This window comes from Oncorhynchus clarkii, chromosome 28, assembly GCF_045791955.1.
Source record: "Oncorhynchus clarkii lewisi isolate Uvic-CL-2024 chromosome 28, UVic_Ocla_1.0, whole genome shotgun sequence".
In the NCBI taxonomy this organism is placed as follows: domain Eukaryota; kingdom Metazoa; phylum Chordata; class Actinopteri; order Salmoniformes; family Salmonidae; genus Oncorhynchus; species Oncorhynchus clarkii.
This window is the reverse complement of record NC_092174.1, coordinates 32,023,597-32,076,871: the sequence shown is the minus strand read 5'-3', so window position 1 is coordinate 32,076,871 and position 53,275 is coordinate 32,023,597. Positions and strand designations below refer to the sequence as shown.

Genomic DNA, 53,275 nt, shown 5'->3' with positions numbered 1-53,275 from the left:
AAAGGAGCAATTTGAGTTGACGTTTGCCTTTAACTTCTTCATATAGTGGTTGGCAGGTTAATATTCATGAATAATTTTAAAGGAAACTTCCTTAATTTTGTTAACAAGTAGGTATGTGTGTGGCAACATCCAAACTTTTTTCCAACAGATATTATCAATAAATCCATTCCAATAAGGCATGACATAAGGTATAGATAGATACAACATCCTGCTGAAACAAGGTTTGTATCGCTCTGTTGTTGAATGGACCAAAAGAGAAACAAATCTTTCCTACTGATGAGTCAACAGGTTCAACGGAAGGGAGGCACTGAGGGTCAGGTCTTGACACGTTCCTGAACAGTAGAGCAACACCGGAGGGAATGGCATCTAAAACAATTGCAAAATCTTTAGGTGTTACAGGGACCTTGTAAAGTGATAAGAATTCCTTATAACTGAGTAAAAGACCCTCTGCATTTACCAGTTGGCTCACCAATAGGATATTATTTCGGAACCAATATTCTAAAAACAGAGAGGTATTTTTATACCATATATCCCGATTATTCCATATATAATATCTGTGTGGAGAAAAATTGTGTTTATAAATTAAGGACCATGACAAGAAAACCTGCCGATGAAAAGCAGAAAGTTTCACTGGAACTTTGTCAATATTATAATTGCAAACCAACATGAAGTTAAGGCCACCAAAAGTAGAGAAGACATGATAAGGAATAAAATTCCACATAGAAGTGGCTCTTCTTAGGAATTGTTTAATCCAATTGATCTTAAAAGGTATTATTTAAGTTAGTAACTGTTCATTAGAACAGTTTTCCTAGTGTAATAGGTACGGTTTCTCCACAGAAAATTGAAAAGCATCTGGTCTATCCTTGCATATTTTACTGTCAAGATATAAAGATAGAGTGCCATATGTTAGTCTAGAAATACCTTCAGCCTTGGTTATTAAGACTCTTCCTTTTAAAGATAAGTCCCTCTGTAGCCATTGCTTTAGCTTCGTCTGGGTTTTTTTAATAAGAGGGCTAAAATTTAGTAAGCCTCTAGACTTCTGATCCTTTGTAATGGTTATGCCTAAATATGTAAGTTCTTCTTTTACTGGAATACCATAATATGAAGGTATCACACAAGTTTTGACAGCCATGAGTTCACATTTATTAATGTTAAGATATAGACCAGACGCTTTGGAAAATGTTTGTATTACATTGATCGATATGGGAATTTGATTAGCATCTTTCAGAAAAAGTGTAGTATTGTCAACCAGCTGGCTTATAATAATTTCTTTACCAGCTATGGAAATACCTTGTACAGGACTATTATTTAAAGAATTTAAAATAAGTTGGGTTATTAATAAAAACAGGCACGGAGAGATAGGACAACCTTGCCTAATTCCTCTCTTTTACTCAAATCTAGGTGAGGTGCCATATTTCAATTTGATAGAGCTGTTACCATTTGTATAGAGAGTCTTAATAGCCTTACAGAAGAACTCTCCAAAGCCAAGTCTCTCAAGTGAGTGGAAGAGGAACGGATGCTCTACTGTGTCAAATGCTTTATAAAAATCAAAAAATAATATTAAACTATCCTCGGTTATTAGGTCTGAGATGTCAAGCATGTCTAATACTAGTCTGACATTGTTAGAAATAAGTCTGTTCCTCATAAAGCCAGACTGTGTTTCATCAATGATTGCATCTAGGACTTCTTTAATTATTTTTGCAAGTAGTAAGGCTAATATCTTCTAGCCATTATTAAGAAGAAAAATTGGACGCCAGTTTTCGATGAGCAGCACTTCTTTTTTAAGCTTAGGTATCAGTGTTATTAACACCTGACGCATTGCAGAAGGGAGAACATTGTTTTTAATACTCTCTAAAAAGACTTCAAATAGGAAGGGAGCTACTTGTTCAGAAATTAATTTGTACAATTCTGATGTAATTCCAACAACACCAGGTGATTTTTTTCTCTTCAACTTTGATGGGTTCATCACACTGTTTAGATTTTATATCACTGATAGAGTGAACATTATTCAGTGAGTCAAAAAACACATGTGGATTCCTGACAGTACGTAGAGCTATACAATTATCTGTAAAAATTGCTACAGTATTTAGCGATTCATTTTGGTAATCTGTAATTACACCATCAATGTTTAACTTATGTATAGTGTTATTTTTAAGAGTGACATTTCTCAAGTCTAAAGAAATAGGATGATTTCTGTTCTCCCTCCTCAATCCATTTTTCCCCAGATCTAATAAAGGCTCCTTCTGCTTTTAATCTACATATATTATCCAGTTTATTTTGTAATTCAATTAGTTCCATCTTCTCCTCCCCGAGAGGCCGGCTGGGGACCTCTGAGAAAGGGAAGTTATCTTAATGATCACCTTTTCCTCCTCAGCTCTTCTGGTCTTAGCAAGATTACTTCCATATTTTCTAAGGTATTTGGACACCTCAAATTTAAAGAGCTCCCAGTTCTTGCAATAAGATTTTTCTTCACAAGCCCTTTCCCAAAGGTATGAAAGCAGATCTTTAACCTCAAACTTAACTATATCATTATTTAATAATGAGCTATTTAGCTTCCAGTAGGATGCTCTACCACGGTTAGTATCAGGGGTAAATATGTTGATATCAATGTAAATGGCCCTATGGTCTGTGAGGGGAGTAGTACAAATATTTGTAGTAGTAACACACTCACTATCAATACATTTGGATATAAGCCAAAAATCTATTCTGGATTGTCTGGAACCTGTTTTGTTACTCCAAGTGAATGATCTGTTGGCCGGAAACCTCTCTCTCCATATATCAGTAAGATCAAACTTTTTCATAAAAAGTATTAAACCCACATTCTGATTGGTTGGCCTACCTGGGGGCCATCTGTCAGTTGAATTATCTATAGTAATGTTAAAGTCCCCTCCTATCAAGAATAACAAAATCAAGCAACTCATCATTCTCATGTTTGGTGTTGTGCCCGTAGAAGTTTACAGTAATGAGCGTAATGTCATTGTAACTCATCATTCTCATGTTTGGTGTTGTACCCGTAGAAGTTTACAGTAATGAGCGTAATGTCATTGTAACTGATCACAAGACAAATAAAGTGACCAAAGGGGTCACATTCCAAGTGTAGAATATTACCACCAAAGGTATTTTTCATTGTAGTGACACCAGCGGAGTGTTCAGATACATGGGAAAGCCAAATATCGTTGCCCCACTGTGACCTCCAGGAGTTGGCATCAGCCGAAAATGAGCTAGACTCTTGAAAAAAGCAAAAATATGTTTGAAATTGTTTAGCAAATAAAAATAAGGCCTTGCGCTTCACATTGTTTCGTAACCTTCCCTATTTGCTTCACTCGGAGAGCTTTCTCCCTCTGCGTCATGTCCTTACTGAACACCAACAAACTCCCATCTCTTAACACTTTAGCATTGACAACTTCCCCAATCAACTCTTTTATCACAGCCGTCAACCTTATCGGACTCATCGCCCCTACTCCCCCTTCCTCCCTAAATGTCTGAATCACTTTATGCTCCTCCTCACCTCCATGCTCCCCTCGCATCTTATCTTGCCCTTCTTCGGCACATTCTACCTCTGAACTGCCGCTAGCGTTAGAAATTATGTTGCTCTCCTCAAACTTCCTTTTCTGCCTCTCTACCTCCATAGACCTCTCGATCCCCTTCAAACCCCCACTCCCTTTCTCTCCCGCTTTATTTCTGAAGGCACACCCATTTCCTGAAGAATTGCATTATGGGCCCCAGAGTACAGAAATAGTGTCCTCTGCGTGTATACTTCATATTTTGGCAAATTTAGTATGACATCCGGGAACTTTTGGCATACTAACTATATCATACTATGACAAATAAGCATACTACAGTATATACTCAATTCACGTTACAAATAGTGCTGTTCGTATAGGTATTTGAACACAACTTTGCTATACAGTCGTGGCCAAAAGTTTTGAGAATGACACAAATATTAATTTTCACAAAATTTGCTGCTTCATTGTCTAGATATTTTGTCAGATGTTACTATGGAATACTGAAGTATAATTACAAGCATTTCATAAGTGCCAAAGGCTTTTATTGACAATTACATGAAGTTGATGCAAAGAGTCAATATTTGTAGTGTTAACCCTTCTTTTTCAAGACCTCTGCAATCCGCCCTGGCATGCTGTCAATTAACTTCTGGGCCACATCCTGACTGATGGCAGCCCATTCTTGCATAATCAATGCTTGGAGTTTGTCAGAATTTGTGGGTTTTTGTTTGTCCACCCGCCTCTTGAGGATTGACCACAAGTTCTCAATGGGATTAAGGTCTGGGGAGTTTCCTGTCCATGGACCCAAAATATTGATGTTTTGTTCCCCGAGCCACTTAGTTATCTTATGGCAAGGTGCTCCATCATGCTGGAAAAGGCATTGTTCATCACCAAACTGTTACTGGATGGTGGGGAGAAGTTGCTCTCAGAGGATGTGTTGGTACCATTCTTTATTCATGGCTGTGTTCTTAGGCAAAATTGTGAGTGAGCCCACTCCCTTGGCTGAGAGGCAACCCAACACATGAATGGTCTCAGGATGCTTTACTGTTGGCATGACACTGGACTGATTGTAGTGCTCACCTTGTCTTCTCCGGACAAGCTTTTTTTCCGGATGCCCAAAACAATTCAGAAAGGGGATTCATAAGAGAAAATGACTTTACCCCAGTCCTCAGCAGTCCAATTCCTGTACCTTTTGCAGAATATCAGTCTGTCCCTGATGTTTTTCCTGAAGAGAAGTGGCTTCTTTGCTGCCCTTCTTGACACCAGGCCATCCTTCAAAAGTCTTCGCCTCACTGTGCGTGCAGATGCACTCACACCTGCCTGCTGCCATTCCTGAGCAAGCTCTGTACTGGTGGTGCCCCGATTCCGCAGCTGAATCAACTTTAGGAGACGGTCCTGGCTCTTGCTGGACTTTCTTGGGCACCCTGAAGCCTTCTTCACAACAATTGAACCGCTCTCCTTGAAGTTCTTGATGATCCGATAAATGGTTGATTTTGCTGCAATCTTACTGGCAGCAATATCCTTGCCCGTGAAGCCCTTTTTTGTGCAAAGCAATCATGACGGCATGTGTTTCCTTGCAGGTAACCATGATTGACAGAGGAAGAACAATGTGAACAATCCAGTCTGTTATTCGAACTCAATCAGCATGACAGAGTGATCTCCAGCCTTGTCCTCGTCAACACTCACACCTGTGTTAAAGAGAGAATCACTGACATGATGTCAGCTGGTCCTTTTGTGGCAGGGCTGAAATGCAGTGGACATTTTGTTTTGGGATTCAGTTAATTTGCATGGCGAAGAGGGACTTTGCAATTAATTGCATTTCATCTGATCACTCTTCATAACATTCTGGAGTATATGCAAATTGCCATCATACAAACTGAGGCAGTAGACTTTGTGAAAATTAATATTTGTGTCATTCTCAAAACTTTTGTCCACGACTGTAGTATTTCCCACCTCAGCCTCGTTTTCGTTTCAAAATGGCTCCTGTGTGACTAAAGCGTAAAAAAAGAAGAAATTGCCTTGCCAGCGCTAAACTCTACCAATTTTGAAGGGTTGTTGCAGTCTCATATTTACGGTAATGCATGTTTACGTCACGAGTTGAACGGAAGTGTGATTACGCACGCATCTCTTACTTGAAACATTGTTGGCCTTAATCGATCTTTTACATATGCCAAATTGGACCACTATCAACATTTGCCATAGTGTAATAATTTTTATTAATTGATTATTTATTGCATATTGGCTAGCTACAAAATTGTAACATATTTACTTAACAGAGAATACTGGGCTGGACAAGATGGCCAGCTGCAATTTTCAGGCACAGTTGGTATCCGTTATGGAGGTATTAGCTAAAGCAGCTGTAGCAGAAATAAACAAACGTGTAGCTGATAGCTGTGCTGTTATACGTTTGGAAATGACCCAAAGCCAGCGAGATATTGATGTACTGAAAAGGAAGTGGCAAATGATGGAGAGCGAGTTGAAGAAGACGCGAGGACGAGTCAGAAGAAAAGGTATATAGATGTGTTGTTATTCATGGTCATTTGATTGCATCATGGAGCAACTGAAGAAAAGCACGAGTGAATATTTGACTGAATACAATTGTTTTCCAGTTTTTTATCCCATGGCATCAGAGAGATCTTCATATCCAGTCAAGATTGTTTTGAACAAGCAGAGTAGCTCACAGTGGAGAGACGAAGATCTGTCTGTTGAAGAAGACTCTCAGCCACAGGTGTGATACAACACCTTTACAATTACAGAAATCCAGGGGCCTCGTAACTGTTGCATTCATTCACACTATCTGCGTGTGCCATTACTGACAAGACTGCGCATATACAAACATATATACATTTATGAACTTGGCGCACGCATATTTCCAGGTATACACCAGACCCGTCGTGAAACAGTGAGTACGTGATCGAGCATTATAAACTGGGTGGTTTGAGCCCTGAATGCTGATTGTTTGAAAGCCGTGGTATATTTAATAGGCCCAATTAAATGAGAGATGACATGGTCATTTGTTTTAGGATACTTAATGAATATGAACCCATGATGGGCAGAAAAGGTGAGGGATTTATTCTGGTAATGTTATGAAAATATATATTATGTTACAAATTAAATATTGTCTACTGGAGAAATGTTGAATTACAGTTTTTCAGACCCTACAGAAGTAGCCTACAATCGTTTGTTCTATTGTTAAACTGTGCTCTGGATCAGATGGCATGGAGCAAAATACTTGAAATAGCTTATCTAATTACTACTGTGAAGTGGGCCAATTAAATGAGAGACAGGGAGAATGGAATCTAACTTGTTGTAGGCCTGTAGGCTACCTGATGAGTATGAAACCATCACAGAAGAGGTGATTCATTTCATCTGCAATGATCATTGAAATTAAATACATAATAGCCTAGGCAATTGCCTATTTCTAATTATTTTAAAATACAAAGATAAACTAAATTGATCTCTTCTCACTAACGGCAAACAATTGTATCTTGTTATTAACCTGTTATTTGTTATGAAAAAACATGGCCATCTTAACCCCCATTTGCAAGAAAAACTAGGCTACTTGCGTGCTTGCAATGCAATGCTTCAACCACATAGAAACTGCATTGGCATGGTCTAAATTTTGCAGGAAAGTGAGCACATTCTCTGGCCAAGTTAAGTATTTATAAATGGCCACGCATGTTTTGGGGTATATTTTGTACATACGCATGGTTTTAAATGAGGCCCCTGACCTCTAGGATCAATTATGTTATTGGAATATCAGGAGAATTTATTGCTTTTGTGTGAATTATGAGTATGAAAAGTGTTCGAAATGGTGTGTCCAGAGTAATAACCTCAGTCCCCGTTACAGCCTACAGATGTGGAGCAGAGAGTGGAGACTGAACCCATACTGATCAAAGATGAGGAGACAGCAGAGGACGTGTGGAAGGCTAACGTTCAGGAAGAGATCAGGATCACTGGAGAGGGTGGGTGTGACCATAAGGGGCACTGCTCTGTCTATGGAAGACTGTGTTGATGTGGTATGCACGTTCCAAATTGCTACATTGGTGTTGGGTGTTTTATGTTCTGGTATACGTAGAGCACGGACACACAGTCAGGTCTAAAGCAGTCATGTTTTGCAACAGTTAAGGGTCTGTTGTAATGTTTATTGTTATCTTTATCCCTAAATCTTTAGAGTCTGGTTCCAAGCCTGGGAAACCACCATCCTTTGAACAACGGCACTGTGATGAGGACTTCATCACACAACCCAGCATGTCTCCCGAAGACTCAGTGGAACATTACCCCAATTCTGATCGTCCAGAGGAACCAGGCACACCCCGGCTCGCTTCTACAGAGGTATTCCGCACAGAACAGCACCGGCCAGCCAAGGACGAGGACTCACTAGAGCTAGTGATGGTGAAGAATGAGAAAGAGGAGGAGCTGGGTCAGACCACAGCCCTGGCAGGACCTGACCAGTTTGTCATGGATGAGTCTGATGGGCAGCTGTGGACCTCTGTGGATCCAGGCGGAGACACTGACCCTATCTGCCACCCAGATTTCTCCTTTCATTCCACAGAAGAGTACTCTCAGAATATCTCAATTTTCCCATCTCGTAGTGGGCTGCCATCTGTTCCTACTATGACAGATGATGTAGGGCCATCGCTTCACTCTTCTATAGGAAAACCACATGCTAGCATGTTCAGTGCAGCAGCACACAGGAAAAGACATGTCAGGACATTGGCTGATGAGACTAGACAACAGATGCCAGAGGGACAGAGTAGCGAGACGCTGAACTCAAATAATGATGGAAATAGTTTAGCTCTACAGCCAAGGCAGCATCAATACAGGGCTTCAGAAGCAACAGTGAGATTGAGTGAGTGCATGACAGGGTCAAACATGGCCACCACCTCCACCTTCTCTGGATACAGCCTGAGTCACAGTAGTTTTAACATGGTGAAGAGAATGAGGAGTCAGTGGAGGTCGGGCGGCACCACCGAGAGGCGTTTCAGCTGCACCTTTTGTGGGAAGAGCTTCCAGCGTTTCTGCCAGCTCAAAGTACACCTCCGGAGTCACACCGGAGAGAAACCGTACACCTGCGAACAGTGTGGCAGGAGTTTTACCCAGCAGTGCAACCTGATCAGACATGCTGTGGTCCATAGCGGGGAGAAGCCCTTCGAGTGCAAACAGTGTGGGAAATGCTTCACCCAGCGCTCTAGCATGAAGTCACATCAGAAAACTCACATAGGAGAGAGTCCAGTGTCTCAATACGTGGTACCCGCATACCCTGGGGATCCACACACAGGTTTAAAGCGCAACTGAAGGCAATAAACATCTTCTGATATAAAAAGGCTATGTATCACCGATGAGTCATAAACATTTATTCTATTGTCAAATTGTAAATAGGATAATTGTGTTCATAAATTCAGTCTCATCCAAAACTGAGTTTTGTAAGTAGGTTCAACAGAACTTACTTTTGGGTTGGGTTTTGATTTTACCAATGCCCACTAACACCAGATACACAGCTGTGGTGATTGCGGTCTATCCAATCCACCGTAGAACACACAGCTTTTCAGACACACCTGCCCATCTCACTTTGTTTAACTTGAGAAATACAGCACCAAACATCTTAACTATAAGTAAAATTACTCAACTAAAACCTCCTCGTCAAAAACGTCCAAGTTAACTCAAGAAGTCTATCTTAGATTCATAATACTGGCATCGTTCCTATGGTGTTTCATGGGGGACAAACATTATTAACTGCCACATCGAACCTCACCCCCAAGTCTGAAATCTGTTTTTTCTTAAAAGAGCAACAGAGAAATGTGGAATTAGTGCATTCAGTCACTCTTTAATGTTGTCTCAAACCAGATGAAACAAATAGATAATAATTGCATAGTTTTCCTGTAACACTTTCTATGTACAAATGTGTTACAGAAGGTAATTTGAGACAATTTGACAAGCTTTTCCTCCAAATTGATTTGTAAAATGGTTTTCATGTTTGACTGTTGACGGCTCTTCACTTTAATTTCAACAACCTATTTCCAACTGGTAATGTGTGTTTGTACCACAAAATCATAAAAACCATGCTATATTCAATAACATATATTTATTGAAAGAGTCAATTTGCCAAAATAAAAAGTTTTAGCTTCACTGTCCGAATAAATAGTAGGGGAGTGTTTATGTATGTGCCTTAAAAACCCTAAGTAAATAACCTCAATGTAAATCAGCTATAATGCATCAATAGTTACTTGAAATATATCATGAAATTAAGTTTACATGAAACTAGTTTATGGTCTTTGTTTGCCAGCTGTGTTTCAAACAAGTTATATACTTTTTTTCTATCCTTTAATAAATACCATACCACATTTTCAGAATGGTATCATTAGGTTGTGTCGATGAGAATGGAGATTACAATATCAAAGCTGCACACACGTACAGTTTTATCAATTGCGGCCACCTCCCTGTTTTCCATTTTGTCCCGCGGAGTCTTCACAAACTGAAGAGGAAGTGGCCCATTAAGAATATGGAACCTCCCCTTCAAGACGCCGATCACCCACTTTATAACAAAATGCACATTCATATTTTCATAATATTATTTTGGTTCATGAAATATGTCATAGCCTTTCAACATAGTTTTGTCTTTCGGAACCACGACAGCCAACGCTCTGTCCTTGTTCATCCTACAACATCCTGACTCTTCTCCACTCTGCTGTTCTCGGGTGCGTTCAGCAGGATGCAACGTTTTAAAACATTTGTACCTTTGGAACCAACCTGGTCTAAGAGCATTTCATATTATTCTGCAGGTAAATCTGAGACACTCCATTTGGTATGATATGTTACATTTTTGTATGGTATGTATTCATTTGTGGATGTCCATCACCCATTTCATATGATATGTTTCGAATTACAATTCAAATATCTTATGAATTTTCAAAATGTACAATATGTTACGCATTCTAGCTAGGTGGCTAACGTTAGCTAGCTGGCCAACATTAGCTGGGCTAGGGGTTAGGGATAAGTTAAAGGGTTAGCGGAAGGGTTAGCTAAAAGGGTTAGGGGAAGGGTTAACTAACATGCAAAGTAGCTAAAAAGTAGTTAAAACGTTGCTAAAATGCTAAACTTGTCCTTGATAAGATTCAAACGTGCAACCTTTAACGTTATGCATCCACCCCGACAAACCACCCTACTTTCATTTTTGCCCTAAGTAACCATCTGTCTTGTGTAACCAAATGTAACATATCATATCATACTAATTTGAGAGTCTCGGAGGTATATTTACTATGTTATGTCTAGTCTATGAGACCGGGCTGTTGGAACAGCCTGCTGGAGGATCTGACGGCCTCAGAGACAGTAGACATTTTTAAGAGAGAGCTCAAGACATACCTTTCTATCTGTGCTTTTATTTAGGGTAGTTTTATTGTGCTATTTTATCTACCTGATATAATTTTATTTGCTTTATTCAATTTTATTTATCTTATTTTCCTTCCAACAGTCTCTCTGGTTTCACTGTTGTTTTTTTCCTGTTATTATTTTAATATGATCTGTTTAATTTTAACATTTCCATTTGTCTAGATCATCTATTTTATCTTTGTAATTTTTATTTATTATTTTACTTTTTGTTTTAAAAACTTTGAAATGCATTCACTTGTAAATGTGCTCTATAAATAAAGTTTGATTTAACATAGAATTATGCCCTACCGTAGAACAAACATGTCTTTCTAACATGGAAATAAGGAATCCTTAGGAGTCCTTCCTCTTCCTAAAACACCAAATATTTTAGAAGAAATAGGAAACTGTTTCAAAAAAGTGCAAGGGTGTCAATACATTTGTCTGGCACTGTATGTTCAGGATATCAGGATGGTCGGACTTGGCTAGTTTGTTGCAACATCAGGCAGACTCTAATCGTCACTTGGGCATGCGAGTCTGCATCAATTCCTTCCTTGTATTAATTATTATCACTTGTTTTCACTTTTAATTGGAAAATAAATAAACCTATGTAAATATACACTGTTTTATTTTCTCCACAGAGAAGAAATCTTTCCATATTCCCTATCAGAAGCATCAGAAATATATTGCTCAAAAAAATAAAGGGAACACTTAAACAACACAATGTAACTCCAAGTCAATTACACTTCTGTGAAATCAAACTGTCCACTTAGGAAGCAACACTGATTGACAATACATTTCACATGCTGTTGTGCAAATGGAATAGACAACAGGTGGAAATTATAGGCAATTAGCAAGACACCCTCAATAAAGGAGTGGTTCTGCAGGTGGTGACCACAGACCACTTCTCAGTTCCTATGCTTCCTCACTTTTGAATGCTGGCGGTGCTTTCACTCAAGTGGTAGCATGAGACGGAGTCTACAACCCACACAAGTGGCTCAGGTAGTGCAGCTCATCCAGGATGGCACATCAATGCGCGCTGTGGCAAGAAGGTTTGCTGTGTCTGTCAGCGTAGTGTCCAGAGCATGGAGGCGCTACCAGGAGACAGGCCAGTACATCAGGAGACGTGGAGGAGGCCGTAGGAGGGCAACAACCCAGCAGCAGGACCGCTACCTCCACCTTTGTGCAAGGAGGAGCAGGAGGAGCACTGCCAGAGCCCTGCAAAATGACCTCCAGCAGGCCACAAATGTGCATGTGTCTGCTCAAATGGTCAGAAACAGACTCCATGAGGGTGGTATGAGGGCCCGACGTCCACAGGTGGGGGTTGTGCTTACAGCCCAACACCGTGCAGGACGTTTGGCATTTGCCAGAGAACACCAAGATTGGAAAATTCGCCACTGGCGCCCTGTGCCCTTCACAAATGAAAGCACGGTCACACTGAGCACATGTGACAGACGTGACAGAGTCTGGAGACGCTGTGGAGAATGTTCTGCTGCCTGCAACATCCTCCAGCATGACCGGTTTGGCGGTGGGTCAGTCATGGTGTGGGGTGGCATTTCTTTGGGGGGCCGCACAGCCCTCCATGTGCTCGCCAGAGGTAGCCTGACTGCCATTAGGTACCGAGATGAGATCCTCAGACCCCTTGTGAGACCAGATGCTGGTGCGGTTGGCCCTGGGTTCCTCCTAATGCAAGACAATGCTAGACCTCATGTGGCTGGAGTGTGTCAGCAGTTCCTGCAAGAGGAAGGCATTGATGCTATGGACTGGCCTGCCCGTTCCCCAGACCTGAATCCAATTGAGCACATCTGGGACATCATGTCTCGCTCCATCCACCAACGCCACGTTGCACCACAGACTGTCCAGGAGTTGGCGGATGCTTTAGTCCAGGTCTGGGAGTAGATCCCTCAGGAGACCATCACCCACCTCACCAGGAGCATGCCCAGGTGTTGTAGGGAGGTCATACAGGCACGTGGAGGCCACACACACTACTGAGCCTAATTTTGACTTGTTTTAAGGACATTACATCAAAGTTGGATCAGCCTGTAGTGTGGTTTTCCACTTTAATTTTGAGTGTGACTCCAAATTCAGACCTCCATGGGTTGATAAATTTGATTTCCATTGATAATTTTTGTGTGATTTTGTTGTCAGCACATTCAACTATGTAAAGAAACAAGTATTTAATAAGAATATTTCATTAATTCAGATCTAGGATGTGTTATTTTAGTGTTCCCTTTATTTTTTTGAGCAGTGTATATTTAAGCAAGGTAAATTATGACATATTGACTTTATTTTATCAAAGATCAAGAGTTGCTGTTTTGAATGACGGATATGAATTACAATTATGTCAGAGTGCATCCTTATGTATCCAAATGATAAAATCATGTTCTCAACATCCTGTCATTTTTCAGTTCTAGAGTCAGTGATGCTTTTTCAGATCAAATTGCTTAGAAGAAAAAGGCTGTCTTGTGATACCATGGTCAGCATAATGTTTATAACACATTTCTAATGTACACTATTTAGCCAAAAACCTGGTTACCTCTGCCAGTGTAGCGGACATAAGCTGAAGAATGGTTGCTCATGGTCACGTGAAGGTGAAGCCCCACCTGCGTCTCCAAAATCAATGTCTGCCCTCGGCCCAAGAGGGAGTTGGTTTGGTTTAATGGTAAAAAGTTGGTTACTCCTGCAGTAGACTCAGGGTTTGTATCCACTCTGTCACACCAGGAAGTTGAATTTCCAGCAAGGCAATAACCCCAAGCACACATCAAAATCACAATTTGCAATTGCTGGTCAAAAGTAATGCACTCTTTGGGCTCCCGAGTGGCGGTCAAAGGCACTGCATCTCAGTGCTAGAGGCGTCACTACAGATACCCTGTTTTTAACGGGGCTCCCGAGTGGGGGTCAAAGGTACTGCATCTCAGTGCTAGAGGCGTCACTACAGATACCCTGATTTTATACGGGGCTCCCGAGTGGCGGTCTAAGGTACGGCATCTCAGTGCTAGAGGCGTCACTACAGATACCCTGATTTTAACGGGGCTCCCGAGTGGCGCAGCGGTCTAAGGTACTGCATCTCAGTGCTGGAGGCGTCACTACAGATACCCTGATTTTAACGGGGCTCCCGAGTGGCACAGCGGTCTAAGGTACTGCATCTCAGTGATGGAGGCGTCACTACAGATACCCTGATTTTAACGGGGCTCCCGAGTGGCGCAGCAGTCTAAGGTACTGCATCTCAATGCTAGAGCCGTCACTACAGACACCCGGGTTCTATTCCAGGCTGTATCACAACCGGCCGTGATTGGGAGTCCCATAGGATGATGCACAATTGGCCCAGCGTCGTCCGGGTTTGGCCGGTGTAGGCTGTCATTGTAAATAAGTATTTGTTCTTAACTGACTTGCCTAGTTAAAAAAAGGTTCAATTAAAAATAAATAAATAAATAAGGAATAGGATGCCATCTGGAACGTAAACCTAGACTGTCATTTTTATTGAGAAATGTGATTAAAATTCAACCACTAAACTTACGCAGGCTGTCAGAAAGAAATGTACTATTGCCATAGTCAAAGCAGGGGAAAATTAAACATAGCTGCAGAACGGATGTGTGGAATATCACTGGGTGTGGAATATCACTGGGTGTGGAATATCACTGGGTGTGGAATATCACTGAGTGTGGAATATCACTGGGTGTGGAATAGATGAAAAGTGTTAATTCAAACAGAGAGGAATGTACACTGAACAAAAATATAATCACAACATGTAAAGTGTTGGTCCCATGTTTCATGAGCTGAAATAAAATATCCTAAAAATGTTCCCTAAACACAAAAAGTTTATTTCTCTCAAATTTTGAGCACAAATTTGTTTACATCCCTGTTAGTGACATTTTCTCCTTTGTCAAGATAATCCATCCACCTAAAATGTGTGGCATATCAAGAAGCTGATTAAACAGCATGATCATTACACAGGTGCATCTTGTGCAGTTTTGTCACACAACACAATGCCACAGATGTCTCAAGTTTGGAGGGAGCGTGCAATTGGCATGCTGACTGCAGGAATGTCCACCAGAGCTGTTGCCAGATAATATAATGTACATTTCTCTACCATAAACCGCCTTCAACATTGTTTTAGAGAATTTGTCAGTACGTCCAACTGGCGTCACAATCGCAGACCACATGTATGGCGTGTGGCCAAGCGGTTTGCTAATGTCAACGTTGTGAACAGAGTGCCCCATGGTGGCGGTGGGTTTATGTTATGGGCAGGCATAAGCTACGGACAACGAACACAATTGCATTTTATTGATGTCAATTTGAATGGACAGAGATCCTGTGACGAGATCCCGAGGCCCATTTTCGTGCCATCAACTCATGTTTCAGCATGATAATGCAAGGTCACATGTCGCAAGGATCTCCAACCATCCAAGCCATAGACTATTCTCTCTACTTCCGCACGGCAAGTGGTACCGGTTCATCAGGTCTGGCACCAACAGGCTCTTGAACAGCTTCCATCCCCAAGCAATATGACTGATAAATAGCTAACAAAATAGCTACACAGACTATCTGAGTTAACCTTGTATCCTCATTGACCTTTTTATTTGTATTTTTGCACTGGCTCTATGCACACTCACACACACACTCGCTTCATCATCTGCTCACTCACACATAACATGCACATACAGTGGGGAGAACAAGTATTTGATACACTACCCGATTTTGCAGGTTTTCCTACTTACAAAGCATGTAGAGGTCTGTCATTTTTATCATAGGTGCACTTCAACTGTGAGAGACAGAAAATCACATTGTATGATTTTTAATATTTTATTGCATGACATGAGTATTTGATCACCTACCAACCAGTAAGAATTCCGGCTCTCACAGACCTGTTAGTTTTTCTTAAAGAATCCTACCTGTTCTCCACTCATTACCTGTATTAACTGCACCTGTTTGAACTCATTACCTGTATAAAAGACACCTGTCCACACACTCAATCAAACAGACTCCAACCTCTCCACAATGGCCAAGACCAGAGAGCTGTGTAAAGACATCAGGGATAAAATTGTAGACCTGCACAAGGCTGGGATGGGCTACAGGACAATAGGCAAGCAGCTTGGTGAGAAGGCAACAACTGTTGGCGCAATTAATAGAAAATAGAAGAAGTTCAAGATGACGGTCAATCACCCTCGATCTGGGGCTCCATGCAAGATCTCACCTCGTGTGGCATCAATGATCATGAGGAAGGTGAGGGATCAGCCCAGAACTACACGGCAGGACCTGGTCAATGACCTGAAGAGAGCTGGGACCACAGTCTCAAAGAAAACCATTAGTGACACACTACACCGTCATGGATTAAAATCCTGCAGCGCACGCAAGGTCCCCCTGCTCAAGCCAGCGCATGTCCAGGCCCGTCTGAAGTTTGCCAATGACCATCTGGATGATCCAGAGGAGGAATGGGAGAAGGTCATGTGGTCTGATGAGACAAAAATATAGTTTTTTGGTCTAAACTCCACTCACCATGTTTGGAGGAAGAAGAAGGAGGAGTACAACCCCAAGAACACCATCCCAACAGTGAAGCATGGAGGTGGAAACATCATTCTTTGGGGATGCTTTTCTGCAAAGGGGACATGACGACTGCACCGTATTGAGGGGAGGATGGATGGGGCCATGTATCGCGAACCTGAAGGATCTGGAGAAGGTCTGTATGGAGGAGTGGGCCAAAATCCCTGCTGCAGTGTGTGCAAACCTGGTCAAGAACTACAGGAAACAAATGATCTCTGTAATTGCAAACAAAGGTTTCTGTACCAAATTTTCTGATGTATTAAATACTTATGTCATGCAATAAAATGCCAATTAATTACTTAAAAATCATACCATGTGATTTTCTGGATTTTTGTTTTAGATTCCGTCTCTCACAGTTGAAGTGTAACTATGATAAAAATTACAGACCTCTACATGCTTTGTAAGTAGAAAACATGCAAAATCGGCAGTGTATCTTGTTCTCCCCACTGTACATATATACTGACTCTACACACATGCACACCCACTCACATACAAGCTGCTGCTACTCTGTTTATCTTATATCCTGATGCCTAGTCACCTTACCCCTATACATATCTACCTCCATCACTCCAGTATCCCTGTACATTGTAAATATGGTATTGGAACTGACCCTGTATATAGTATGCTTACCTACTTATTGTGGTCTTCATATTTTTTCTTATTATTGTGTTTTTTTCTTCTAGTGTTACACTGTTATTGACTATTGCATTGTTGGGTTTTGAGTTTGTAAGAAAGGCATTTCACTGTACTTGTGCATGTGACATTAACATTTGAAACTTGATCTGCACACAATTCCTGGAAGCTGAAAATGTCCTAGTTCTTCCATGGCCTGCATACTCACCAGACATGTCACTCATTGAGCAAGTTTGGGATGATCTGGATCGATGTGTACGACAGCTTGTTCCAGTTCCCAGCAATATCCAGCAGCTTTGAATAGCCATTGAAGAGGAGTGAAACATTCCACAGGCCACAAAAGCTTGATCAATTCAATGTGAAGGAGATCTGTCCTGCTGCACAAGGCAAATGATGGTCACATCAGACACTGACATTTTTTTTCATCCACACCCCAACCTTTTTTTTAAGGTATCTGTGACCAACAGATTCATATCTGTATTCCCAGTCATGTGAAATCCATAGATTAGGGCCTAATGAATTTATTTCAATTGACTGATTTCCTTATATGAACTGTAACTCAGTAAAGTCTTTAAAATTATTGCATGTTGTGTTTATATATTTGTTTATGTTGCGTTTATATATTTTTTCATATTTCTGCATAATGATAATTATGTCATTTTAATTTGATAGTATAGAGTATACTGTAGGCCTATCCTTCTCGTTCAGTCAATCAACCATTCACCTCTCCACCAGGTGTGTGGGAAACTTTGATCTTGTCCCTCCCTCCTCCACTGATAAATAAGGACTGATGCTGAGAGTGGTGGTGGGGGTACTCATGATGTATTGAGCATTTGGTTAAGAAAAAGAGTAAAAGAGTATTGATTGATTTTATTTTAGGTAAAACACATTGTACAGTAAAAAAAACATAATTTAAGAACAAGAAAATCCAGAGGTGTCACATCCTGACCAAGAGAGACCTTATTTTCTATGGTGGAGTACATCAGGGTGTGACTGGGGGGTTAGTCTAGTTTATTATTTCTATGTGGGGTTCTAGTTTTGTTTTCTATGTTGGTGATTTTGTATGTTTCCCAATTAGAGGCAGCTGGTAATCGTTGTCTCTAATTGGAGATCATATTTAGGTAGCTTTTTTCCACCTGTGTTTTGTGGGATATTGTTTATGCGTAGTTGCATGTTAGCACTCCATTGTTGTCACGTTTAGTTTATTCTTTATTGTTTTGTTGTGTGGTTCACTTACTTTAAATAAAAAAAGATGTTGAACCCAGATCACGCTGCACGTTGGTCCGAGTATGCTTCCAACGATCGTGACAAGAAGATGACACGTGAAAGTGTAAAAACACTTATTTCCAGTGTGATCCTCGGTTAATGATATACTACTTTTAATTGAGCTATAAAGCATTTAGTGCTGCATCAGTGCAGCTTGTTATTATAGGTACAGTGTCAGTGATAATATTAGCATGTACAGTTGAAGTCGGAAGTTTACATACACTCATGTTGGAGTCATTAAAACCTGTTTTTCAACCACTCCACAAATTATACTTTTGGCAAGTCAGTTAGGACATCTACTTTGTGCATGATACAAGTAATTTTTCCAACAATTATTTACAGACAGATTATTTCACTTATAATTCACTGTATCACAATTCCAGTGGGTCAGAAGTTTACATACACTAAGTTGACTGTGCCTTTAAACAACTTGGAAAAGTCCAGAAAATTATGTCATGGCTTTAGAAGCTTCTGATAGGCTAATTGACTTAATTTGAGATAATTGGAGGTGTACCTGTGGATGTATTTCAAGGCCTACCTTCAAACTCAGTGCCTCTTTGCTTGACATCATGGGAAAATCAAAAGAAATCTGCCAAGACCTCAGAAAAGAAATTGTAGACCTCCACAAGTCCGATTCATCCTTGGGAGCAATTTCCAAACGCCTGAAGGTACCACGTTCATCTGTACAAACAATAGTATGCAAGTATAAACACCATGGGACCACGCAGCCGTCATACCTCTCAGGATGGAGACGCGTTCTGTCTCCTAGAGTTGAACGTACTTTGGTGCGAAAAGTACAAATCAATCCCAGTACAACAGCAAAGGACCTTTTTATTTATTTATTTAACCTTTATTTAACCAGGAAGGGCTCATTGAGATTAAAAAAAAACTATCTTGGCGTCCTGGTCAAGATAGGCAGCACCAAGTCATTACAAAAAAATTACAGACAGACAACATGAAAAACTACAAGTAATCTAGTAAAAACCATTGAATTCACAAGAGTCTAAAAAAGCAAATTAAAAACATTGACAGGTCAGGGAATCAGCCTCAAAATCCTTCATCAGTGATTTAAAAACACCAATCGGGACAAGTTCTTCCAGTTTAAAAGTATTTTGTAAGGTGTTCCAAGACGATGGCGCAGAGTACATAAAAGCCCTTTTACCAAATTCAGTTCGGGACATTTGGAACAGTTAGCAGGATAAAGTCCAGCGAACGAAGAGAGTACCCACCACATTTCTGAACAATAAAAATGTAGTAAACCCAAAATGGCTTTGTAAATAAAAGTATACCAGTGACTGAGCCTACGAGTGACTAGAGAAGGCCAGCCAACCCTGGTATACAAAGTGCAGTCGTGCATAAGGGTTTTGCAGTTTAAAATAAATCTCAAAGGGCCATGGTAAAGAGTGTCAATTGATCTCAAACACTGAGCGGAGGCATTCATATATAAAATATCCCCATAGTCTAGTAAAGGCATAAATGTAGCTGATACTAGCCTCCTTCTGGCTTCAAAAGAATAACAGGCCTTATTCCTAAAATAAAATCCCAATTTCAGCTTCAATTTTTTTGTAAGTTGTTGAATATGCAATTCAAAAGAGAGGCCGTCATCAATTAAAATTCCAAGATATTTATACGAGGTTACAACCTCAATCTCCTTGCCCTGACAGGTAGTAATAGGTGAAAGGTTCAGAGGTCTATTTCTTTCATTAGAAAACACCATTAGTTTAGTTCTCAGTATTGAGGATAAGCTTCAATTGACACAAGGTATGTTGAACATTATAAAAAGCAGTTTGCATGTTCTGGAAAGCTTTTGTAAGAGACGAAGCACAACAGTCTCATCAGCATAAAAATGAAGTTGTGCATTTTGGACATTTTTGTCTAAATCATTTATATAAATAGTAAATAAGAGAGGACCAAGTACAGATCCTTGGGGCACACCATTCAAGACAGACAATTTAACAGACATAAGCCCATCAAATTGAGTGCACTGAGTTCTATCAGACAGATAGTTAGCAAACCATGCAACTGCATACTCCGAAAGACATACAGTGCCTTGCGAAAGTATTCGGCCCCCTTGAACTTTGCGACCTTTTGCCACATTTCAGGCTTCAAACATAAAGATATAAAACTGTATTTTTTTGTGAAGAATCAACAACAAGTGGGACACAATCATGAAGTGGAACAACATTTATTGGATATTTCAAACTTTTTTAACAAATCAAAAACTGAAAAATTGGGCGTGCAAAATTATTCAGCCCCCTTAAGTTAATACTTTGTAGCGCCACCTTTTGCTGCGATTACAGCTGTAAGTCGCTTGGGGTATGTCTCTATCAGTTTTGCACATCGAGAGACTGACATTTTTTCCCATTCCTCCTTGCAAAACAGCTCGAGCTCAGTGAGGTTGGATGGAGAGCATTTGTGAACAGCAGTTTTCAGTTCTTTCCACAGATTCTCGATTGGATTCAGGTCTGGACTTTGACTTGGCCATTCTAACACCTGGATATGTTTATTATTGAACCATTCCATTGTAGATTTTGCTTTATGTTTTGGATCATTGTCTTGTTGGAAGACAAATCTCCGTCCCAGTCTCAGGTCTTTTGCAGACTCCATCAGGTTTTCTTCCAGAATGGTCCTGTATTTGGCTCCATCCATCTTCCCATCAATTTTAACCATCTTCCCTGTCCCTGCTGAAGAAAAGCAAGCCCAAACCATGATGCTGCCACCACCATGTTTGACAGTGGGGATGGTGTGTTCAGCTGTGTTGCTTTTACGCCAAACATAACGTTTTGCATTGTTGCCAAAAAGTTCAATTTTGGTTTCATCTGACCAGAGCACCTTCTTCCACATGTTTGGTGTGTCTCCCAGGTGGCTTGTGGCAAACTTTAAACAACACTTTTTATGGATATCTTTAAGAAATGGCTTTCTTCTTGCCACTCTTCCATAAAGGCCAGATTTGTGCAATATACGACTGATTGTTGTCCTATGGACAGAGTCTCCCACCTCAGCTGTAGATCTCTGCAGTTCATCCAGAGTGATCATGGGCCTCTTGGCTGCATTTCTGATCAGTCTTCTTCTTGTATGAGCTGAAAGTTTAGAGGGACGGCCAGGTCTTGGTAGATTTGCAGTGGTCTGATACTCCTTCCATTTCAATATTATCGCTTGCACAGTGCTCCTTGGGATGTTTAAAGCTTGGGAAATATTTTTGTATCCAAATCCGGCTTTAAACTTCTTCACAACAGTATCTCGGACCTGCCTAGTGTGTTCCTTGTTCTTCATGATGCTCTCTGCGCTTTTAACGCACCTCTGAGACTATCACAGTGCAGGTGCATTTATACGGAGACTTGATTACACACAGGTGGATTGTATTTATCATCATTAGTCATTTAGGTCAACATTGGATCATTCAGAGATCCTCACTGAACTTCTGGAGAGAGTTTGCTGCACTGAAAGTAAAGGGGCTGAACAATTTTGCACGCCCAATTTTTCAGTTTTTGATTTGTTAAAAAAGTTTGAAATATCCAATAAATGTAGTTCCACTTCATGATTGTGTCCCACTTGTTGTTGATTCTTCACAAAAAAATACAGTTTTATATCTTTATGTTTGAAGCCTGAAATGTGGCAAAAGGTTGCAAAGTTCAAGGGGGCCGAATACTTTCGCAAGGCACTGTATATAGCAATAGAGTCCTTCAAAACACATGACGGTAATTCATTAACATTACTGTTACCAGACATAGACTTATTGACCTTGGCAAGATGCTGGAGGAAACAGGTATAAAAATATCTATGTCCACAGTAAAACGAGTCCTATATCGACATAAGTTGAAAGGCCACTCAGCAAGGAAGAAGCCACTGCTCCAAACCCGCCATAAAAAAAAGCCAGACTACGGTGTGCAACTGCACATGGGGACAGCGATCATACTTTTTGGAGAAATGTCCTCTGGTCTGATGAAACAAAAATAGAACTGTTTGGCCATAATGACCATCTTTATGTTCTTGGGGGGAGCGGGAGAAGAGGTGGATGTCATCAATGAAGACGAACTAGTTCAACATGTCATGGAGAACATAATTGACCAGAGTCTGGAACACAGCAGGGGCGTTGATAAGGCCAAATGGCATTACCAAATACTTGTAGTGGCTGCTGGCCATGTGGAAGACTGCAAGGCCCCTTGGAGTGGCTTGAAGGCCGAGGAGATGAGTGGTAGCGGGTAGCGGTTCTTCACCGTTATGTAATTGAGTCCCCAGTAGTTGATGCACGGGCTCAGGGTCTTGTCCACAAAGGAGAACCCTGCGCCAGCAAGGGAGGAAGAAGGACGGATAAATCCTCCAGCTAGGGAGTCCCCAATGTAGGTCTCCATAGCCTTGGTCTCCGGTACCAACAGCGAGTACAGTCGTCCCTGGAGCGGAGTGGTGCTAGGTAGAAGGTAAATCCCGCAGTCATATGGTTGGTGTAGCAGAAGCAAAGTGGCCCGGGCCTTGTTGAACAACCCCCAAAGGTCCTGGTACTCAACGGGAATGGCGGAGAGGTCCGGGGCAACTTATGAGCCACCAGGAAGACGTTACATAGTCTCGGGAAATGGTGACTCGGCCGTCTTCGGCGACTCTCGGGGAACCTCGGGTAGCCTCGGCTTCTCTCGACAACGGGGCCATCGGGGACTTCCGGGATGCCTCGGAGGTGAGGTGGAATCCTTGGACGGGTGAGCAAATTCGAATCTCCTCTCCCTCTGTCGTTCCCGTAGTCGCCCAACGATCCTGATGGTCAAGGCGATGAGGGAATTTAAATCTATCTGTAATTCTTGGGCTGTAAGCTCGTCCTTGAACTCCTCCGAGACTCCGTGTAGGAACATGTCGAACAGCGCTTCCTGGTTCCTGGCACTCTCAGCTGCCAACGTGCGGAAATCCTACCAAAGCTGGAGTAGCTTCTGGGTAGCCTCTCTTCCGGAGAATGGGGCATCAAACACCTTATTTACTTCTCCCATGAACTCCTCCAGACTGACGCATATGGACAGCTGTTGCTCCCATACAGTTGTAGCACAGGCTCCCTCCCTCCCGGACATCAGCGTGATTAGGTACGCTATCTTAGAGCGGTCCGAGGGAAAGGAGGAGTGCTGAAGCTCAAAGATGAAGGCACACTGAGCTAGAAACCCCCGACAGGCTCTCCATTGAAGCGTTCCGGGGGAGGTAAGAGGGGCTTCCGGGAAGGCAGAGTGAACGATGAAGCTGCGCTGCTAACTGCTGAGTTACTGAGGGGCTGTGAGGTTACCGTCATAGTAGGCTGCCTCCCAACCAACCCTCAGAGTTTCTCCAGCAAGATGTCCAACACCTTGGCATGGCGTTCGGCCAAGATGTGTACCCCCTCCATAAGGCCACGAAGCAATTCCTTGTGCCTACAAATGGTGGCTCCTTGGGAGGAGATGGCATTGCGCAGCTCGTCCGAGTCCGCTGGGTCAGTCATGGTCAGTTCGTACTATCACATTTCAGGTAAGACCCAGATGCAGACAATGTCGAAGTAATAACAGTTAATCGAACAGGTGCTGGCAAAAGACAGGTCAAGTGCAGGCAGAGGTCAGTAATCCAGATAGGTGGGGCAAAGGTACAGGACGGCAGGGTCAGGGTCAGAGCAGGCAGAATGGTCAACACCGGGGAAACTACGAAACAGGAACAATCAAGAGACAGAAGCAGAGGGGAAAGCGCTGGTAGGCTTGACGAAACAAAACGAACTGGCAACAGACAAACAGTGACCACAGGTATAAATATACAGGGGATAATGGGGAAGATGGGCGACACCAGGAGGGGGATGGAGGTGAAAAGACAGGTGAGAAAGATCAGGGTGTGACAGTTAGGGTCCAGATAAAGCTGTCCCAACAGCAGAGCTTTCTTTTCAGCACCATGGAATTAATCATTACCACTGCTACACCTGGCTATCAGCGGAACATTATCTGGCAGCGAAACAGTTCATTCAGCCTCATTTACTGCATTTAAAAAAAACATAGCTGATATGGCAGACTTCCTTAAATAAATGTGGTTTCTACTGACAATTGAGATGTACAAACTATGGCATAACGGGAGGACAAGCAGATAAGAGGCAATCTGTAATTTTGATTAAGACATAAATGAGCGAGCTAAGATGGACATAGTCTATATAAATATTTGTTCAACACTTTTAAAATGTACAGCAACAGAATTCAGAACATGGGCCGTTCTTACAGTATTCTCCCTGTACACTAAGTCAGAACCGTAGAATAAATGAAGGGGGGCATATAAGCAGACAATAAAAGCTCTTACAATAGTCGATGAAAAGTCTGGCATTCTCTGGATTTATGGTGCTTTCAAGACAACTGGGAACTGAAAAAAACAAGGTCGAACCATGACATCAGTGGTCTTAAGGTCGGAACTCTAGAAAGAAGCCCGTGCTCCCGACTTGGAATTCCGAGTTGGATGACCGTTCAAAACGTATTTTCCCAGTCGGAGCTCATTTTTCAGAGTTCCCAGTTGTCTGAAGTCTGAGATTTCCCATTTCCAAGGTTCCAGTTGTTTTGAACGCGGCAGAAGTCATGCTGGTTTGACAGCATGGCCAATATATTTAACCTTTTTTGGCCCATGGTGTTGAATGTTTATCCTTTTAAGCTCTGAAAAGAGACCCATAAAGTCAGACTTGGGTCACAACTCTCCTTCCGTGGCCTCCAATTGATCTTAAATACAAGTAAAACTAAATGCATGCTCTTCAACCGATCGCTGCCTGCACCTGCCCGCCTGTCCAACATCACTATTCTGGACGGCTCTGACTTAGAATACGTGGACAACTGCAAATACCTAGGTGTCTGGTTAGACTGTAAACTCTCCTTCCAGACCAACATCAGACATCTTCAATCCAAAGTTAAATCTAGAATTGGCTTCCTATTTCGCAACAAAGCATCCTATAATTTAGCCCAAACAACTACCTCTTTCCCTACTGTATTTATTTTGCTCCTTTACACCCCATTATTTTTTGCTTTGCTCACATCGTATATAGACTTGTTTCTACTGTATGTTTGTTTTACTCCATGTGTAACTCTGTGTCGTTGTATGTGTCGAACTGCTTTGCTTTATATTGGCCAGGTCGCAATTGTAAATGAGAACTTGTTCTCAACTTGCCTACCTGGTTAAATAAAGGTGAAAAAAATAAATAATAATTGGCAACAAAGAAAAGCTATTGCTCCTCTGTGGCTAAATTATGATATTTTTCATGGTATAGTAGGCTATTCTGAATTATTTCATTTATTTCTGAACAGACAGCAGTTATTCTATAACTTTGGAAAAATATTTTAAATTTAAGTTCAATGAACTTCGAGCGCTTTTATTCGAATTTATACAACGGACAATTATTTTTCGTGCTACGAAAGGTACCGGATCTGGCCAAATAGGTTCCGGAACGAAACAGTCCAAAACATAGAGGTGCCGGACCCGGTTCAAATTAAGCACTGAATAGTATTTTATGCATTAATAACCATGTTTGTCACTGCATTACACTGCACTCTCCCCTACATGTAGCCATATCTATTAACTTAAAAACAGATTACGTTTTTACGATCCGAATTCTTTATTTTTTCGAATTCGTATTTTTTGTAAATAGATATGGCTACCTTACATGCAGTCTGGTATATATATACCTTGGTATTTACTGGCCAGTGCCAATACCACCAATTTTTCAGGGCTGTTGTAGTCTTATATTTACGGTAATAAATACTTACGTCACGAATTGAACGGAAGAGCGATTGCTCACACGTTACCCACTCACTACATTGTTGCCATTTATCAACATTACGGATTGTTTATTGCACATTAACTTTGACATTTTATATTATCTACTTCACATAGAGAATACACATCTGTAATTTGGGCAGGACAAGATGGCGAGCTGCAATTTTCAGGCGCAGTTGGTATCCATTATGGAGGTATTAGCTAAAGCAGCTGTAGCAGAAATAAACAAACGTGTAGATGATAGCTGTGCTGTTATACGTTTGGAAATGACCCAAAGCCAGCGAGATATTGATGTATTGAAAAGGAAGTGGCAAATGATGGAGAGCGAGCTGGAGAAGACGCGCAGACGAAAAGGTAGTTGTGTTATTATTCATGGTAAATTAATGTTGGAGAGTGGAGACCCCGACGTTGAATTTAATTGGATTCAACATCGGGCATAAATGAGCGTTTGGATCAGGGAAGTTTCCTCTCACGATCTATAATGTTACCTTACAAGCTATAATTTTGAATAAAGTTATATTTGAACTTAATTTACCGGTTGTCCGTGCAGTTAGTCTATTTGCAGGTAGGAATGTGAGAAATATATCCTCAGGAAAATATCATTAAATTAACTTTTCATAGTGCTGGTTGTGTGTTCAGATTTATATCACCTGAAGTATGAGCTTAACGCCTCGATCACACTGACAGGGTTTTGCGTTTTGACAGGGTAATTGCGTTTTGGTCCACCAGAAGTACATTAATTTCCACTAGAATGCTACGTTTGCCTTGCAGTATTGCATTGTATTGTGTTCTATGTGGCGCATACCGTGGATTTATCAAAAGTATACACCAAATTGAATGCGTAGAAGACTTGACATAAATGGTAGCATAAAGTGAATGTTGAACTTTTGTTGCACACATATCCAGATGTTGATGCGTACCCTTTTGCGCAAAACTCTGTAGGTGTGATCAAGGTGTAATACATGGTGAAATCCCTGAGAGGTTTCCTTCCTCTCATCAGCAACTGAGTTAGAAAGGACACCTACATTTTTGTAGTGACTGGGTGTATTGATACACCATCAAACGTGTAATTTAATAACTTCACCATGCTCAAATGGATATTCAATGTCTATTTTTTTTTTCTTACCCATCTACCAATAGGTGCCCTTCTTTGCTAGGCATTGGAAAACCTCCCTGTTTTTTGTGGTTCAATCTGTGTTTGAAATTTACTGCTCGACTGAGGGACCTTACAGATATTTGTATGTGTGGGGCACAGAGATGATGTAGTCATTCAAAAAAATCATGTTAAACACTATTATTGCACACAGAATGAGTCCCTGTAACTTATTATGTGACTTGTTAAGCAAATGTTTACTCCTGACCTTATTTAGGCATGCCATAACACAGGTGTTGAATACTTATTGACTCAAGACGATTTGTTAACATTTTGAAAAACATAATTCCACTTTGACATTATAGGGTGTTGTGTGTGTGTGTGTGCCAGTGACACAAAATCTCAGTATAATCCATTCAGGCTGTAACAATTTGTTTTGGAAAAAGTCAATGGTTGTGAATACTTTCTGTAGGCACTGTATGTACATCTAGGTAGGGGTAAAGTGACTAGGCTACAGGATAGATGATAGACAGAGATGTAGCAGCAGCGTATGTGAAGCAGTAGCAGCATGGCAATTCAACTATAACAGAATGACACTTTGACTCATTTGACTATTTTACTTTGAAATGTATGCCAAACAAAAACCATTCGTTTCAAAGTTTAACAAACCATACAACTCTATGCACAAGGACTACTTTTAACAATTTCCACTGAAACATTTACAAAAACTAATTTAGTAGAAGAACTGATGCAATCTTGGTAATGGAATTACTGTAAAATCTCCCACAGGTTTTTATGCGAACACATTTTCCCAAAACTCATTTTAATACTGTATCTGTTCTGAATTAAGATCAAAGGTGTCTGCAAAAAGAATGGGGTGTCAGCTATAACATGGCACCTTGCGTTAGAAAAAAACTACGATAACAGAATTACATCAAGGCTCCCTGATCTGTACCACACAAAAATGCATCATTATGGATATGAATGTCATTCTCCTCATGTTTCACAAGTTTGGACATCACAAAAAAGTAGTGTACAATACAGCAGTGCAGTAGAGTACAGTGCAGTAGAGTACAGTGCAGTAGAGTACAGTGCAGTAGAGTACAGTGCAGTAGAGTACAGTGCAGTAGAGTACAGTAGTGTTCAGTAACTACTTTTCAACTTCCGGTGTCAGTTGGTTCTCAGTGGGTGAGGATGCTTGTTAAAGTAAATGGAAAGAGTGGGCTCATGGGTAGGTGTCAGTAAGAGCTAGGAGAGGTGACATTAACTGGAGAGGGAGAAAGTCAGAGAGAGAGATGGGTTGTCCAGACTCATACACTCTTGTTTTGACCACCAGACAACAGAAAGACAAAGAAAACAGTTATGAGCTGAAAGTAACAGTATGCCAGTGGAAGGGAGGACAGTAGCAGGTGACACAACTGGTTTGTGACTATTATGATTTCTCATTTTAGCCAATTCAGTTGCAGTTATTCCATTACTGTATTTTTGGGGGGTGGGGGAATTAAGAGTATTAATCACTTAATAATTCTAAAACAAAATTGATATCATTAAAATGACAGGTCTACCATTACTTGTTACTTCTGTGAATGTTCATTATTCTCCCTCATGAGGGAGAGAGATATTAGAACATGTCTTGAAGATGTATGGTTTCTTGGAAACGGAATTACAAAGCACAAGGCAATATCTCTTAACTTACAGAAGGTAAACTATTTCTCAAACTAATTCTGTGTTGATATTGGTTGGCAGGGGTCTTTACATCAACATTGTGTTTTGATGTATTTCTAATAGCTTGAAAATGGTATATTTGCCTTCATTTCACAAAATATAGGCTAGTAGCTTTCATCTGACACCCAATTCGATATGCTCCTATGAACTTTGCGTGTGTGTGTGTGTGCTAGAGGTCGACTGATTATGATTTTTCAACGCCGTACAGTGGGGCAAAAAAGTATTTAGTCAGCCACCAATTGTGCAAGTTCTCCCACTTAAAAAGATGAGAGGCCTGTAATTTTCATCATAGGTACACTTCAACTATGACAGAAAAAATGAGAAAAAAAATCCAGAAGATCACATTGTAGGATTTTTAATGAATTTATTTGCAAATTATGGTGGAAAATAAGTATTTGGTCACCTACAAACAAGCAAGATTTCTGGCTCTCACAGACCTGTAACTTCTTCTTTAAGAGGCTGCTTTGTCCTCCACTCGTTACCTGTATTAATGGCATCTGTTTGAACTTGTTATCAGAATAAAAGACACCTGTCCACAACCTCAAACAGTCACACTCCAAACTCCACTATGGCCAAGACCAAAGAGCTGTCAAAGGACACCAGAAACAAAATTGTAGACCTGCACCAGGCTGCGGAGACTGAATCTGCAATAGGTAAGCAGCTTGGTTTGAAGAAATCAACTGTGGAAGCAATTATTAGGAAATGGAAGACATACAAGACCACTGATAATCTCCCTCGATCTGGGGCTCCACGCAAGATCTCACCCCGTGGGGTCAAAATGATCACAAGAACGGTGAGCAAAAATCCCAGAACCACACGGGGGGACCTAGTGAATGACCTGCAGAGAGCTGGGACCAAAGTAACAAAGCCTACCATCAGTAACACACTACGCCACCAGGGACTCAAATCCTGCAGTGCCAGACGTGTCCCCCTGCTTAAGCCAGTACATGTCCAAGCCCGTCTGAAGTTTGCTAGAGAGCATTTTGAGGATCCAGAAGAAGATTGGGAGAATGTCATATGGTCAGATGAAACCAAAATATAACTTTTTGGTAAAAACTCAACTCGTTGTGTTTGGAGGACAAAGAATGCTGAGTTGCAAGAACACCACACCTACTGTGAAGCATGGGGGTGGAAACATCATGCTTTGGGGCTGTTTTTCTGCAAAGGGACCATTTCAAGGTCCTGGAGTGGCCTAGCCAGTCTCCAGATCTCAACCCCATAGAAAATCTTTGGAGGGAGTTGAAAGTTCGTGTTGCCCAGCAACAGCCCCAAAACATCACTGCTCTAGAGGAGATCTGCATGGAGGAATGGGCCAAAATACCAGCAACAGTGTGTGAAAACCTTGTGAAGACTTACAGAAAACGTTTGACCTCTGTCATTGCCAACAAAGGGTATATAACAAAGTATTGAGATAAACCTTTGTTATTGGCCAAATACTTATTTTCCACCATCATTTGCAAATAAATTCATAAAAAATCCTACAATATGATTTTCTGGATTTTTTTCCTAATTTTGTCTGTCATAGTTGAAGTGTACCTATGATATAAATTACAGGCCTCTCATATTTTTAAGTGGGAGAACTTGCACAATTGGTGGCTGACTAAATACTTTTTTGCCCCACTGTGTGTGTGTGTGTGTATATATATACACACACACACACACACACACACACACACACACACACACACACACACACATTTTTGTAATAATGACAATTGCAACAATACTGAATAAACAATGAACACTTTTATTTTAACTTAATATAATACATATTATGGGCTTTTGGATGGGTGTTCTTAAGGTGATTCCACAGGTTGGTGGTATTTTTTGATTTAGCCATTGCTGACCCCATGCTTACATCTTTATCACAAATTAGACACCTTGCTTTTCCTGGTGCCAATTCAATGTAATAGTCCCACACTGGTGCTCTGCTTTTCTCTGCCATCTGTAAAACACACATACACACACACAGCTCTGAAGTGGCAATGATACTGAAGAGTCTGCTTAGGAGACAAATACTCTCAACTGTTTGAATAAAAATAGATTTTAAGTTATCTGTGATGAATGTTGAAAACAAAAACTGTCATTTCTATATGCAGGAAATCCTATTTTAATAATGGACATGGTAAGAATTGACTACCAAAGTGCGCGTCATAATTCCCATGACACCTTCTAACAAAATCTGAAAAGCGGTTCCTTTATTCATTTATTCCATAGGATATTTTTAGATTCACTTAAAATAAGGTCGGTGTTTCGTGTAGGCTTACACCACCTTGCCAATTTGATAACTGTGTAGATATCCATAGGACAAGGTAACTCTGATCAATATTGGCTAAATATAAGCGAAGATAAAAAAAAAAAAAAAAAATTGTAGAGTGGATTTATGAAAATATGTTGACAAACCTTACCTTATCCTTGTAATATTTGTGTTGTGGAGAAATGTCCAGGCAGGAGACGGGAGTACAGTTAGTTTTCGTTTAGTCAAAACCCCTCGTGCTCTACAGTTCCCGGCACCCCAGTGCGCTTGTGCATTTCCTATTAGGTGTAGTAACGTAACACTGCCGTTAATGCATTACTGCTTAGTAACAGCACAGTAACTAATATAAACAGATGTAGATCCCAGATACTACACTCCTCCCCCATAGTGTTTAACTCTCAGAGAACAAGGTAAATATGTTAGGTAACTACTAATGCAATATCTGAACAATGCATTCTTAAACATTTTTCAACTACTGGGTTGAAGCAGACTTTTCAGAGCCCAGCACAAATCCAGGGGATTATTCTGCCCCGAAGATGGAGTTTGTGTCCTAATAACTAACCCAGGTAATGTCCTTTTTCTTTCCTTTTATCTAGGACATATTACAAATTTTGTTTTACTGTCCGTTACCTCCTTAACCAGCTCAACTCACAGGTCAAGCTTTTGAGGTGCCCTTCGCTGTCGAATAGGATATCTCCGCTCCTCCTGGGCTTCCGGTGGGGGGCCAGGTTCGGGTGGAAGGTCAGGCTCTGTCTCTCCCGTACGTCCACAGTCAGGAGAATAGCCCTGGGGGTCGTTATTGTTCTTGTTCTCTCGGCATGTCTCTGCTGGTGCGTTGGACCGTAGCAGATGATCCACATGAACGTTGACCTGTCGATGACCAATTTGGACTTGGTAAGTCAAAGGTCCTCTGCGTTGCAAGATCACACCTGAGTTCCACAGGCGCTTGGGGTGTCTGAAATCACGTACCATCACCCTCTCTTCCTCTTTGAATTCTCTGACAGTCTTTGAGTGTCTGTCATGAGCTTTCTTCTGCTGTAGCTGGTGCTTTGCCACAGTGCTTGACAAGTCTGGTTTCAACAATGTCAGGCGGGTACGTGGTTGGCATTTCAGAAACAGTTCAGCTGGTGTACATTCCTTTACTGTGTGTGGGGTGTTACGGTAAGTAAACAGGAACCGGGGAAGCCTTTGGTGGGTGGGCACAGACTGAACCTCGAGTCTAGTCCAGGCCTTCTTAAAGGTTTGCACGGCTCTCTCCGCTGCTCCGTTTGATTGCGGATGGTAAGGTGGTGACAGGATGTGCCTTACTCCGTTGTTCTTGAGAAACATTTCAAAATCGTTTGATGTGAACGGAGGGCCATTGTCCGATACGACCTCCTTGACTAGTCCAAAGGATGCAAACAGGTGTCTGAGAAGATTGATGGTCTTCTCAGCTGTGGTCAGTTGAGTAGGGAACACTTCCATCAACTTGGAATGGACATCGACAACAACAAGGAAATGTTGCTTGTCAATTTCGCCGTAATCCACATGGATGCGTTCCCAAGGTGTAGCAGCCCAGGACCATGGATGAAGAGGTGCAGCAGCAGGCTTGTTGCGAACAGCTTCACAAGGTGAGCAGTGGCCTATATGCTGTTGAATGTCCTGATCCAGTCCAGGCCACCACAGATAACTGCGAGCGAGTGCTTTCATTCGAGTGATCCCTGGATGTCCCTCATGCAGATCAGATAGCAGTCTCCTCTGGAATTTGTGAGGTACCACCACCCTTGATCCCCACAGAACACACCCTTGATCAGTGGACAACTGGTCTTTCTTGTCGATGAATGGACGAAGGTTATCGTCATTTACGAAGGTTGGCCAACTGCCTAATGTTAAGTCCAAGACTTTGGAAAGCACTGGGTCTTTAGCAGACGCTGTTTGCAAGTCTTGAATGCTGCTGCTTCGCATTGTGGGGACCAATTCCACTTTGTATCGGCCTGCAGCAGTTGGTGAAGCGGATGCAACAATGTGGACAAGTTTGCCACAAACTTTCCGTAATAGTTCAGGAGCCCCAAAAATGACCTCAGCTCTGAGATATTTGTGGGTGCTGGTGCGTTTACGATTGCTTCCACCTTGCTGTTGGTTGGGTGCAGGCCTTGTGCATCAATCTTGTATCCGAGATACTCCACTGAGTCCTGGAGGAACTCCACACCTGCTGCGTTTCATTCTCACTCCATATTTCTCAAGTCTTGACATCACTTTGTCCAGCACTACAAGGTGCTCTCCAATGGTTGGTGCTGACACGAGGATGTCGTCCATGAAGCACACAACATGGTCTATATCGTCCAAGATCTGATCCATTGTGTGTTGGAATATCGCTGGATCTGTCGAGATTCCATAGGCCAAGCGATTGAATCTGAATAGCCCCTTGTGTGTATTGATGGCCAGATACTGTTCTGACTCCGGATCCAGCTTCAGTTGCTGATAAGCGAATGCCAGGTCCAGCTTACTGAAAACCTTCCCACCAGCTAGAGTGGCAAACAGATCTTCAGCGTTTGGTAGTGGATATTACTCTGGTAGTATGCAGCGATTTACTGTGACCTTGTAGTCACCGCACATTCTGACGGTCTTGTCTTTCTTTGGAACTACAACAATCGGAGTGGCCCAGTCGCTACTTTCGTGATTATGTTATTCTTCTGTAGGCAGTCCAGTTCCTTCTCTACTGCTTCCTTAAGAGCATAGGGAACCAGACGTGGTTTGTGAAAGATAGGCTTGGTTCCTTCTTGCACTCTGACTTTTGCTGTGAAGTCATGTATTTCACCGTAGCCGTCTTTGAAAAGTTATTTGTGCGTCTCCAGCATGTTAGTGAGTGTAGCCTGACTCACTGGTTTGTCATTTCTCAGACTGAAGATTTCTCCCCAGTTCAACTTGATCTTTTGTAGCCAGTTTCTGCCTAGCAAGGCTGATTTTTCTCCTGTAACAATGACAAGCGGTAGCGTCCACTCCTTTCCCTCATACCGGACTGGTACCTGGATCTGCCCTAACACGGGAATACTGTCACCAGTGTATGAAGAAAGGCGGATGGACGCGGGCTGAAGAGGGCACTCTTTCAGTTTTTCTTTGTAGAGTCTCTCTGGAACCAGAGATACAGACGCTCCGGTGTCCAGCTGCATTTTTACTGGTTTTCCTGCTATCTCCATGTTGAGATAGATTCCATCTTTTTGTTGTTGAGCTGTGTACACTGTGAACAGTTCCACTACTGTTTCAGTTGTACCTTCCTCTTCCTGTGCTGCGTCTCACACTTTGCACTCTTGCTGTGCATTTTGAGGCCTTACACACTCTCTGTAAATGTCCAACCTTTCCACAATTGTGGCACTTTTCATTTTGGGATCGACATTCACTGTGCTGATGATTATCTCCCCCACATCTGTAGCAACTTGGCTTAGACCTTTGAGATGTGGGCTGCTTTGTTCTTGTGTAACCTTGAGGACGGGACTGAAAAAAGTGTGACTTTTGTGAGCTTTTTTCACCACGTGCATCACTGAACTTGTGAACACCTTTCTGACGTTCTGCATGTCCCGATAGCTCAATAGTATCCCTGTGGGCAAGCTCGAGTCCAAGTGCTATATCACAGGCTTTCTTAAAGGTCAGGTCCTTCTCTGACAGGAGCCTTCTGTGATATGCTTCACCTGTGAGACCACATACAAACTTGTCTCGGAGAGTATCATCAAGAAATCGTGCAAACTCACATGTACTTGCCAGCCTTTTTAAAGCAAGGATGTAGTCAGCCACAGTTTCCCCTTGACCCTGGTGACGTTGGGAATATCTGAAACGTTCTGCAATGAGAATTGGCTTAGGCTTGAAATACCTTGAAAGAGTTTCAGTCAGTTCTGCATAGTTCAACTCCACTGCTTTTATTGGTTCAATGAGACCTTTCAGCAATCCATACTCAGTTGGACCCAAAACACTGAGAAATACGTCTGCTTTCTTTTCATCTTTGATTTAATTTGCAGCCAGCCAACGCTCAAAACGCTCCAAATAGGAATCAAAATGCTCTTTTATAGCCTCAAACTCTAGATACTCGACTTCAGAAGTTTCTGCAATTACTTCATTCACTGCACTCTTTTGTAATAATGTACACACCGTGTGACGTTCCTTCTTCCTTTTTTTTCTTGACAATATTCCTCCACTGAGATTGCCTAATTTCAATGGGTTCAATTAGTTTTTTTTATTTAACCACCAGAGGGCAGTGTCGCTATTCTGGACTCCAATAGTCTTGCTACTTGGCAGCTCCTGAATACTGTACTAGCTAGCAGTGCTTAGCCTTCTCTACTGGCGAAAGAAAATAAAAAATAACTGACGAATTACATAATTATTTTGAGTTTCATTACTCACGCAACATTCTTCCCTTCAAGCAATGTTCGTTTATGTAGTTTAATCACCTCGTCGCCACTGTAATATTTGTGTTGTGGAGAAATGACCAGGCAGGAAACGGGAGTACAGTTAGTTTTCGTTTAGTCAAAACCCCTCGTGCTCTACAGTTCCCGGCACCCCAGTGCGCATGTGCATTTCCTATTAGGTGTAGTAATGTAACACTGCCGTAATGCATTACTGCTTAGTAACAGCACAGTAACTAATATAAACAGATGTAGATCCCAGATACTACAATCCTAGTGAGATTTACACGGGTATCAAAACGCCGAGGCGGTTTATGCCTGCACGAAACACAGACCTTATTTGAAGTAGATCAAGACATTCTCTATGGAAGACATGAACGGTAAAATAACGAAGGAACGAACCCCTTTCAAGTTCAGCCGCAAGTTATTACAGGAATTATAACGCGTCGACTATTTCTCTCTAAACCATATACCTTTGACTATTACGAGCCTGCTGCTGCCTACCACCCCTCGGACTGCTCTATCAAATATCAAATCATAGACTTTACTATAATAAACACACAGAAATCAGAGCCTTAGGTCAAATCCGGAAACTATCATCTCGAAAACAAAACGTTTATTCCGTTACGTATTTTATCTAACGGGTGGCATCCATGAGTATAAATATTCCTGTTACATTGCACAACCTTCAATGTTATGTCATAATTACGTAAAATTCTGACAAATTAGTTCGCAAAGAGCCAGGCAGCCCAAACTGTTGCAAATACCCTGACTCTGCGTGCAATGAACGCAAGAGGTGACACAATTTTACCTGGTTAATATTGCCTGCTAACCTGGATTTATTTTAGCTAAATATGCAGGTTTAAAAATATATACTTGTGTATTGATTTTAAGAAAGGCATTGATGTTTATGGATAAAGTACACATTGGAGCAACGACAGTCGTTGATTGATTGTTTTTTATAAGATAAGTTTAATGCTTGCTAGCAACTTACCTTGGCTTACTGCATTCGCGTAACAGGCAGGCTCCTCGTGGAGTGCAATGTAATCAGGTGGTTAGAGCATTGGACTAGTTAACTGTAAGGTTGCAAGATTGAATCCCCCGAGCTGACAGGGTAAAAATCTGTCGTTCTACCTCCTAGGCCGTCATTGAAAATAAGAATGTGTTCTTAACTGACTTGCCTAGTTAAATAAAATTGGCAAAATCGGCGCCCAAAAATACCGATTTCCGATTGTTATGAAAACTTGAAATCGGCCCTAATTAATCGGCCATTCCGATCAGTCGACCTCTAGTGTGTGCGTGCATGCATTCGCGCGCATAGAGTCAATGCAAGATGGTTAGTTAAAGGTTCAATGCAGGTAGTTTGGGTAGCCATTTGATTAGCTATTTAGCAGCCTTGATTTGCAGTCTTATTGGTTCGTGGTAGAAGCTGTTCAGGGTCCTGTTGGTTCCAGACTTGGTGAACTGGTACCGTTTGCCTTGCGGTCTATGGCTATGGTGACTGGATTCTTCCTCTGACACCGCCTGGTATAAAGGTCCTGGATGGCAGGGAGCTCGACCCCAGTACTCACCACCCTCAATAGCGGCTTGCGGTCGGGCCCCTTGCAGTTGCCATACCAAGCAGTGATGGAGCCAGTCATGATGCTCTCAATGGTGCAGCTGTAGAATCTTTTGAGGATCTGAGGGCCCATCCTTCCTAAGGGGGAGGAGGCGCTGTCATGTCCTTTTCACAACTATGTGGGTGTGTGTGGATCATGTTAATTCCTAATTGATGTGAACACTGAGGAACTTGAAGCGCTCGCTCCTTCGTTTCTTGTAGTCAACAATAATTGCTGACGTTAAAGGAGAGGTTTCTGTCTTTGCACCACACTACCAGGTCTCTGACATCCTCCCAAAAGGCTGCCTCGTCGTCGGTGATCAGTCCTACCACCGTTGTTTTCAGCAAATTGATGGTGTTGGAGTCGTGCACCGCCACGCAATGGTGAGTGAACAGGGAGTACAGGAGGGGAGCCATGACCAGTCTTTCAAACCATTTATTTGCTATAGATGTGAATGCTTCGAAGCGATAGTAATTTAGGCAGGTTACCTTGGCGTTCTTTGGAAGGGGGACAATGGTGGTCTGATTGAAACAGGTTGTTATTACAGACCGGCTGGTCAGCGCATGGTCTGAGTACTCGTCCTGCTATTCCATCTGGCCCCAGCCTTGCGAATGTTAATCTGTTTTAAAGGTCTTACTCACATTGGCTACAGAGAGCAAGATCACTACTGTGATCCGGAACAGCTGGTGCTCTCATGCATGGTTCAGTGTCAAGCAACACTGAACCATGCATGAGAGCACCACCTGTTAGCTCGTCTGGTAGGCTCGTGTCGCTGGGCAGCTCGTGGCTGAGTTTCCTTTCTAATTTGTGATAGTTTGCCAGCCCTGCCACATCCGTCACGCGTCAGAGCCGGCATAGTGGAATTCGATCTTAGTCCTCTGTGGAAGCTTTGCCTGTTTGATGGCTCGTCGGAGTTTATAGCAGGATTTCTTAAAAGCATCTGGATTAGTGTCCCATTCCTTGAAAGCGGCAGCTGTAGGCTTTAGCTCAGTGCGGATGTAAAACATGGCTTCTGGTTATGGTATGTATGTACAGTCACTGTGGGGACAACATCGTTGATGCACTTATTAATGAAGGCGATGATTCTTCAGCGTTACCAGATGAATCCCGGAACATTTTCCAATCTGTGCAGTCCTGTAGCTAAGCATCCGCTTCAAATGACCACTTCAGTATTGAGCTTGTCACTGGTACTTTCTGTTTTATTTTTTTGTAAGCAGGAAGATAGAGTTATTGTCTGATTTGCAAGAGGGAGGGCGAGGGAGGGCCTTGTATGCATTTCTGTGTGTGGTGTAAAGGTGATCTCGAGTTCTGTCGCCTCTAGTTGCACAGGTGATGACATACTGGTAACAATTTGGTAAAACGGATTTCAGTTTCCCTGCATTAAAATCAGCGGCCACAAGACACGCCACCTCTGAATGTGCATTTTCTTGTTTCCTTATGGCCCTATACAGCTTGTTGCGTGTGGTCTTAGTGCCTGCATCTGTTTGGTGTTAAATGGCTACGAGATATATAGTACATAGAATACCTCCTGATAAGCTGCAGACCATACTAAGTCATGCGAGCAACAACTCAACACTTCCTTAACATTAAAGGTCACACACCAGCTGTTGTTAACAAAGAGACACCCACATCCTCCCTTCGCCTTACCCGAATCTGCCACCTGGGCTTGATGATTCATGGAAAAACCAGCGAGATGTAAATTCGGCAAAAAAAGAAACGTCCCCTTTTCAGACCCTGTCTTTCAAAGATAAATTTGTAAAAATCAAAATAACTTCACAGATCTTCATTGTAAATGGTTTAAACACTGTTTCCCATGCTTGTTCAATGAACCATAAATAATTAATGAACATGCACCTGTGGAATGGTCATTAAGACACTAACAGCTTACAGATTGGTAGGCAATTAAGGTCACAGTTATGAAAACTTAGGACAGTAAAGAGGCCTTTCTACTGACTCTGAAAAACACCAAAAGAAAGATGCCCAGGGTCCCTGCTAATCTGCGTGAACATGATTTAGGCATGATGCAAGGAGGCATGAGGACTGCAGATGTGGCCAGGGCAATACATTGCAACCTCTGTACGTACTGTGTGACGCCTAAGACAGCGCTACAGGGAGACAAGACGGACAGCTGATCATCCTCGCAGTGGCAGACCACGTGTAACAACACCTGCACAGGATCGGTACATCCGAACCTCACACCTGCGGGACAGGTACAGGATGGCAACAACAACTGCCCGAGTTACACCAGGAACGCACAATCCCTCCACCAGTGCTCAGACTGTCCGCAATAGGCTGAGAGAGGCTGTACTGAGGGCTTGTAGGCCCGTTGTAAGGCAGGTCCTCACCAGACATCACAGACACCAACGTCGCCTATGGGTACAAACCCACCGTCCCTGGACCAGACAGGACTGGCAAAAAAAGCTTTTCACTGACAAGTTGTGGTTTTGTCTCACCAGGGGTGATGGTCGGATTTGCGTTTATGGTCGAAGGAATGAGCGTTTCACCGAGGCCTGTACTCTGGAGCGGGATCGATTTGGAGGTGGAGGGTCCGTCATGGTCTGGGGCGGTGTGTCACAGCATCATCGGACTGAGCTTGTTGTCATTGCAGGCAATCTCAATGCTGTGCGTTACAGGGAAGACATCCTCCTCCCTCATGTGGTACCTCTCCTGCAGGCTCATCCTGACATGACCCTCCAGCATGACAATGCCACGAGCCATACTGCTCGTTCTGTGCGTGATTTCCTGCAAGACAGGAATGTCGGTGTTCTGCCATGGCCAGTGACGAGCCCGGATCTTAATCCCATTGAGCACGTCTGGGACCTGTTGGATCGGAGAGTGAGGGCTAGGGCCATTCCCCCCAGAAATGTCCGGGAACTTGCAGGTGTCTTGGTGGAAGAGTGGGGTAACAACTCACAGCAAGAACTGGCAAATCTGGTGCAGTCTTTGAGGAGATGCACTGCAGTACTTAGTATCTGGTGTGGCCAACAGCTGCATTGACTGTTACTTTTGATTTTGACCGACCCCCTTTGTTCAGGAACACATTATTCAATTTCTGTTAGTCACATGTCTGTTGAACTTGTTCAGTTTGTCTCAGTTGTTGAATCTTGTTATGTTCATACAAATATTACACATGTTAAGTTTGCTGAAAATAAACGCAATTGACAGTGAGAGGACGTTTCTTTTTTGCTGAGTTCATGCCCATGTCCTCGTTCAACCACGACTCTTGAGAAACATAGGATATTACAATTTTTGCCAATTGCCATGCAATTGCCATAGACAAACATTGGCAAGTAGAATGGCCTTAATGAACAGCTTGGTGACTTTCAACGTGGCACCCTCATAGGATGCCACCTTTCCAACAAGTCAATTAGTCAAATTTCTGCCTTGCTAGAGCTGTGCCGGTCAACTGTAAGTGCTGTTATTGTGAAGTGGAAACATCTAGGAGCAACAACGCCAAGCGGTAGACCACACAAGCTCACAGATCGGGAGTGCTGAAGCGAGCATCGCATAAAAATTGTCTGTCCTCAGTTGCAACACTCACTACCGAGTTCGAAACTGCCTCTGGAAGCAACGTGAGCACAATAACTGTTTGTCGGGAGCTTCATGAAATTAGTTTCCATGGACGAGCAGCCACACACAATCCTAAGTTTACCATGCGCAATGCCAAGCGTCGGCTGGAGTGGCATGAAGCTCGCCACCGATGGACTCTGGAGCAATGGAAACATGTTCTCTGGAGTGATAAATCACGCTTCACCATCTAGCAGTTCGACGGATGCCAGGAGAACGCTACCTGCCCAAATGCATAGTGCCAACTGTAAAGTTTGGTGGAGGAGGAATAATGGTCTGGGGCTGTTTTTCATGGTTCAGCTAGGCCCCTTAGTTCCAGTGAAGGGAAATATTAACGCTACGGCATACAATGACATTCTAGATGATTCTGTGTTTCCAACAGTTTGGGGAAGGCCCTTTCCTGTTTCAGAATGACAATGCCTCCGTGCTCAAAGGGAGGTCCATACAGAAATGGTATGAGATCGGTGTGGAATATCTTGTCTTGCCTGCACAGAGCCCTGACCTCAACCCCATCGAACATCTTTGGGATGAATTAGAACGCCGTCTGCGAGCCAGGCCTTATTGCCCAACATCAGTGTCCAAATATCACAAATATTCTTGTGGCTGAATGGAAGCAAGTCCTTGCAGCAATGTTCCAACATCTGGTGGAAAGCCTTCCCAGAAGAGTGGAGGCTGTTGTAGCAGCCAAGGGGGACCAACTCCATATTAATACCCATGATTTTGGAATGAGTTGTTTGACAAGCAGGTGTCCACATACTTTTGGTCATGTAATGTACCTGCAAAAGGAACAAATACACTGACAACCAGTAAAGTAAGTTAAACTATTGTTTTATTTGACATTCTGGCTTGTAGACGTCGTGAGAGAATTTTCCTGCTCTATTTCTATGAAATTTCTATGAAATTCAACATCGGGTCTCCAGGCTAGTAAATTGATTGGATATGGGAAACCCAAATGTGTGAATAGCTCTAATATTTGACTGAATACAATTATTTTCTTGCTTTTTACTCTATGGCATCAGAGAGATCTTCATATCCAGTCAAAATTGTTTTGAATAAGCAGAGGAGTAGCTCACAGTGCAGAGACGAAGAGCTGGCTGTTGAAGAGGACTCTCAACCCCAGGTGTGATACATCACCTTTAACAACTAAGATAATTCTGATATTGGCTTATCAGGAGTTTTATCGCTTTTGTGTGATTCATGAGTATGAAAAGGGTTAGATATGCTGTGTGTCCAGAGTAATAACCTCAGTCCCCTGTTAGTCTACCGATGTGGAGCAGGGAGTGAAGACTGAACTCATACTGATCAAAGATGAGGAGACAGCAGAGGACGTGTGGAAGACTGACCCTCAGGAAGAGCTCAGGATCACTGGAGAGGGTGGGTGTGACCATAAGGGGTACTGCTCTGTCTGTCTATGGAAGACTGTGTGGGTGTGGTGGTATGCAAGTTCCAAATTGCTACATTGTTGTTTTATGTTCTGACATATGTAGCGCACGTACACACAATCAGCTCTAAAGCAGTCATGTTTTGCTCTTAAGGGTCTTTTTGTAATGTTTCTTTTATGTTTATCCCCATATCTTTAGAATCTGGTTCCAAGCCTGGGAAACCACCATCCTTTGAGCAACGGCACTGTGATGAGGACTTCATCACACAACCCAATATATCTCCCAGAGACTCCGTGGAACATTACACCAATTCTGATCGTCCAGAGGAATCAGGAACACCCCGGCTCGCATCTACAGAGGTGTTCAGCACAGAGCAGCACCGGCCGGACGAGGACTCACTAGACCTAGTGATGGTGAAAGAGGAGGAGCTGGATCATACCACGGCCCTGGCAGGACCTGACCAGTTTGTCATGGATGAGTCTGATAGGCAGCTGTGGACCTCTGTGGATCCAGGCAGAGACACTGACCCTGTCTGCCACCCAGATTTCTCCTTTCATTCCACAGAAGAGTACTCTCAGAATATCTCAATTTACCCATCTCATAGTGGGCTGCCATCTGTTCCTACTATGACAGATGAAGTGGGGCCATCGCTTCACTCTTCTATATGGAAACCACATGCTAACATGTTCAGTGCAGCAAAACACATGACAAGACATGTCAGGACATTGGCTGATGAGACTAGACAACAGATGCCAGAGGGACAGAGCAGCGAGACGCTGAACTCAAATAATGATGGAAATAGTTTAGCTCTACAGCCAAGGAAGCATCAGTACAGGGCTTCAGAAGCAACAGTGAGATTGAGTGAGTGCATGACAGGGTCAAACATGGCCTCCACCTTCTCTGGATACAGCCTGAGTCACAGTAGTTTTAACATGGTGAAGAGAATGAGGACTCAGTGGAGGTCGGGCGGCACCACTGAGAGGCGTTTCAGCTGCACCTTCTGTGGGAAGAGCTTCCAGCGTCTCTGCCAGCTCAAAGTACACCTCCGGAGTCACACTGGAGAGAAACCGTACACCTGCGAACAGTGTGGCAGGAGTTTTACCAAGCAGTGCAACTTGATCAGACATGCTGTGGTCCACAGTGGGGAGAAGCCCTTCGAGTGCACACAGTGTGGGAAATGCTTCACCCAGCGTTCCAATATGACATCACATCAGAGAACTCACATAGGAGAGAGTGCAGTGTCTCCATATGTAGCACCTGCATACTCTGGGGATCCACACACAAGTTTAATATAGTCTCAGAACAGATGGAACATAATTGCGTTATGCTTTGGAAACACTTTCTATGTAAATTTTGGTTTAGAAGGTATTTTGAGAAATGTTGACAACCTTTTCCTCCTCATTGATTTGTGAAATGGTTTTCATGTTTCACTGTTCACGGATCCTCACTTTTTTTAATAACCTATTTATTTACATCTACTAACATTTTATATTTCTACCACAAAATCATAAAACCATATTATATTCAAGCAAATGTATTTAATTAAAGAGTCAATCTGTGCTTTTAGATTAATAATATGTAGGAGCCATTAAGTCTGTATTGTCTAGGTAGTGTCTGACTATCTGGAATGTCACGTCTTGCCACAAGGGACAGTCTCATATCAGGTCAGGTTAATAACTCAATTCAACTTGATTTTCAGTTAAGGTTTGGAAATTACTCTGCTGCCCCAAAGTGTTAAGTTACTGTATGTCTTTTCAAAACGAGGCAATAAAATATCTGTTTGTGTAATAGGCTATACATGTTTATACAACTTCATATTTTACATCTGGAAACTACACTTACTGTGTACATTGTCTAAACTGACACCACTGGGACTGTATAAAACTGGTCATCTGAATCAAGGTTCATTAGATGCTGTAGATGGCTAAATAGAGAAGAGAAAAAGATTTATATGATTAGTAGTTTCAAAGATTTATCTCTTCATTGATTTGCCTATCAACAGGGGTGGAGATAATGGAGTGAGCAGGAAGTCAACACATTTAGTGATTTCGTACTTCATCGCTTGTGTGTACCTGAGTCAAGGTAGGAACAGTCTTACATCTCCTTACTCTTTCTTATTTATTGTTCTTACATCAGTCATCCCGAAACTCGAAAGGTGTAACAGTGACCATGTGTTAAGGGTGGAATGGTAGGGGTCATGGGGATGGAGAGGTGGGGTCAGGCTCAGAGGCTTCATGTTCTACGACAGGCCTGCAGGCACAACGATGTGCAATTCAATTGACTTCCACTGTAGTGAGATGGCTGCAAGAGGCAGGGAGGAGAGGGCCTCAGAACAGCCAGAGCTGTGGTTTGGGGTGTCGGGGTGTCCATCAGCATACTCATACACATTTTGATACATATTGTGTAAACAAATAATGTGTACACACATTGTTATATTAATAATTTATTAACTGCACTGTAATTTGTGTCCTGTCTCCAGAGTTGGTGGTGTGTGGAGATTCCAAGGGGAATATGTGGTTCAAGCAGCCACCAAACATCAACTCCTGGAGCAGCAAGAAACCTGTAAGAGCTCTCCCTTTTCCTCTGATGAAACTGATGTCTTTTTTCGATGATGATGAATATTATTTTGGATGGATTTTTCCCTAGGCACAGGATCAGTGTACTGTGACTCGCCAACAGCACGATGGTGATCTCGAAGTCCCATGACAGAACTGTCAAAATGTGGGACAGAAACACCAAGAAACAGGTGGATGTTATTCTAACTCGTAAATGTTCACGCACTCAAATAATTTCTCAAAGAATGGATGAATAGTCACAGCAATATACTGTTTATGTTTGTATGCTTACACTATCTGCATCTCTGTACAGGCAGTGGTGGAAAAAGTACTCTATTGTCATACTTGAGTAAAAGTAAAGATACCTTTTAATATAAAATGACTAGTCAAAGTGAAAGTCACCCAGTGAAATACAACTTGAGAAGTCTAAAAGTATTTGGTTTTAAATATACTTAAGTATCAAAAGTAAATGGAATTGCTCAAATGTACTTAAGTATCAGAAGTATAAACCATTTCAAATGTCTTATATTAAACAAACCAGATGGCAACATTCTATTTTATTTATTTATTGGCGGATAGCCAGGAGAACACTCCAACAGTCAGACATAATTTACAAACAAAGCATTTGTTTTTAGTGAGTCCGCCAGATCAGAGTCAGTAGGGATGATCAGGGATGGATCGCTTGATAAGTTGTGAAATTGACCATTTTCCTGTCAAAATGTAACGAGTACTTTTGGGTGTCTGGGAAAATGTATTGAGTAAAAAGTACATTATTTTCTTTAGGAATGTAGTGAAGTAATAGTTGGCAAAAAAATATAAATAGTAAAGTACAGATACCCCAAAAACCTTAAGTAGTACTTTAAAGTATTTTTACTTAAGTACTTTGTGTGTGTGCTTACACTATTTCTCTGTGCTACTGTACGGGTGGGTTGGTTTGTGTGTGCGGGTCCTGTTCTGGTCTTGGAGGTGAACCCACACTGCTCCAGTGAACTGGTGTGTAGCGATGCACTGGGTGAGCTCTACTTCCTCTCCTGGAGAGAATAACCACCCAGTGTACACAGTCATTGTATACACACACTGCTGTATACACACGCACAGCCCTAATTAACTTACTCTCTCACAGATATATCAGTACTGCTGTACTGTTATGCATATTCTCTCATGCAGCTCAATCAACACCACCTGTTATCTTCTACACACGATCTAATATGCATACTCTTTATCTAATACCTCTACTTACACTACCGTTCAAAAGTTTGGGGTCACTTAGAAATGTTCTTGCCTAGAAGGCCAGCATCCCGGAGTCGCCTCTTCACTGTTGACGTTGAGACTGGTGTTTTGCTGGTACTATTTAATGAAGCTGCCAGTTGAGGACTTGTGAGGCGTCTATTTCTCAAGCTAGACACTCTAATGTGCTTGTCCTCTTGCTCAGTTGCGCACCGGGGCCTCCCACTCCTCTTTCTATTCTGGTTAGGGCCAGTTTGCGCTGTTCTGTGAAGATAGTAGTACACAGCGTTGTATGAGATATTCTATTTCTTGGCAATTAATCACATGGAATAGCCTTCATTTCTCAGAAAAATAATAGACTGATGAGTTTGAGAAAAAAGTTTTTTGTTTCTGGCCGTTTTGAGCCTGTAATCGAACCCACAAATGCTGATGCTCCAGATACTCAACTGGTCTAAAGAAGGCTGTTTTTATTGCTTCTTTAATTAGCACAACAGTTTTCAGCTGTGCTAACATAATTGCTAAAGGGTTTTCTAAAAATCAGTTAGCCTTTTAAAGCTGCCACCCCCGTGCTTCACGGTTGGGATGGGGTTCTTCGGCTTGCAAGCCTCCCCCTTTTTCCGCCAAAGATAACGATGGTCATTATGGCCCAACAGTTCAATTTTTGTTTCATCAGACCAGAGGACATTTCTCCAAAAAGTACGATCTTTGTACCCATGTGCAGTTGCAAACCGTAGTCTGGATTTTTTTATGGCGGCTTCTTCCTTGCTGAGCAGCCTTTCAGGTTATGTCGATATAGGACTCGTTTTACTGTGGATATAAATACTTTTGTACCTGTTTTCTCCAGCATCTTCACAAGGTCTTTTGCGGTTGTTCTGGGATTGATTTGCACTTTCCGCACCAAAGTACGTTCATATCTAGGAGACAGAACGCGTCTCCTTCCTGAGCGGTATGACGGCTGCCTGGTCCCATGGTGTTAATACTTGCATACTATTTTTTTGTACAGATGAACGTGGTACCTTCATGCGTTTGGAAATTGCTCCCAAGGATGAACCAGACTTGTGGAGGTTTAATTTTTTTTTTCTGAGGTCTTGGCTGATTTCTTTTGATTTTCCCATGATGTCAAGCAAAGAGGTGCTGAGTTTGAAGGTAGGCTTTGACTCAAATTATGTCAATTAGCCTATCAGAAGCTTAGAAAGCCATGACTTCATTTTCTGGAATTTTCCAAGCTGTTTAAAGGCACAGTCAACTTAGTGTATGTAAACTTCTGTTCCACTGGAATTGTGAAACAATTGTTTGCGTCATGCACTAAGTAGATGTCCTAACCGACTTGCCAAAACTAAGTTAGTTAACAAGAAATTTGTGGAGTGGTTGAAAAACGAGTTGTAATGACTCCAACCTAAGTGTATGTAAACTTCCGACTTCAACTATATGTACATGCCTTTAAAAACCTAAGAGAAGGACCTCAATGTAAATCAGCTATAATGCATGTAGTATGCAATAGTTACTTGAAATATATAAATGAAGTTTAATTTTAAGTTCACATGAAACTAGTTTTTTGTCCTTTGTTCCCCAGCTGTGTCAAACATGTTATTTCTCTTTTCTCTCCTTTAATAAATACCATACCACATTTTCAGAATGGTTTCATTAGGTTTGTGGATGAGAACGGAGGTGACAATATTTGATCATATATATATATATAATGAATTTGTATGAATGGTTGAAAAGTGTTTTTTACCACAATGCGTTGTGCATTATAAATGCAAATAGCCTTGGCTGCATTTATAATCATGTCTGCCACTGCACTCTCCCCAACATGTAGCCATATCTATTTAACTAAAAAAAGACGTTTTACTATCTGAATTCTTTGTCGTATTTTTTTGTAAATAGATATGTCTGCTCTACGTGAAGACAAGAATACACCTAGCCCAACCCGCTGCATGATGGCGGTACTTTTCCCTTTACGTCGTTTGTAACATGACACACGACGTAAAATAAATAATACCGCCATCCTGTGGCCGGTTGGGCCTGAATACACCCTGGTACTTTGCCAGTGTCAAACTATACCACATTTGAAGGGCTGTTGCAGTCTCATATTTACGGTAATACCTTATGAGTTGAACGGAAGTGCGATTACATACGAATATCCCACTTCCAACATTGCTGCTATTTATCAACAACATTGTTTGCGCGACTCGTTCTCTTCTTACACATACCAAATTGGGCCATTTGTCATAGTGTTAGAACTATAAATAAACGGATTGTTTCTTACACATTGGCTAGTTAGAGAATTGTATTCTATTTACTTAATCACAGAGAATCCTGGGTTGGACAAGATGGCCAGCTGCAATTTTCAGGCGCAGTTGGTATCCATTCTTGAGGTATTGGCTAAAGCAGCTGTAGCAGAAATAAGCAATCGTGTAGATGATAGCTGTGCTGTTATACGTTTGGAAATGACCCAAAGCCAGCGTGATATTGATGTACTGAAAAATAAATGTCAAATGATGGAGAGGGAGCTGAAGAAGACACGAGGACGAGTCAGGAGAAAAGGTAGTACTTCACGGTAATTTGATTGCATCTTGAACAAATGAATAAAAACACAAATGTGTGAATAATCCTAATAATTGACTGAATACAATTATTTTCCAGGTTTTTACCCCATGTTATCAGAGAGATCTTCATATCCAGTCAAGATTGTTTTGAACAAGCAGAGGAGTAACTCACAGTGGGGAGAAGACAATATGGCAGTTGAAGAGGACTCTCATCTCCATGTGTGATACATCACCTTTTAGAGTTATAGAGACCTGACCTTTTGGATCAATTCTGTTATTGGAATATCAGGAGAATTTACCGCTTTCGTGTGATTCATGAGTATAAAAAGTGTTAGATATGGTGTGCGCCCAGAGTAATAACCTCAGTCCCTGTTACAGCCTAGAGATGTGGAGACTGAACCCATACTGATCAAAGATGAGGAGACAGCAGAGGACGTGTGGAAGACTGACCCTCAGGAAGAGCTCAGGATTACTGGAGAGGGTGGGTGTGACCATAAGGGGTACTGCTCTGTCTATCTATGGAAGAATGTGTGAGGGTGGTGGTATGCACGTTCCAAATTGCTACATTGCTGTCGGGTGTTTTATGTTCTGGCATATGGCGTGCATGTACGCACACAGTCCGTTCAAAAGCAGTCGTATTTTGCAATTGTTATGGGTCTTTTGTAATGTTTATTTTATGTTTATCCCCATATCTTTAGAATCTGGTTCCAAGCCTGGGAAACCACCATCCTTTGAGCAACGGCACTGTGATGAGGACTTCATCACACAACCCAATATATCTCCCAGAGACTCAGTGGAACATTACCCCAATTCTGATCGTCCAGAGGAACCAGGAACACCCCAGCTCCCATCTACAGAGGTGTTCAGCACAGAGCAGCACCGGCCAGACAAGGACTCACTAAACCTAGTGATGGTGAAAGAGGAGGAGCTGGATCAGACCACAGCCCTGGCAGGACATGACCAGTTTGTCATGGATGACAATGATGGGCAGCTGTGGACCTCTGTGGGTCCAGGCAGAAACACTGACCCTGATGGCCACCCAGATTTCTCCTTTCATTCCACAGAAGAGTACTCTCAGAATATCTCAATTTTCCCATCTCATAGTGGGCTGCCATCCGTTCCTACAATGACCAATGAAGTGGGGCCACCGCTTCACTATTCTATTGTGAAACCACATGCTAACATGTTCAGTGCAGCAGCACACATGAAAAGACATATCAGGACAATGGCTGATGAGACTAGACAACAGATGCCAGAGGGACAGAGTAGCGAGACGCTGAACTCAAATAATGTAGGTAATAGTTTAGCTCTACAGTCAAGGCAGCATCAATACAGTGCTTCAGAAGCAACAGTGAGATTGAGTGAGTGCATGACAGGTTCAAACATGGCCACCACCTCCACCTTCTCAGAATACAGCCTGAGTCACAGTAGTTTTAACATGGTGAAGAGAATGAGGACTCAGTGGAGGTCGGGCGGCACCACCGAGAGGCGTTTCAGCTGCACCTTTTGTGGGAAGAGCTTCCAGCGTCTCTGCCAGCTCAAAGTACACCTCCGGAGTCACACCGGAGAGAAACCGTACACCTGCGATCAGTGTGGCAGGAGTTTTACCCAGCAGTGCAACCTGATCAGACATGCTATGGTCCACAGCGGGGAGAAGCCCTACGAGTGCACACAGTGTGGGAAGTGCTTCACCCGGCGCTCCAAAATGACATCACATCAGAGAACTCACATAGGAGAGAGTCCAGTGTCTCAATACGTGATACCTGCATACCCTGGGGATCCACACACAAGTTTAATGTAGTCTCAGAAGAAATAGGAACATCATTTCAGTTTTTCTGTAACTCTTTCTACATGGAAATGTGGTGCAGAAGGTATTTTGACAAGCTTTTCCTCCAAATTGATTTGTGCTTTTCTTGTTTGATTGTTGAAGGCTTGATTTTGAGAGTCAATCCGTCTTTTAGATCAATAATACAAATACATGAGACCTATATGTAGAGCTTTTCAATGACCCAAAATTGCTTTACAATTGTTGATCATTCACAAGACGGCACCAGACTAACAGCAGGAGAAACAAAGAGAAGGGGGAGGGGCTTAAAGTAAGGACAAGAGTGTGTGTAGGTGCTTTTTTTCAATTAGATTTGCTCAACTCCTGCGTATTTTCTTCCTAGTCCTCTCTCGCCTCCTTTGGAAAAAAGGAGAGGGGGTGAGGAGAGTGATGTGGACGAAAAGGACCATGAGATGGTCCTTATCCATCAGGCAAAGGACGTTTACCGGGGTGGATCCCAAAATAAATGTGTAAAGCGATGAAAAAATTGTAAGTTAGTTTTGCAATACATTTTATACATAAAAGGTTAAGTAGCATATTGTTTTTAAATGTGTGCATGCTTTTCTCCGACGACAATACAACAGCTGATTCAAAGGGTGTGTGGAAGAAATGTTAAAACTCTTCTGTGCTAGGATACACTTGTGCTTCCTCGTCAAAAAGGGGGCTATCAAGAAGGGGGAGACGTCTTAGTTTGCCTAATAACGAATAGAGTACCACAGTATGAGTCATAATACCCATAAAACCTAGTGGTCAAACTAACATGGTTTCTATTGTTATTCCACCATAAATTGTTCCCATTGGGGATTTTAGAAACACTTCAAATACATGTAGGCTTACCCTGACATGACATTTTGATAACCATGTAAATATCTCAATTAAGTATTTACCCCCCCAAAATGTAATGTTAATTAGCTGCTAATGTGGCTATCATAAGAACTACAAATGCCATGATGATCTAGACTGTCGAGGCAAAGACTGTCGAGGCAAAGGTAAGAATCTCTGGATTAACTATCTGTTAGCTAAATGTAGTAATGAATAAACTCGCAAAATGTTTTTCAATTGACAGTTCCATGAACTGTCTTGTGCAAGTTGTAAATTGACACAATACCTGTTAGCAAAGGCGTCAGAGATGACATGCAGGAGCTTGCAGGGATTTGTAGTTTTGCATAATGCCTACGTTGACGCTAATTAGCATTTTCGAATCTGAGTAAATAGAGTCGAATATATTGATTAAAGTTACCTTGTCCGAGAGATTTACATGGTTATCAAAACGTTAAGATAATCCATCCACCTGACAGGGTTAGGGTTAGGTAGCATATCAAGAAGCTGATTAAACAGCATGATCATTACAGAAGTGCACTTTGTGCTGGGGACAAAAAAAGGCCACTCTGAAATATGCAGTTTTGTCATACAACACAATGCCACAAATATCTCAAGTTTTGAGGGAGCGTGCAATTGGCATGCTGACTGCAGAAATGTCTACCAGAGCTGTTTCCAGATAATTTAATATGAATTTCTCTACCATAAGCAGCCTCCAAAGTCTCAATACATGGTACCCGCATACCCTGGGTATCCACACACAAGTTTAATGTCGTCTCAGACCAGATGGAACAAAGTTAATAATTTGATAATTTTTTGGATAACATTTTCTATGGGAAAAGTTGGTACACAAGGTATTTTGAGACATTTTGACTAGATTTTCCTCCGAATTCATTTGTGAAATGTTTTTCATGTTTGACTGTTAAGGGCTCCTCATTTTTATTTTATTTCAATAACCTATTTAAAAAAAACATTTCTCATTTACAATGTGACTCCAAAATGACACAATACATTATTTACTATGAATTTATATTGGGCACAACATAATCCGAAACACAACCAAAACAAACTGCAAATGCATCCAACAAGTTTGTAGAGTCACAAGCTTGATTTAGTCATTGCGTGGTAGGAATATGGGACCAAATACTAAACATTTGACAAAATGTAATACACTACAGTTGAAGTCAGAAGTTTACATACACCTTAGCCAAATACATTTAAACTCAGTTTTTCACAATTCCTGACATTTAATCCTAGTAAAAATTCCCTGTCTTAGGTCAGTTAGGATCACCACTTTATTTTAAGAATGTGAAATGTCAGAATAATAGTAGAGTGATTTATTTCAGCTTTTATTTCTTTCATCACATTCCTAGTGGGTCAGAAGTTCACATACACTCAATTAGTATTTGGTAGCCTTGCCTTTAAACTGTTTACCTGAAATGTTTGACCCAAGTTAATCTTCCACAAGCTTCCCACAATAAGTTGGGTGAATTTTGGCCCATTCCTCCTGACAGAGCTGGTGTAACTTAGTCAGGTTTGTAGGCCTCCTTGCTCGCACACGCTTTTTCAGTTCTGCCCACACATTTTCTATAGGATTGAGGTCAGGGCTTTGTGATGGCCAATCCAATACCTTGACTTTGTTGTCCTTAAGCCATTTTGCCACAACTTTGGAAGTATGCTTGGGGTCATTGTCCATCTGGAAGACCAATTTGAGAACAAGCTTTAACTTCCTGACTGATGTCTTGAGATGTTGCTTCAATATATCCAGATAATTTCCCTCATGAAGCCATCTATTTTGTGAAGTGCACCAGTCCCTCCTGCAGCAAAGCACCCCAACAACATGATGCTGCCACCCCCGTGCTTCACGGTTGGGATTGTGTTCTTTGGCTTGCAAGCCTCCCCCTTTTTCCTCCAAACAAAGCAATGGTCATTATGGCCAAACAGTTCTATTTTTGTTTCATCAGACCAGAGGACATTTCTCCAAAGCCTTTCAGGTTATGTCGATATAGGACTCGTTTTACTGTGGATATAGTAAATGATGACAAGCATACCCATAACATGATGCAGCCACCACCATGCTTGAAAATATGAAGAGTGGTACTCAGTGATGTGTTGTTGGATTTGCCCCAAACGCTTTGTATTCAGGACATAAAGTTAATTTCTTTGCCACATTTTTTGCAGTTTTATTATAGTGCCTTATTGCAAACAGGATGCGTGTTTTGAGATATTTTTATTCTGTACAAGCATCCTTCATTTCCAGCAG

At 41.9% G+C, this 53,275-nt stretch overlaps 2 protein-coding genes and 1 pseudogene across 2 annotated transcripts; all 3 read left to right on the top strand.

Moving 5' to 3' along the window:
- The first annotated feature begins 5,595 nt into the window (after positions 1-5,595).
- LOC139387330 (uncharacterized) lies at positions 5,596-11,158 on the top strand (annotated as a pseudogene).
- A 14,871-nt stretch (positions 11,159-26,029) lies between these two features.
- Positions 26,030-43,825, top strand: LOC139387340 (uncharacterized). Its single transcript, XM_071133467.1, has 4 exons — positions 26,030-26,396; positions 41,675-41,775; positions 41,915-42,029; positions 42,236-43,825. Exons 1-4 carry the CDS (start codon positions 26,192-26,194, stop codon positions 43,330-43,332), a joined length of 1,518 nt encoding a protein of 505 aa, XP_070989568.1. The 5' UTR covers positions 26,030-26,191; the 3' UTR covers positions 43,333-43,825.
- Positions 43,826-47,945: 4,120 nt separating this feature from the next.
- Positions 47,946-52,523, top strand: LOC139387338 (uncharacterized). Its single transcript, XM_071133465.1, has 4 exons — positions 47,946-48,366; positions 48,466-48,587; positions 48,747-48,849; positions 49,067-52,523. The coding sequence occupies exons 1-4, from the start codon at positions 48,153-48,155 to the stop codon at positions 50,167-50,169; spliced, it is 1,542 nt and encodes a 513-aa protein (XP_070989566.1). The 5' UTR covers positions 47,946-48,152; the 3' UTR covers positions 50,170-52,523.
- The last annotated feature ends 752 nt before the right edge of the window (positions 52,524-53,275 follow it).

Excerpts from the sequence above, each read along its gene's own strand:
- LOC139387340 (XM_071133467.1), top strand. The coding sequence starts at position 26,192 with ATGGCGAGCTGCAATTTTCAGGCGCAGTTGGTATCCATTATGGAGGTA. Across the intron at positions 41,776-41,914 it reads AAGAGGACTCTCAACCCCAG|TCTACCGATGTGGAGCAGGG; the intron begins GTGTGATACATC and ends GTCCCCTGTTAG. Across the intron at positions 42,030-42,235 it reads GCTCAGGATCACTGGAGAGG|AATCTGGTTCCAAGCCTGGG; the intron begins GTGGGTGTGACC and ends CCATATCTTTAG.
- LOC139387338 (XM_071133465.1), top strand. The coding sequence starts at position 48,153 with ATGGCCAGCTGCAATTTTCAGGCGCAGTTGGTATCCATTCTTGAGGTA. Across the intron at positions 48,367-48,465 it reads AGGACGAGTCAGGAGAAAAG|GTTTTTACCCCATGTTATCA; the intron begins GTAGTACTTCAC and ends ATTATTTTCCAG. Across the intron at positions 48,850-49,066 it reads GCTCAGGATTACTGGAGAGG|AATCTGGTTCCAAGCCTGGG; the intron begins GTGGGTGTGACC and ends CCATATCTTTAG.